Here is a 72,089-nt window from a genome sequence, read left to right as displayed (position 1 = left end):
GCCTGACAACTCAGAACAACAGGACCTGTTCTGGACATATCTGATTATCTAAAATATCATCTATCTATCGTGCAATTGTCTAATTGTGATTTCTTATCAGATTATCTCAAATTGTCAAAAGAAAAACATATTATGGCAAGAAGCTGATATTGAAAAGCAATGAGCTTCATATGGTACAGTCTATACTACAGTTTTGTACCTTGATTATAGGGCAGTGTTTACAAGAATCACTTTCAGAACGATCAGCAATGAAAGCTTTGATCAGGAAATATTTCGGCAAAATTAGAGCTCCTATCTACCATCCATTCCTCAAAAAGCAGCAACAACAAAAAAAAACAAGGTAAGCAATTACACAAAAAGGGAAATGATCTGCCACTTCATTTAAGAAGAAAATGAATAAATAAACATTATATAGAAATTTTTAAAAAAATATAAAAAGTCTGTGGGTTGGTCAGGCAACTGAATATACAATAGTACAGAGTTGTGCTTGGCTAAAACTACCCAAACAGTATACACTGGTGTACACTGAGTCACAATTTCTGGCTGATAAACTTCTGGCCTGGACAGAAATTTGATAAGCCCGAATTCATGACTCATCATTGGTATTTTTCTGTTCTAATCAGAGCTTACTGCAGTGTCTGTACTACAGTTAAAGATATTGTTTACCATTGGGAGCAGTGATTTAAAGAATGTTGTAGTTATCATGATACAAATGTTTAGGTCAGTTGTATCACAAAATATCCTACCGTATATAAACATTTTGCAATTAAGCCTTAAATATAACCTTGGAGATGTCACTATTTTTCTCCATAAACCATAACTTTAGACAGTTTATTCTGGAAACAATTTTATTTGAACTACTGTTCACATTTCTTTTGTACAATACTTTTACTGATACATTTTTACATTGGTTGTTTCTATCCCAACTTACATTTTAGAATTATTTTGAAGATGGGTTTTTGTTTCATGATCTGCAAATGGTAAATAATGTCTTCTAGAACCTTGTGATTGTGTTTTCATTGCTCAATACTGGCACATAAAGCTGACTTATCAGTCAAAGCACACGCAGATTAGATACTTACGTGAACAGTGTATTTGTAACTGACTTTTCATTGATTTTGATACCCGGCGGTGGATCTTTCTGTATTTGTAGCAGCTCTTTGTGTAAACGTTTCTGAAAAATAAACACAGATTGTGAAGGAAAACAAAATTATGAATGAATGAAAACCAAAACAAGGTTGATTTACAAATAAACACACATACAATGTAGCAATGCTGCCCCCTCCCCCCCCCCCCCCCCAAAAAAAAAATACAACTGTTTAGAGGTAGGGAATCCCATTTGCATGCCTTAAATGAAGAGTTGTATAAATACAGTGGTATGTTGACGAGAGTATCATTTTAGAAACTCCCATAAAGTATTGAAAGTGGAAGGTAACATTTAGTACATTTTTATTGACCGTTAGATTTTGAATTGAATTTTTTTCGGGGCTCACCTTAAATTCCAGTACATTACTAGGCTACCTTTGCAGACCCATGCACTGCATGTGTGTCCATCATGTATATTTTGTGAAGAAAGTTCATCAAAACTTACAAACATTTCTATATACATTCTTGTCACACATTCTCAGCTTTTATACTTTTAGATTTGTGTTTATAGATAAAAATATACAGAAGACTGCAACAAAAAGGCTTAAGTGTGGCTGACACACAGAACTACTGAGTAGTTGAGTTTTGTGCATTATTCAAATTGTAGATAACTGTTGACTTCCAAATTTCTCAGCAGTGGCCTAAACAAGTCCCCTGAGGTTCATATTTAATGTTTTGCTGCATTTTGGGAGGTCTGTAAAAGGTATCCCCTACCTTTAAGCTACTGTCCCAATTTCAATCGGTACCTTAGTTCTGAAGCCAACACCTAAATGTTGATACTTTGTCAAACTGATCTGTACCATAGCTCTGAAGCAAACACTTTGATACTTTGTAAAACTTCTCTCTGGAAATTGCTATCAAATCATTTACCTCCATTTGTAGACCCTGTGTTCAACACTTAACACACAGTCAATTCTGTAGAACCATAAAAATATTGATTGCTTCAAGGGACATTTTCAAAAAGTTTGCCCAAATATGGTTAAAACTACATGCTCCTTGACTTCATCTCAGGGAAAGCTGCACTGCTGAGAAATCAACAAGGGCAAATAGTTCTAACTGTGACAAAAAAAAAAAAAAAAAAAAAGAGAAGCAGTTAGCATTTCGTTTTATATGTACTGCATCCCATATCAGATATTCATGCTAAATTAAGGTACTCAAAATAAAGCCGTTGTCCTACTGGTCAGAGAAATTATCTTAAAAGTATCATTTAATAATGTGCAAATATAGATAGGCCTACATGTTGTACATAGTGTACATGTACATGCAAGCAAGATACTTCCACAGTGAGCAACAATGTGCAAAAAGATATGCACACAAGATAGACTTGTAAACAATGCACATCTTGAAAAAACCCCTAGATGACTGCCGGGCAGCATAGCGAAAAGTACTCACTGCACCTCTGACCAAGCAGAATTGAGGTTTCATCAAATGAGTTGCATTTCGGGCTACAAAATTTGAAGGTTGTATGCATGCTTTCTGGTGATTCGACTGCATGGCAGCATGCTCTCTTGACCAAAAGATCGGTCTTATCTTGTCAGGGGTACATTCTGCGGAGACTGCGTTTGGCTTCACAGAATCCCCTTATACGGAGGAGAGTCGTACATGTAAATGTCAAAAAATGATTAAAAAACTCCTCCGCACAGACAAATTTTTATGTCTACGTACACTCGTGCTGATCCAACTCGGCTAGCATGTGTCTGTACTGTAGGCGATTGATGTGTACGTGTGTGTTAGCGAGTCTAATTTGCAAACACATGGTACAGGTGTATATGTTTTACATGTAATCAGTGGTCGAATTTTGGACAGGATTATGGTTGACTTGAATTATGGGTGGATTGCTTGAAAGTCAATGTTCAGCTCACCGATTGTCAGAGAGATGTTTGCCCACATCATATGTTGGATATCCATTGCAATCCTACATTGTATGTGATCAGCCATCAGGTTTATTACATGGACATGGTATGAACATGCCATGAATTTAACTGATGAATTAGTAGTGGTAGATATTGTGCCAGTATGTTCTGCAGTTAAATTCTGCAGTTAAATTCATGGCATGTTCATACCATGTCCATATAATAAACCTGATCTGATGGCACTGCAGAACAAATATTTCCATTCGCTAATAGATCTAACTTACATTGAAACATGGGAGTGAATATGTTCAGATGCATTCTCAACTGCATAGATGGTGATGGCTACAATTAATTTTACGAGTAACAAAAACACGGAGCTCCTGATTTTATAGTCCAGCCCTATCCCATCCCATGATGATCCTACCACCCGGCCTGCGCCTACCCGGCCACGGCCCAGCCGAGAAAACGAACAGCTGTCTGCCCGGGCGCTGGCCGATCATTTTCACTGCACTGTCTGTAAAGTCATGCTAAACACTGTCAGGCGAGCGAAGGTCATCTGGCATATCAAACACACAAGAAAGTAATAGTCATAGGCAATACGGATCAGCCAAAATGAACATATTTTTGCACTTCTATCAGAGGCCCAGCCTTGTAGCTTCAGTAAAACCGGGAAGAAAGAAGAAACAAGAACAGACGACAGAGGAATTACAAAGCAGCAGAGTACTCACCTGTGACGCCATATTTACATCAGAACGTCCGCAATTATTATTGAAAGAGCACCCTCTATCGTCTCGTGAAGAATTAATCGACGGATTCGGGGCTGTCGAACAGGTGGACTGGTACGAGTATTAGTATACCGGCACATTAATGCTTCGTCTATCAATTCATTAATATTGATGATACAGTTTGGGTTGAGATAAGGGTTCAGGTTTTGAACTTTTTGTATTTCTTTCTCTTATTTCTTTTAGATAATGAGAAACCTCATAATGCAATGAACATATATTTTACAAAGAAATTCAAGTTTATTTGATGAAAGTAGGTTTTGAAATGACTGAGATATGAGTCTTTATTAGGATCACTTTGTTTTACCTTGTGTTTAGATACTTCAGCCCTATCAAAACTGATTTTCATCATAAACTTTGAATTCGTCTTATAATTGTATACTCTCTAACATGTTATTATGTGGTTTCTAAGTATCTCACAAGAAGTTAAAAGCTGAATCCTCACCTCAACATAGGTTCTGCATTCGACCTCTAATCTGACCCGTTACATGTACAGCGTAAACTGAATTTATTATTGCCATGATTGCGTGTTGAAACGAAAAATTATAGTTTTACCCTCGTCAGTAATAACAACAAATTACGATATTCACGCATAAACCATCCAATCAATGTGGAACTGTATTCGAAAATGATTCGAGTTTAATTGATTTCCTCCCTTTGGAACCCTATAAAGCCCATGGGTGGGGGGGGGGGGCACATTGTGCCCCCTATCATATTTTCGTTTGCCACTCCCACACCCTTTACCCGATTTCGACCAAATTTGGTGACTTTTCCTAAAATCTTATTGTGAACATTTGAATATATAATTTAGCTATGTACGATATTGTTGGTTGCCATGGGAACCGTAAACTGACAACCATGTTCGTCCCATTTTGCATGATTATCTGTTCCAATTTCAGTTAACAATAAAATTATGGATGAAATGGGTGGTTTTCTTGGCTGTAATTTGCTGAAGGACCAAAAGGTGAAGTAATTATGGTTGTGAATTACCCTGAAATGGTCTTCTTATATGACATAGGCATCAAACAATAGATATAATAGAAATACAGTATTTTCCAAAGACAACCCTTTTATTTTGTATCATCTTCACACAAGCTTTGCCTGTAATATCATTTGTTTATCATATTATCAATCTGCAAATTCAAAATATCAATATTTGGAAATATGAAATATGACACCAATGTATCCATATTCAAGCAATACATCATAGGTTTCATATATTTCTTTATATTGTATTGAATAAGCGCCCCCATAATAGACGTTGACCTTGAGAAATTTCAACCATAACAAACTAAGTGAAGGTTGACTTGCTTTTCCTTTGTGGTAAATATGAATATGATTGATATAAAACAAAAACATAATACTGGGGATAAAGAAATAAAAAGAAAAAAAATGATTTTAGCGCATATCCTATGTATTTCTTTATATTTTGGTAAATAGTGCCCTCAGTGGATGACCTTGAGAAATGTTGGGTCATGTAGAGTATGAGTTGCTCTACCCATGTGCCAAATATAACGGTCATACATCATGGTATGATAAAGAAGTCATATAGGGGGAGGGGGCACAATGTGCACCCCCCCCCCCCCCTTGGGCCTGGAAGGGGTCAGAATAGCTAGGGCTTTATAGGGTTAATTGAAGAGGCTAGAATTGACAGATATTAAAAGCACCTACGTTTTGACAAGGAAAAATGAAGAACATCATAATAATTTTGAAATATTTAACAATAGAGCCCAGATCCTATACTGGATACTAAACGAATCACTCCTTTGATATCGAAAGTTTTGCGATTGATTCAAAACCTTTTAGGAAATTTTCTAGAACATCTTCTTTCTTAAATATGCCTTTCTTTGAATCGTTGGAGAAGAGAATCATTTTAGGCCCATTTCAATTGCCCTTGTCTTTCAAAACATCATGAGTGCAGATACTTGTGTATAGAGTACCTTTGGGGAAAGTATGACCAATTCCAGCGGGGCAGTATTTTACCTTTAAAAGGGAATACTGAGTACTACCTCGTACATTTTTTTTTTCTTTTTCTGTCAATGTATCTTTTAGCTCTTGTAGGATTTTGGTAGGTTCATTTTTCCTTTAAAGATATTCATTTTTGGACTGAACAGCATTGTTTTGCACACAGTTTCATGAGGTTAGCTAATAGATATTGTATTTCATGTCATAATTTGGTACTCAATGATACGTACTCATCGTTCTTCACGTTGATTGAAATGTGTTGGAAAATGACATGAATAATCAATGATTGTTCGGTGGATGAAAATAATGCCCCCTGCATCAGAGATATCTATTCGATCAAAAACCTAACCTTAATGTAACAATACAAACATCTAGAGAAGGTTTTATACTCCAACTATAACGTTTCCAAGTTGAATACTGCGGCCAGTTTTGTTCATTCTCTTCTTCTTCTTCTTTTATCTCTCTCATCGTCCACCCTTTCTCCCTCCCTCCCTCTCTCTCTCTGTATCACTCTCTCTACCCTCCCCCATCTTTTACTCTTCTTTTTATTTTTTTAGGAGGAGTGGCTTATCAGCAGGGGCGATCCAGGAATTCTGTAAAGGGGGGGGGGCCGTGACTAATATTTCTGGTGCCACTTCCGGGTTTCATTGCAGTATTTTCTTTTTATTTTCTTTGTTTTTAACGAAAATTAAAGGGGGGGGGGGGCGTGCGCCGGTTGCGCCCCCCTCTGGATCCGCCACTGTATCAGGGGTGCAGGTCACGAGACCGACGAGTCAGACAGCCCATGAATAAGGCCCACGAGATCCCTCGACACATTAAGCCACGTGTTGTATCGGTCGAACTCGTATAGGCTGTTTTTACTTGCGGTGTCGAACCCATGGGCTTGATTTGCCTAGTGTCGAACACATGGGCTGTCGTGGGTGTCGGTCTCGTGTGATGACCCCGTTTTTCAGGAGAATGTTTTATGCTGGATTAAATTCCAGCAAGTTTGGTAATAAATGCACCATCTAGCCCCTTTTCGAGCTCAGCTGCCACTGCCTTTCCTGGTTCATCTGATTTAAGTGTGTGCACATACATCATAGCCACCCACACAGTCATACCTATACACATCACACGGGGGGGGGGGGGGGAGGGCTCGCCCTCCCCTCACTTTTTTTTTTATTATTAGTAAATTTCGTTGTCTTCATGTTTGTTTGTTTGTTTTTTTGCTGGTTATTTTTGTTGTTATTATTGATCCTCACTACAATTTCCTCAATTAAAGTCTCTTTTAACACATCCAATTTCAGCAGTGAATGTGTGTCAAACGTGTCTTGAGGCCTATGGGTCTGTCTATCTGTGTTCCATAATAATCCATATTATGCAGACCTCTTTATGAACGTGAGTGTATATGTGACCGGCAACAACGGTTTCAGGCAAAAGTCGGGAATTTTTTGAAAAATTCAATTTTTCACTGACTCACATTGCCCATTTTCTAAGCTTTGCATTGATATAAAACACTTGTATGCACCGTAAGTGGTCATATAAAAGCGAAATAAAATGCAATTTTTAAATTTGTTAGCCTGACAAAATTGGACAAATCAGGCTTTGAGATTAACCTCTTGCTCGAAGAAAAAGTTGCACATGTACTTCCATGTTTTAGTCTCTCTCTCTCTCTCTCTCTTCCATTTTTACTCCTTTTTTTTTGAGAGGATTGGTTTATCAGGAATGCACGTCAAGAGTTCGAACCCACGAGTAATACAGCCCATTAGTATACAGCCCACGAGTAATAGCCTACGAGCCATCTATAATATAGCCAATGAGATTGACACTATAGGCAAAGGCCCAAATATGACATATAGACCTTTTTTTTTAATGTCGAGCTCGTGGGCCGTATGACTCGTGGGTGTCGGTCTCGTGACCTGCACCTCTGATAAACCGCCCCTTCCTACCTCTATTTTCTCTCTCTCCCGAGGAACCTATCTTATACACAATTTTCAGTGGCGGATCCGGAGGAGGGCGCGCACCGGCCACGTGCCCCCTCTTTATTGTTGTTTAAAACAAAATGATTGAAAAGAATACTTGCAAAGGCGCCTCCCCTTTATGGAATTCCTGGATCCTCCCCTGATTTTATTCTTTTTAGCTTGCCAATAAAGTATAAAAAATGTGGAAATAAAGTGTATTACAACTGAATTGTAACTTTCCAGAAGTGTTCTCCCACTAAAGTGAGTCAGATTTAGTTGATATTATTATTATAGCATATAGAGACACGTTAATCTCTGTTTTGTTTCCTGGGATTATCATGTCATATTATATAATCACCATTTGTAACCTATAGTTGCATAAATCTATACTTAAAAACTATTCTTCTTGAAGAATTCTTGTTTAAAACTGTATTCTAATGTAAATCATTTCCAGTTGTATGATTGACACCTGACACCATTCTTATCACCAGTGGCGGATCCAGAGGGGGCGCAGCCGGTGCACGCCCCCTTTATTTTTCGTTAAAAACAAAAAGAAAAAGAGAAACAATGAAATGAAACCCAAAAGTGGCACTAGAAATATTAGTTACGCCCCCTCCCCCTTTACAGAATTCCTGGATCCGCCCCTGTATCACGGTCAAGATCGCAGACAAGACAAGGAAATGTAGGACATACATTTTTATTTGATGGTGTTTCAAGATCATTTAATATTACTCTCAGTCTCTAAACCACACAAATGCGTGTCTTTGCTTGACATGAATATCATACAAACTTAACGCAAACGGTGCTGGCTGACATAGAGTAGCGAAATTCCCAAACAAAATACTTCTGAGGCAATGCGATATGAAAGTATTTCTTTCAACGAAACATTGTCTTTTTCTAATGCAAATCATTAAGATTTGCCTGAAATTACGACATCACACGGTACAGAGCTTTACCTCTGCAATAAATGAATTTTTCCTCACTTAATAACGTTATCATAGGGATCGTAACAATTCTTAATCAAAATAGTATGTCAGTTTGAAAGCAAACTATGGACCGATCAATAATTGTCCGTAAATCAAGCTATAAAACCTTTTACAATAACATTGAGATTGTCATGCTTAACGATTATTCTACATCCATACCTGTTTTTTGAAGGAGATGATTCAACTCATTTCAGCAATAACATCAAAAATTGTATGTACTCATGACATATTTAAAGGGAAAAAGGACAAAATATGCATGATTTTCATTGTTTTTTTTTTTTCATAATCAAGGTTAAAATGCTTTCATCAGCCCAAAATATTCAATACTGTGTTGGGCTCTGGTTGTGATACATCCATCACCATTGCTGATCTCCCTGTACGCATGTCCCCAAAAAATTACAAGCGGATTTTTGCATTGATAACTTTCCAAATTATTAAACAATCTGAATGTTATTTCAGGGTATGAAACTATAACTTCTTACCCACATCTTGCAGAAAGCCTCATTCAATTTGGTTAAGAGGTCACAGAGAAATGTGGATCATTGTAAAGCATGCCATGGGTCTGCTTCTTCCAAGTTTAGCAATTGGATGCTCTCGCTCTTGGCATCTATATGAATGAAAATATTTTGCTCACAGCTGACAGGACAACTAACGAATGAATCAAAATTCTGTGCATGATATTATATCGGTATGAAAATATCTGTTAATATCATTATTCATGGATTTCTTGAAAAAAAAACAACCGAACAACACAAAACAGAAATCCAAAAAGGAGGAAAAAGTTCAATCCAATGTTCTATGAGTTAATAAATGAATATCTTTCCTTAATCATTCATTTTCACACCAAAAGTGGTCCTTACCATCCGCCTGCAAACTAGAAAAGAGAAATAAATCTGCATCCTTCCGACGTTCAAGTGCAGATAGCACCTTACTCCATGTACCCAAAACCAACAGTAGAGCGGGGAACAATGTTTTGTGACGGCTGCACCGCAATTGTGAAGTGATCTACCTCGGTTCGTCCGCATTTCCCCATCCCTTGATGTCTTCAAGCAGAATCTTAAGACTTTCCTTTTTGATGCTAATCTGTGACTGAATTTTGTTGTGAAGTGCTGTGAAACCAGTCATTGACTGTGTAAGGGTGCTATATAAATGATCCGATTGTATTGTATTGTATTGTATTGTATTGTATTGTATTGTATTGTATTGTATTTCGATGTAACGAATTATTCATTTCATTAGTGGAAAATGAAAAGAAACAAGTAGTCACTCTTAAAAAAAAATGGTACAGGAACATAATATGGACACCTTCGTATTTTGTAAGGTGTGAACACAATGGACAAAACTTGAACGGAAAAGATTCATGACATACTCTACAAACACCCTCGTTTCTCTGTGACCACAGAAGCAAATCGGATGGAGTGTTCTACTAGGTGTAGGCAATAAGTCATAGTTCCGTATAATTGCCCCCTGATTGATTCACTAACTTTAAAGTTATCGTTGCAGAAAGTCCGACTGCTTTTTTTTGGGGGGGGGGGGAGGGGGTGGGAGACATACGGGTATGTTGTATCCATTGATTAGTTTCAAATCACTCAAGTTTCAAATTTATTAAATGTGGCGTCCCTCAGGGTAGTATATTAGGTCCTTTACTTTTTATTGTTTACATCAATGATTTTTGCAGGTCATCTGATACACTCTCATTTATACTTTTTGCTGATGACTCAAATGTTTTCTTTTCCCATCAAGACCCAGTTACTTTAATTGACACCGTCAACTCTGAATTGAAAAAAGTGACTCAATGGATAAGAGCTAATAAATTATCACTTAATCTCCAGAAAACTAAGTATATGCTTTTTAGTAAATCCATAGAAACATTAAGCACAGATCTTATTTTTGATGGTACTCAATTAGAACGTGTATCCCACATAAAATTCCTTGGTATTACAGTGGATGATAAGCTTTCGTGGAGGCCTCATATTATCAACATAAGTAAAATAATTTCACGAAATATTGGTATTATTAACAGACTTAAGTTTCACATTCCATCGTCGTCTTTGTTAACGTTGTATTTTTCTTTAATATTACCTTATCTTAATTACGGAATTTTAGCATGGGGTAGCGCCCATCAAACTTTATTAGATAAATTATTATTATTACAAAAGAAAGTACTTCGTATTATTTGTGGGGTTTCGCCACGTTCTCATTCAGATTCATTGTTCATTGAATATAAGATTTTAAAAATTAAAGATTTGTTTCTTTTTCAACTGGGCCAGTTCATGTTCAATTATAACACAAATGCTCTTCCCAATATTTTTAATTCAATGTTTCCACGAAATCAATCTTTTCATGATTATCCTACTAGGAGCTTTAATGAGTTTCACTTACCCCTTTTGAGAACCTTATTAGCTCAGAACACATTTATATACATCGGCCCTAAATTTTGGAATTCATTAGGTCCTGAAACAAAAAATTCTTCATCGTTATACATTTTTAAGCGTAATTTGAAATCTTTTTTGTTAAATTCTAGCTAAGATATTTATTTTCATTACCTATACAGGTTACAGCAAACATGAGGGTCATCATCGGTTATTTAATTCATTATTACGCAGTGAAAAACGGCATTACTAGGCAATGAAATACGGCATGTTATTTGCATAATTTCTACACAGCTGCGTGCAGTCACCAGCTGTTCGAAGCACCTCATCAATTCTCTCTTCCGTTTCTCTTGTTCAGCGTGTAGGCATTCTCTATCTTTCCTCTCCCTCCCTCTCTCTCCCCCTTCTCTCTCATTTCTCTCTCTCTCTCTCTCTTTCTTCCTTTCCCTTTCTTCCACTAATTCTGTTTTTGTCCCATTCCGTTCGATTGTATCTCCTTAGTTTAGTTATGCCATGTTGTTGTGCATATGTGTAATGTATTTGTAATTGTATGTGTATTTTTGGAAGAAATTCTTGAGTGGTCCACAATCTACAAGCACTGCTTTTTAGTGGACCTCTCAGTTCTCTTTTTTTTCTCCTCAAAATATAACTTTGTATTTTCCCGTATGTATACATGATTCATCTCTATTAGTTTGTTGGATATCGTTAATCCTTCGCACTTTGTACTGTATACATGCTTATGATGGATTTTCTGATTTACCTCGTGTTATGATTTGTTGGAAAGAAAATGAGAATGAAATAAATGAATTGAATTGAATTGAATTGAATTGAATTAGTACAAATATTATAGAACAAGAGAAAGTATTAAATTTAGATTCTAACCTGCCGAAGCGTTGTGGAATATATTGGTATAAGGAAAATATTCACATCCTGCAACACCATAAATTTCCCTAAACCGAACTGAGGTATACGCAAAATAGGATAGACTTGCTCGGAATGTTCGAAAATGAATGCAAAATAATTTATCAGTACATCAGTTCCATGACGTACTGGAAAGAAATCAATTGGGAAAATATCCTTGGTCCAGATGATGCTAGGCTGTCTCGTCCTGTAATGTTGATTATGCTGATAATAATAGTAATGATGATGATGATGATGATGATGATGATAATAATAATAAACAATAATAATAATGATAACAACAATAATGATGATAATAATAATAGGAAGAAGAAGAAGCATTGCTTTTTAGTTGACCTCTCAATTATCTTTTCACCCTCTAAACATAGCCTTGTATTTCCAGTATGTATGCATATCTTTATTAGTTTGCTGACTATCGTTTATTTTTCGGACTTTGTTAATATACTTATGATAGAATTCTTGATTTCCTTTGTGTTATGTTTTGTTGGAAGAAAAATGAAAATGAAAAATAAATGACTTGAATGGAATGGAAGAAGAAGGAGAAGAAGAAGAAGAAGAAGAAGAAGAAGAAGAAGAAGAAGAAGAAGAAGAAAAAGAAGAAGGATAATAATGATGATAATGGTGTTGATGGTTGTTTTTACCCTGGGGAATGCGTTGAGAGAACTGCTCTTATTTTAGGGGCGCATTAGCGGAGCAGTCCGATCTTACCAAGGAAACAAGCCCTACAGTTAGGGTCAGCTGGCAAATTATCATCATATTAAAAATATTTTCACTTGGCAGCAGCCAGGATTCGAAAAGATGCACTGTATAAGAAGATTCCCTTGAACAGTTAAATTTTCCTTTGCAGTACACTGATTATGTTGTTTGCATGTATCTCAATGAAATATTTTGTAAAAGGATCGGAGATTTGCGTACGGGATGGATACATTCTGAATGATTGCTAGTTGTGGTGGTGATTTACTGATCATAGACTAATTATAGCTCGCATGCTCGTCACTACTACAGGTGCTATTCGTTATTCAGAAGGTTCGTTATTCCGAAGGTTCGTTTTTATGAAGGTTCGTTAATACGAAACACACAAATTCCCTATACCTAGAGGTTCGTTAATCCGAAAATGAAAATGGGTTCGTTAATCCGAATATTTGTGGCGTTATTCCGAAGGTTCGTTATTCCGGAGATACGTTGATCTGAAAATGAAATTCGGAATAACGAACCTTCGGACTATCAAGAGCCTTCGGAATAACGAACCTTCGGAATAACGAGCTGTAACCGTTACTGCACCGGTTAAGAAAGTTTGAACAGACTTGGAAGTTTGAAAAGATTTAAACGTTATGTAAGTCTGCAATAGAGCCTTGAACATTTCTTTGACGACCAATTTTCTCTTTTTGTGTCATTTCTTTATTTGCCTTCCTACAGTTTTGGTTGGTCGCAAATCGTAATACATGTATGGACAGCTTTAAGTTTCTTGTCTCTTACTTGTTTGTATTTTGTAACGTAGTATTCATATATGCATGGACTTTAAAAGAAGTGCGTTCATTTGCAAGATGTCGATTATAAGATATATGGATTGTACCTATTTTTGTTCTTCAAAATGGTAAACAAGAGGGTATTAGGCCACAGAAAATTTTAAGCTCATTTCACTTAACTGTCATCGCGAAAGTGTAATCACGCTGCAATGTGCAATCTGTGAATTTGATTATCACTACAGTAATTACAAAAAAGGAAAAGAAGAACTACCATGATACTTACAGGTAGTTCTATCGAACGTCAATACGGGATCTACTGCTTATACCACCTATAGAGTATGCAATTTTTCCTCAAAATACAAAGATTATCATGAATATTTCTTTTTTCGTTTACACTATGGCGGGTATCAATGACCTACTATACATTTCAAAGCAAAAAGAAAGATAGGAAAAGGGCGGACATAAAAAAGTGCTTGCTACATACATGGTCATTGATCAACTTTTCAATCACTGCATTGACTGTGAATATTTGTAAAATCAAGTATAGCAGGTTTAGGTATTTGCAATTATGTTCATAATGTTACGTTTATCTCGTTGCAAAGGTATAGGCCTATATTTATCACCATAACGTGATGAAATGAATGACTACAAACTATTTGCGCATTTTATTGCGGTATATTCTCTCTTTTTTTTTTCTTTTGCGGAAATAGTGCACGATTATGGCCTATGTGTTCTGCTCCACTGCCATTATCAGTGTGGACTAAACATATCAACTAAACAACACTGAACTCGATCTATTATCATTAAAAACAACAACAACAACAACAAACCACTGGTTTGGTAATGGTCGCGTTATCTATATGTCAAAACCAATCCGTTTGATCTGTATATGACAAGTATGTACAAAGTGAGTAATTCAACAAGCAATATAATATGATGTTTCTGAAATGTAATACCGGCTGATATAAATAGGAATATAAAGACTACCAGTGTCGGGAATACGGGAAGACTAATATGACTAATAATATCAAATATGTTTGCTATATTTCTGTATGTCATATCTCTCTTTTGTACAGTGATATAATAATAGCATATCGTCGTGGCAGAGTGATCATAGGGTCAGAGAAATATCTGCATAATCATAACATACTGAGTACAATTTATTCATGTATAAAATTGAGATGGTTGAAAGCGCTGACGCTTTCTATGTGCATTCTTCCACACATTAACTTCCTCTGTGGGATAAAAAAAAGCTAGATTCATTTGCATATCATCAACACAGCTAGCCACACTTTTCAACAAACCCCAGTGAAATGTTGATTCTATTGATATTAAAGCGCGTGATACCTACTCACCAGGAAGTTTAGTCGTTTTGAAATAAGCTGACGTCACTTTTGTCACGTGATTCACTCCGACATACAAACTCCATCGGCCTGAGTGACAGAGAAAAGCAAGCGGTATACTGCCGTATAAGGTACCGCATGCCCTGTACATTATATACACACCAGACGAGTGCTGAAACAGACATTTTATGGGACTGATGTCAGCTGTAATTTACAGTCCATTTGAGAACATTAAAAAGCCTTTGCTGAAAATAGAACACAAGCCATGAACACAACGTCCACCATTTCTAATCTTTGAGCAAAGATAGGACGACTAACACCAGAGCAGTAATCGCAAATGTTGGAATTAGAGCTCTTATCTTTCCCAAAAGACATACAAATCGATTACTTAAAATTCACATAACTTACGACTGAAAATGTCATTTTCATCCAACGTTTTATAGTCGATGGCAAGACGGTAAAGCGAAATGGTTGCTATCAAAAAAGGCAAAACGTGCTTTGCTTCTCCGCCTTGTGTCAAAATTGATCAGAAATCTACTCTTCATAAATCACTCGAAAGTTTATAATAACGCCATTCGGTAGTTCAGATAAATTCAAAGAAATGTCGGAGCAATACAACTTTTTACAGAGTGGGGTTTCTATCATCAAGATCTGTGCATCATTATGGTACTTAAAACACGATGTAACGCGTTCAATTGGATTTATTTGCATGTGAAGAAAACTTCAGCATTCTTGGTAATCTTAACTTTATGTATTTCATTATATGACCTTTGTAGGACACCGTTTTGACTGACATAGTAATTTAGTACCCATCATTTATACGACTTCGGAATGACACTTATTTGCATGGTTTGAATTATCAGATGTGTGAAGCTTCTCGGAATATGTTGAAAGTGTCGAAAAACAAGGATATACTGAGTAGGTTTTAAATACTCCCACAAGGTTAATTGTCAGCTTCAACCGAATCATAGATTCTACTTTATGACATTTACATCGGAAAATGCCCGAAAATAACCACGGACGGCTTCTTAAAAGTGAATTTATCGAGAACAATGATCCTCAAAGGATCCAACAGGCTTCATACGGCATGTGGGTCATTTGCTTTATTAGTCCTTAACCATATTCTTTCTCTTCCATTTCGTTTTCGTCTTTTCATTTCTTGCAAGTTGAGTTTTGTTATTAATTGCATTATTCTGTAGTGATAAATTTATGACTTTTGATAATGCTTTTAAAATTGTGGAGAAACGAGCTACTATCAATTCACATATGTCACAATAATATATAACATGAAGGTGAAACAAAGCAGTAGGAACAATGTTTGAGGTTTTAAGCCACGTAATGCAACGTATCAAAATAACGAAATGCACGAAGTGAACTACACGCAGAATGGCCCTCTTGTTTCATTATGAAAACCTGGAGAAAATAATTACCTCTGTGTCTGAATCGCAATCATAATGGGTGCAAAGCATTTATCGTCATATTGCACAGATAGCACCAGGTTCTATGACTATCACCAAACAGGTTACTTCAAGGATTCATGTGCCCGTTTGCAGTCACTCAATGTAGTGTACACCGTCACGTGCACCACAATGTACACTTATTTATGAATATTCATGTATCAATCAGATGTATTAATGTGCAAACAGTTTAATTTGCATAGAAAGTTCTCACTCTGGCGATCATTGTGCTTGGGCGTCGCTGGAATCGGGTAGACACGAATGACTATCCTTTGTCGCACTGCTCACTTGGTGACTGACGTCCTGAGGTTCGGCATTTGTCGGAAGCAAACCCGACCCGAAAGGACTCTCCCACGTCCGTTGATCTACCGACGGTAAGGTCGTCGAGTGATCAGGAGAGTTCGGCGTTGATCGGGACATTAGGTCTGGCGCTTTCGGTGATGATCGGGGGAGTCCATCTAGAGACAGCTGTTTGATAGGCATGGACCTATGCAAGCTCTGTGGGATTGTCGACAGTGGTCGCTGCGTATCCCCATTGAGAAGCTCGTCAACCAGTGACGGCACAGACTTTGGAATGCCGTTCGAAGATATAAGCTTTTGACCAGATCCATTCGTGTCGATGCTAATGAGTTCTTGAGAATTTGCCACAGAATGGTGATGACCTGAGGTAGCATCGCCGTTTTTGACAGGAACTTCTGCGTTACTGGACGTTTGCAGCAGGTCGTCGATCTGCTGTTCTGGTTTCTCGTCGTGCGACCCATTGCTACCCGCATCTTCCGCACTTGCGATTGTTTGCATAGGAACTGGACCACTGCTCTCGCGTTGCTTCTTTGAATGAAAGTTCAGCAGCATTGGCTTACCCCGAGATCTCCCCTTCGACTTGCTACCCGAAGCATCAGAAGGGTTTTGTGAGGACTCTGTCGCATCACTAGGGCGTCTCGAGGAATCATCTTTAGAGGAATGTCGTCCGTGACCTAACCGAATCCCAGCTGTGATGCTGCCAATGCCGGCGAGGAATGCCGGCCGGTGTTTCTGCTTTCGGGTTTTCCCTTTGCTGCCTGCTTTCTTGCACAGACGAGGATGAGGTATTGACCCAGAGCTTGATCCTGAATCAGTTGAAGAAACGCTAGCTCTTCTGCTGTCCTCAATGGTCACCTTTTTGGGATGACCGCTCTGCGAATATTGGCTCTCCGAGCTAGACTTCCGCGTTAAGGTCGGTCTTTCCATCGGCTCGTCACCTGAACTCATGGTGTGTTTCAGAGCGGGCTTGACCTGGGAGCCATGTCGTAATGGTTCTACAGCGCCACCCTGTGAGGGCGCCTTTGTCCATGTTGTAGTGAATCCATCATCTAGCTTCTGGACAATTACCCCCATGTCACCTGCAGCGTTGCCGTCTGAGACAGGAGAAGGTGTGTCCTTACCTTGCCCTTGTCTCGACCCAAGCAGTGGTTCTGTTTCGCTGGTGTCCGTATCCCTCGGGGACATCGATTGTCGATAGGTACTCTGAGAATCATCACGATGTGAGGGACCAGCGAATCGATCAGGGAGTTGCATTTCCACCTTGCCCTGCTTACTTGGAGAGCTGATGGTGTGAATACCCCCATCATAACCACAGGCCTGTCCCTTATCATCACCGTGGGTCTTCCCATCCTGTCCTGCCATGCCAGACTGACTGGCCAGGATACCCATATTACCAATTGTCCGCAGTATTCGCGGTAGGTCGTGATGATCATGAGATTCCCCGAATGCGTCCGATGCAAGACTACTCGAACTCTGCCTATTCGCGTGATCGGTGTAGGTTGTAGAGCTGTAGGTTCTATCCCTACTGTGCGGATATACGCCACTATGGGGTCGGTCAGCGCCTCGCCACTGAACAGCAATATTGTCTTTTATACAATCGTCATTTGAATGATACCTGCGGCTGAGCCCAGCCACATCCATATCTGCAGCCGCTGCTCCCTTATTGTTGCGTCGAAGTGGGCTTGAGCTACTCCTTACTCTTGTTTGAACGATGGAATTGAATGGCGTTTTGAAGCCGTAACCCATATCAGCAAGTTCAACGAAGTGCAAATCTCGCATATCAAGGCTGATCAGACTTCCGTCTCGCTTCGCTTGATCCAGGGCTTCGTGTCGTTTCATCGCCTTTTCTTGTCGCTTTTGTTCCCTGTAATATTCCGAGAAATTATTCACTATGATGGGAATGGGCAGAGCGATAAAGAGCACACCGCACACGCAACACACTGCCCCAATAATCTTCCCCAAAACAGTGACTGGGCTGATGTCTCCGTATCCTACAGTTGTCATGGTGATCGCCGCCCACCAGAAAGATGCGGGAATGCTGGTAAAATCTGTGTCGTCGACGTCTTTTTCCGCAAAGTACGCCAGACTGGAGAAAAGCATGATTCCGATGGCCAGGAACAAGATCAGCAGACCGAGTTCTTTGTAGCTCGTGCGGAGCGTGAAGCCGAGAGATTGCAAACCAGTGGAGTGGCGGGCCAGTTTGAGGATGCGCATGATTCGCATCACGCGGAAGATCTGCACCACGCGTCGCATGTTCTGGAACTGCATCACGCTATCTCGCGATTCCGTGAGGAAGAGGGTGACGTAATAGGGCAGGATGGCCAGCAGGTCGATGATATTGAGAACACCCTTAAAGAACTTCCACTTGTTCGGGGCGGAGAGGAGACGAAGCAGGTACTCCAGGGTGAACCAAGCGATGCAGATGCTCTCGATCATGGCAAGATTTTTGTTGTCGATCGGGTTTTGCTGCTTGTCCTTGTGCTGGAGTTTTTCCATGGTGTTGAGGGAGAGAGCAATTGTCGAGAGAATGATGAAGAGGATGGAAATGATGGCGATAACCTGCAGTGAAAACGAAAGAAATTGTGGAGACAAATCTCAGTGACCAATATAGTAACATATGTATTATACTTCGCCTCGAAGAAGGATGACAACTATAATAACGCTATGCTATTACCGTGATATAACGATGCGCAATGCTGTCCTTACTAAAGATCTGTGGAGACCTCTACCAAGCCAGCTTATTTACACAGCAAATGTTGTGCATGAGTCGAAGAAATATTTTTGCATCTCTCTTTCAATAAATAAGTAATGCTGATGTTTTTGGTTCTACCGTCCTAGATTGAAATATCCAGAATATGAACAGATTTTGTCTGTACTTATATGGAACCTTACACTGCAAAAAGTCCGGTGTTAAATATGAAACGCCGAGCTGGTGTTCAATTTTCGGTGCTCATTTGTGGTGTTAGGTCAACACCTCCGGATGTCACTTCAAAATACAAAATTGTTTTTTTTTTATAGTTTCTAAGTTACTGAACACATTTACACCACAGTAACACCAGTTGACGTGGTCTCCTATTGAAGCTGGGCGGGTGTTATACCATTGACGTTAACACCAGCAATATCAAATCAACACCATGCCGTGTCATCGTTGTATTAACACCAGCGCAGTGTCAAAAATATAACCAGCTGCAGTGTCAAATTAACACCATGAAGTGCCAGATGAACACTTTTCAACACCATGACAACATACTTTCCACACTTGTGGGTGTGGTCCTCTATTGACACTTGATCGGTGTTAGATTTAACATCCGTGGTGTTAAATCTAACACCGATGTTTCTGCAGTGTAAATTTGATGACGGTGGATGTACTCCTCTTTTTATGACCAGGCATGGACATTCTTTAATGAGTCAAATGTTGAACTGCCAAAATTTAGCAATGATTAATTTTTTTAAACAGCATGATTCCATCGGTAAAATAGATCATCAACATGAAAAAAGATCAGGGCTCCCTGACCCATTTCTGATCTTTTCGCAGTGTATTTCCCTATCCGTTCGAAAACTTTATCATAAAATAAAGGGTAACAGGCATACAAAATAAGCAAGCAAACCAATGCCCCAGAAAACATGACCCCTTCCATGGAGGTTGAAATACTACAATAATTGTAGATTAGTGACTCACTGTCATTTCCTTTGCAGTGTTCTTGCATTTTGACGGTTGTTTACGTTCAGATTGTAGAGAAATAATCGTTAACCGTCTATATAAAGATATTCAGAATTTTCGGCGCTCTCAATATGGAAACTATTTCATTTCGCGCTCGTCATCATTTGAAGTTTCGTGAAGAAGTCATTTATTTTTCCCCTTCTATTTCAAACCTTTTACCGCAATTCAATATCTAAGCATAAAAAAGCAAATAAATAACTTACAGCCTCAGGGACCAATCAAAGAAGCTTACAAGTAACTTCTTGGCATTGACTTTCTATCCCGAAGTTGGTGCAAATAACAGATGAACAACGCCACGTCATAAAGGTGGCCCTTTTTGTTATTTTGAGTATAGGTTGGCTTTACACTAAGCTACGATGGATTTTTCGCGAAGCAAGAGACCGATTTCAATAGCTTTTGTTGTTTTGTATCTTTGCTTGATGTAATATTGTACACATACGTCGTCAATTTGCAGGTCTGTACCAATACGCAGACAATAATACCTACTTATTACTTTTATTTAGATCCTGACTGCCCCTTTAAGAATGACGATGAAAAAAAGAAAGAAACAATGCTGTATATGAAATAATTATTTTTACCACAACAAAGGAAAAAAGCAGTGTAAAAGTCGGGGAGCAATCTTCACAAAAGCGAATTTGTTAAATGCAAGATGAAGCAGCTTTCATTTTGTCATAACAGTTACTAAATTCATGAAGAACAAACAACAATTTTAGGTCATTAGTATGCCTACGTTATGTAATGATTTTTACAACCCTTTGACTGATTCTTCCATACTTCCTGTCAACAAAATTGAACAATACATTGGAAAGTACATTGACACACTGAAAGAGAATATTAAACTGAGGGATGAAGGTTGATACGTTCACAATCAATGATACAGGTATTGCACATATTGGAAGACCTATCATTTTGTCACCAAATCTGACTTTGTTCGTAATAAAAATCTTGGATGTTTTGGAAGAAATTGAACATCACAGTTGTGTGTGCGTGCGTTTTTTTTTTTTTTTTTGACAATTCAATGTACATTTTACGATCCATTTCCACATACCCATTGAATCGTTCGTAGACTGAAATACTGTGCACAATTTTGCGCATTTTCGGAAAAAAAAACCAACCTTTACAACAACAAGTACTTTGTTGTCGGAAATCGACAAGATATTTGTATTTGTAAGACAGTAGATCCCAGGAGAAGGTTGGGATGTTACAGGCGGTCTAAGTTTTTTTTTTATTGTTTTTGTTTAATTTTGTGCAAGCATATTCACGCAGTCTGTCGTCAAATGCAAGCCCACACACACAGAGTTTGAGGCGAGCAAATATTTTGAGCCATTCCTGGAAATGTACACTGCAGCCCGGGTTTGAAGAGTGCTCCCCTCGTCCGTTTCAATATTCCTTTTCCCGCCATTTCGCACAGCGGGCCGCCATATCGTCACAATCTACGCCCCCATTATGCAAGCAACGTCGTACCCGATGGCGCTCCTCGGCAAATTGCCTCCGTGTCATGCTTGTTTTTCTCCGCTCCCCGAGAGTAGCTCACCTCAAATATACTCGACTCCAGCTTGCTGCATAATATTACCCATTGTTTAATCCAGTTCTTACCATCAGCACCCTTTGTGTGTATTATGAAGGAGTGCTTTTGAGGATGACGGTCCTGACAGAGTTAAGGAACTGGAAGGCTGAAGGATGGGTTAAGTGGAGACGAAAATGAGACTCGTCGAGGCTGAAGGTGTCTGGGTGGACCCGAAGGACACGGTTGTCTCGGAGAGTAATGGATCTTATTGCCAACAGCATTTTCACCTATCGTATCATATCATATCAAGTGTCTTTGCTTATAACTGAGGCTATTATCATACAGTGTGTTATCGTTAGATAAGCACTCACTTTTATAGCAAACGCAAAGTGAAGTGGATACTAGTCCATGACATTGAAACAAAGGAGAAAAAAGAAAATGTATTCCTTTCTTTTCAACATGAATAATGTATGAATAAAGTCTGCGTGTATCTAATTGAATTTGAAATGAAAATAAAAGTCAAGGAGTGTCACTTATTTGGCTATCGCAAGGTATGAAGAATTTGCTAGACGTTGCAACTGTCTTATGCACTTCATACATTTTTGCCATACTTTTTTTTTTACAATAATCCCTCACTGAACAAATGCATCAATAATACAAAGTCATACAAAAATACAGAATCTTTAAGCTTTTGGATTTATTGCTGCGATGTTGTAACGCATCATAAAAAAATCGGTAATTTTGGTCTCTCCTCTCGAAATATTTGAAATAATATTTTTCATGCCGTATCCCTCTATGAAGTAGGTGAGGTGCTATCAGCAACTCTGTTAACAACTTCTGCTACAATTAGTACTGGATGTGTTATATATTTGCCTTATTTCATGTTTGCATGCTCCAAGCGACAGCAAAATTTGTAACATAAACATTGTACATAGATAATTATGTAATTGCTCAATTCTCATCAAAACCCACGGGAAAGGACTTTAGGGAGTAATAACACATCATAAAAGATAACGTTTCTCTTAAACTACAGTTGTAACTCTTTTTCGATTGACACCGCTAAGATAAAAAAAAAAAAAAAATGGCGAGTCTATCGGAGATAGGCCGGAAGTCTGTCTTGGAATGCCTTGGATATTGCCATGCCCATGATTGGAGAAGGTACAAAATACATTTTTCCGTATAGGGAAACCTACACATGCAAATGTCATTGTACAACCATAGCCCTATAATATCCTAGATATTGCTGCGGGATTATCGTGTAAGAGAAGGCAGTGTATGTTGTATAGGGGAGGAATGGATGTGTGATGTTACGTGTGTGCGTGGGCGTGTCCTTGTGATGGCGTTTGTGACCTGCTGTGTGTGTGTGTGTGTGTGTGTGTGTATGTGTGCGTGTGTGTGTGTGTGCTCTTTGTAAGCTCAAGAAGAGAACATTAACATGGAATGCTCACGCAAATATTCAGTAACCATGACTTTCCTCAAAGTTCTCAATTTATCATAACCCATTCTCTGTGAGCCTCTAGCATGCCAAGTGGCTATTTTGTCATACAACGCGCAGCTGTATTCGACTTTTCCCCATCTTTTTGCTAGCGCCGCGGCGAATTATGAATTCACAGATACTGAGGAAACCGTCACTTGCGGATTCCTGTACGTAATCCACCCACACAGAAAAAAAAAGTGATCATAATAATATAATTTTTCCAGACTTGATGAGGCAGCGAGTAGATGTTGGGTTAATCTCCTGAAAGGATGATACTTTGCTCGCTTTACATCGATGAGGGAGAACATTGCGTCAGGCTTTAGACGTTCACGGATGAAGAAAATCCAGCCACCCACCCATAGCAAATCAGGAAGGAAATTATTTTCTTTTCCCCGACTCTACAATCTAGCTGGAGATCCGCATGTAGCATTCAACACGATGAAGTTTTTTTCTTTCTATCTCTCTTCTTTGTCCTGCTCGTCCTCTTCGTCTTCTCTTAGAGATCTCTGCTTGACTAATTAATGATTTTTGTATCTGCACAGTGTCACTGAAATGACGAGTGAACTGTAAAACCAATGTTGATAAAAGTAATAGTAATACTAATATATATGTCTGTATGATAACATATACATACATACGTTATAAAGTGAAAAGGGATATTCTGGACTCATGATACTGTGTACGCTACCTTAAGATAAGGACGCGAGTATATTACATATACGTCTACTGAAACTTGAAATATTCAGAGCGCTGTATAACATCACCCGCAACTATACGTTCTCGCCGAAAGGAAAATCCCTTATCTCATTTTACTTCCGCTGTACACATGCATGACAACATCGACGGCACGGACGCGGCAAATAAAATGTCGAATTCCATCCCCCTTCTATTGTTTGCACCAGCACGACCAGCATCAGATATGCGGAGAAGATGCGTATCCTATTTGCTGGAGAGTTCGATTTTCTTTGAAGTCTAATGTTCCCCTCTACTGGAAGCTCCGAATAATGTACCCAATTCATCGTTAACTCGACGCGTCACATTTTTCTCATCATTCAAAGACAGTTATGAGATCTGATCTTTGTACTATTATATCATTATATCTGTTCTATATATCCAAACTTTTGATACACGGAGTAATCAATTTCACTTCATATTTGCAAGTGTGTGTGCGTGTGTGAATCACCCTATCATTCCCTATAATACTTATCATAGCAATGATGATGATGCTAATGATGATGAAGATGATGACGATGGCGGTGGTGGTGATGATAACAGTACTAATCAAGATTGTTATAATCACAATATTTAGGAGGAGAAAGTGATAATAACAGTGATTTTTATCTCTCTATATTTATAATTGTATTGCTATTATGATTACTGTTACCATATCGACAGTAATATCACTATTGCAGCAATAATGATGACACAACAATAATGAAAACAAGAAAGGCACATAGCTGCAATCATGTTACCAGTCTTAGATGGCGCCGCCTTTGCCAAGAAGACTTAGAACATTTTATAGTCAAGGCGCTAATTCCTGTAAGAGGCTTAATTAAGGAGTTCGTTCAACCCACCCCGCAGAAAAGGTTTGACCAGACAAGGTGGTAGATGGGACCTCTATGAACATCCCCAGGTAGTATGTGGTTCCAAATTGTGGTGTCAGTAGAATTTTACTGGCCACTTTTCATCATGATTTGTTGGAACAAACGTAAAAGAGTCTGCGCACGCTAAGACTATTACACGCACCACTAGCACTGCTACAGGCGCCAGTGCCAGTGCTGCGTGTAGTAGTCTTAGCGCGCATATACTTTTTCTTCGATGAACAAGGGTTTTGCCTGCAAACTAACTTTTCACGCCAAGCTGGGTTCGGTGTAGTGTAGTTTCTAGCCGTTTTTATTTCGTCTTTATTTCAAGAGTTCAAGCAAGCCGAGTGAGAGCGCATACCCGGTGATTGTGACGACCGAATCGCAATCACTGGGTGTGTGCTCTCACTCCACTTAGCGCAATATATACAGCGGGCTTCTGCATAACACACAAGCTGCAACTCAGAGAAATAAAGACGAAAAAACGACTAGAAATTAAGACTAGGGTCGGTAAACGCTTGTCGCTATTCGGGGCACTGAAAACGACAAACTCACACAGTTTTTGCATTTATTTCATGAAGAATTCATCAAAACTGCATAAAACTATATACGTATATGTTGCTAGAGATGTCATCCATACAGTCGGATTCATTGTAAGTTATAATACTGTGCATGGTTACCATGGTAACCGGATGCCTAAAGGTGACTAGTAACCCCAAAAATGCCTCCTGCTGCTGCAAACATTGGGGGTTTTTTTTTAATCTTATAGATGCAATAAAAAAAAACACACAATTTTTTATTGATTTTCGTTAAAAAAGTTTTCCCTGTTGCCATGGCAACCAGTATTATCCAATCAGAATTTAGTTGTCAATAACTCGAAAACTAAAGCCCATAATTTCAAAAAGCTCAATAAGTATGTCCTTCCTTCTGCATAAAGTGTACGACATCAGGTATATGTGAAGAATATTTTGAAGCATTCTCAAGTTACAGCAAAATTTGTAAGCAAAGGCATAATAAACGGCCATTGAAAGAAAGATATCATTTTCGAATAGTAAAATGCATGAAAAAGTTGCATCCGTCGTACTTCCAACACAAATTTGACTTCAAAGCATAGGCAAATGTATATAGTTTTTGATAGTGTATGGACACGAATTTCCCTTAAAAATAAGATGAATACAGAAAGCAAAGCCAATATTCTATAGTAGCTCTTTCGAGTATTTACAGAGCGATGGTTATTCAAAACAATCCTGGCAAAGAGCAGAGGAAAGCATGTATTATTTATGTTCTTAAAGGAAGTTTATTCAAGAATACCGATAAATTCCTTTCTAAAGAAGGAATATACACTTGCGCTGGATTATCCATCAAAGAATTAAGCGTACTTTTGTGTTGGTTAACTATTGTAAAAAAAAAAAAATAAAATAATATATATATATATATATATATATATATATATATATAGAATAAAATGAAATTTTATTCAAAACGTGCAGTAATGAATTAATGCTGAGGAGAGAATGAGGGAAAAATCTTGGGCGTCTTTTTCCTTTTTATCCAGACTAATTTTACTGTGTAGAGCTCATCTACAATGAGTGATGTGCACGAAAGGCAAAAGAAACAAACCTGTCTAAATTCCAGATATTTTTGGGAGTTACCAATCACCTGTAGGCATCCGGTTACCATGGTAACCATGCACAATATTATACCTTACAATGTATCCCATTGTATTGCTGACATCTCTAGCAACATGCACATATAGTTTTAAGGCGTTTCGATGAATCCTTCGTGAAATAAATGCAAAAACTGTGATAAGTTTGTCATTTTCAGTGCCCCAATAGCGACAAGCGTTACCGACCCTAGTCTTAATTTCTAGCTGTTTTTATTTCGCCTTTATTTCTCTGAGTTACAGCTTGCGTATTGTGCAGAAGCCCGCTGTATTGCGCTAAGCCGAGTGAGGGTGCATGCTCAATGATTGCCACAAAAAACGGTTCGGGCGTCACAATTGCTGGGTATGCACTCTCACTTGGCTTGCTTCAACTCGGAAAAATAAAGACGACATAAAAACGTCTGGAAACTACACTACACCGATCCCAGCTTAGCGTGAAAAGTTAGTTTGCAGGCAAAAACCGATGTTTGTCGCGGAAAAAGTCTTTGTACGCTAAGACTATAACACGCACCACTGGCATTATGGCGCCTTTAGCAGTGCTAGTGGTACGTGTAGTAGTCTTAGTGTGCGCAGACGCTTCCTCGAAGAATATGGTCATGTCGCAACTAAAATGGCCTGTAAAATTTCATTGATACCACAATTTGATATCACATACTACCTAGGGGTGTTCCAGAGGGTCCAACCGACCACCCCATGCAGTCAAACCTTTTCTGCGGGGTGGGTTGAACGAAGTCATTTTTTCTGGGTCGCTGCGCCTGGACTATTAATGTGGCCTGTGCATAAAATACAACGCATAACATGCAGAAAGGTTGCTATTTTTCCAACCCGCGCGGGCTATATGCCGTCGAAGTAGGGGAGAGATTAAATGCGCAGAAAATTACTCTGGTACTTGTAATCTGTGAGTCATTCGAGCATTCGGCTGCAGCTATGTGCTAGCTGTCATTAATCTCACGTATCGCAGACGGGCAGGTCATTTTCTCGTTTGCGTATAAAGGCCCTGTAGACTTAAAAAAGGGTCAGTTTCAATGACACACTATCATCTGTAGAAAATTAATTATTTAATGCTGGAACTCACTGTAAGCAATAATTATTCTATGAAGATCAAGGTTATAAATACCGTTGACATTGATCTGTTACGCAAAAAAAAAAGTCGTCACTTCAAGGCTACTATACCTTTATACAGCAAAATGCCATACAGCAGACTCATCGATATTGAACCGTTCTTGTGTATTCATACGCATGTGTGTGTGCGTGTGTGTGTATGCGTCCTTCTGTGGATGCATTTTAAGGTATGTTTTGTGTGGAGAAATATGTGATGAAGTGTGTAAGAGGAGAAATTGATACACTGTACGTATATGAATAGCATGTTACTGATAGTCGGTGAATTTTGGTGTAAGAAATGTTTGTGCACATGATTCTCCAACTTGGGACAACCATTATACTTATTACATCTTATAACGCCTGCTGCAACAGTTGGCGATGCAAATTTTAGCGAGATAAGTAGTATAAAAGCCCGCAGTTACCAAAAGTAGAAACAATTATAATGTTTGTCTTTCATTATTGTAACTTAAAAGAAAATATATAAATTAGATAAATTTGATATCTGGCGTCAGATTGTAGGAGGGATGGAGATAAAATAGTGTTCTACTTGTATTCTCTACTCACTAACTCCCCTCATCCTCATTGCAAACTATGTGCAAATTGACATCATTGCTGATGCATTTAGCGTTTTTCTTCCCATTCCGGGTGTTATTTTTGCATAACAGGTGAAGAGCAACAGGGAACTGCATCAACTGGTAAAGTGATTTTTTTTTCTCTCCCTTTTTCTCAAAGGTCCTCCTGCTCAGCTCAGAAGCAACGAATGCAAGGTGTTGCCATGACAACAGGCGAGGTGACAGTGATAAGAGAATGTCGCTATCTGCATCCTACGCGGATGACCCCCCCCCCCCCCCCATCACTTCATCACCTGCCACAGTGTGGCGGCCAGGCCGCGAGCAATGAGCTCCTTACGCTATTTTGTTTCAATACAAGCTCAACAATAAGTCTTCTATATACGCTGAGCCGTGTTCGGTGTTCCTGCATCTCCGTCACATGCCAGCAACTCCTCATCATCAGAATCACATGGTCAACGACATCCACTGTGGCATCGCGGATAAGTCTTTGAACTCTGAAACGAGAGATTTGGGTCTCGAATCCCACACTAAAAGCGTACGTTCCTGGATAAAATGCATTACCCAACGGGTCCCTCTTTTCTCCTCGTTATAACGTGTGGGTGTAATTAATCCTCAAGGGCAATGTTTGAATGATCTTGGGTAATAGCAATGATGGCAGAACCTAGTGCTTGCATTGCCCTTGGGGGATAAGACCATAATAATATCATTATATCATAGTATTATTATACTCCATTTTCATTATTCTGATCACTGTGGCAAAATATTCATGAACATAACGACAATGATGCTACTACTATTATCATAGTTATTTATTACTAATCAAGTAATATTCTCACTAACACGACTACTTCCGATGATAATAAAGAGTACTTAGATTAGAATTACAGTTACTTTGGGAAATCAATCTAATAGACAGCAAGGACTTCAAGCCCACCAACATGACGAAGGTTTTGCTATTACCCCCCCCCCCCCCAACGCTTCCTCTTCTCTCGTCTCGTTGCTCGATGAGAAGCTTCAAACCATCACGACCAATCTCCCTCGCTCTCGTCATCGGATATTACGGGCAACCTGTCGCGCCATATTAGATTTTCGATCGGGTTACGAATTTGTCTTTGGACGTTCGTTCGGAGAGTGGACCCTTGTTATTTCCCGCGTTACGTCGGATTCAATTTTATATCTGAGGCAGTTGATTTTTTCCTTCTTCCTGCCATGGCTATATGGAACATAATGGCTTTTGTTATTGAAAATCTTACGGATCAGTAGCTAAACTCGATAGTCACCACAGAAGGCCTTGCATTTCCCAACGTAATGTGAAAAGAGAAATAGATTTAACGAAAAATAACATGAAGAGTTTCATCTCCTCTCTCCCCTGCATTGTGACCAAATTCATATACACTTATATAAAGAAAAAAGGTTTCACGTTAATTTGATGTGCCTTCTTTGGGCAGGGCAAGTTGTGTCCAACTAATATTTTGTTTGTCACAGATGCGATGCACTAGATAATGACGACGACGATAATGATGATGATAATGATAATAATAATAATAATGATAATAATAATAATAATAATAATAATAATGATAATAATAATAATAATATTATTATTATCATTATTATTATTATTATTATTATTATTATTATTATTATTATTATTATTATTATTATTATTATTGTTATAACAAATTTTCAATTCATACAGCACAGAATATAATGTATATCTACTCTTATGCACTGGAAGAGCTCTTGATAGGATTAACAATGAGGCACAGTTAAAGGAATATTTGTGAAGAGTTTTATCCCAAAACCAGCTAAATCAATTCTTCTTAAGTTGAGATATGTGCGTTTAAAGCTGCTAAAAAAAAGAAAATGAAAAGGAAATACATGAGATTTTTAATCATATCTTCCAGAATATTCGTTGTTATGTCACAAGTAAGAGATTACTGGCCAGGTTTGATTTTGCTCTGTCTGATGATAGACCTACTTTGAAGTGTTTGAAAATGGAACTTAGTTCATTTCATAATAAAACTCTTCATATATGAGTCTCAAATACGCCATCTGTAGATCCAACAAGAAGGTTTTTATTCACAAAATTTATACACTACACTGACGAAGTGTACATTACACTGACAAAGGCCCGAGGCAGGCTGAACATTTTGTGAATAAACACCTTCTTGTTGGATCTACAGATAGCGTATTTGAGACTCATTTTTCTTATAATCATAACATTCGAAGTCCAACACGTGGAAAATTCCAAGATATAGATTATATATATATATATATATATATATATATATATATATATATATATATATATATATAATATATATATATGTATATATCATATATATATATATATATATATATATATATATATATATATATATATGAGTCTTGACTTAAAGACTGCTACAGTTGTGGATTTTCTGGTTCCTGGTTACACAGTGTGGGAGTAACACAGGCAAGTGCTTGGTCTCCTTATTTTCTTTTACATGTTGGGCTTTGTAGCAGTAGGTCTTTGGAACTGCGCAGATTATAATTGTGTTTGTGGGATTTCATTATACTAATAGTTCAGTAATGCAGCTCGGGACCTGACCAATTGGTGCCTTGTATGCAATCAGCTTCGCAGAAAATGAGGCAAACTGAAGCTTGCAAATGCTAACATGATAACAAGCTTCAATTTTATAGTAGTACATGTATTTGTACAAGACCTTCTGCTTGACCGTCATGTGATGAACGCTAAAACGACCAATTACTTTGTTTAGAAATTCAAAGGATAGAAAACTGATGTCATTAACACTGACGCTGACTGAAAGGTCGGTGATAATTATCAGGGATGATTACATTTGAAGAGTTTTATCGCAAAACGTTGAGAATGTTGAGTTATTTGTGATTAAAGCTGCTAAAAAAACGAAAATGCAACATATTTTACATAACTTGTAGAATATTCCTTGTTATGTCACAAGAGAGGTATTAATGGAAAGGTTTAATTTTGCTCTATCTGATGATGGACTTACTTTTAAATGTTTGTCATCTTATCATTTCATTCAATTAAATTTCATTAATTCATCTTCATTTTCAGCAAAGCATATACAGTTATATGATAACATGAAATTGAATGCTGAATATGTATTTGCCTTCGACCTGGCCCACAAAATATTAAAGCAATAAAATTCACCGTCTTATCAACATCTAAGATGACTCATATCTGAGAATGTAGCGAGTGAATAAATTGAAATTATGAACGTAACTTGGAGAGCGGCTGGATTTGTTATTGCCTGGGAAATGTCAATGAGGAGTCTAAACCGCGATACATATTTACTGCATTTTTGACACCTGCGCATGAGAAGAATGATGATGGATACGCTGTGTTTTAACGGCAAGATGTTTCGCCGAAGGCACTATATTCTACACATCGTTCTTACATCAATTCTACGAGAGGCTTGAGTATCACAATCAATGAAGACCCGATGACCTTATGTTTGTGTGCTTCATCTTCGCAAATGATGTGGGCGTTCCAGAAAAAAAAAGGGGGCGGGAAAATAAATAGATAGAAGGCAGCGAGTAACCAGAGATATGAACAGATAGCGATGATCTCCCTCGCTTTCATGAAATTAAATAATCTTTCGTGTACATCACTGATAAAAATCGAATGAAGGTATACATGACTTTCCCAGTAAGAAGAAGAGTTAATTTCAGCTGTAGAGGTAAGAAGAAAAGGACAAAACCCCAACAACAATATGTAGAACCCGGGAATCAATGATTGTGCTCATTTTGAGCAGGCAGTCGCTGCCATGTGTTTTCATGTGAGTACCAGTATGACGTCATTCCTCCAAGCGAGATTGCGCGTTTCTTGGAAGCAACCTCCCGCGAGGGAGGCGCGTCGGGCCTGATGTGCGTGATATTGCTTTGATCTTTTTTTCGCTCTCTCTTTTGTATGTTCAACATGTAAGGAAGGTTTCATTATGGTTTTTCGTCTCTTCAGCCTCCTCTGCTTTCTTTCGTCTTCTCTTCGGCATCCTCTTCTTCTTTCTACATCTCCTGTTTCCATTTTCGTCTCTGTGACTCTTCCTTCTTCAGCTGTTCTTCTTCTTCTTCTTCTTCTTCTTCTTCTTCTTCTTCTTCTTTTTCTTCTTCTTCTCTGGTACTGTACCTCCCCCCACTTTCATTTTTTCTCTGATCCAATAATTTTCTGATCAGATAATTTTACACACTGCACTGGTACTGGTAATGCCAGACAACTTCAACGACACAAATTAACCCGCGTGTTATAACTCGTCAAAGTGAAAATTGGCATAGAAATAATCGACTAGGTGGATGATTCAGTGTCGAGAGTCACGGATTCCCTGACCTTTGGAAAAATAAAAATCCCAAAAAGTTTGGTCAAATCACCATGCGTATTCTTGACATGATGAAGTGAGGATGATATTATGTTGACAACATGACATGACACCATTACCTGCACCAGTATTCCTGGTAACCAGAAATGAATAAATCAGTAAAAACCGGAACTGCTTTTAGGAAAAGCACTTGGACTTAAAGAATGGCAAATAGAGCCTCACAGGGCGCAGTAACTCTTATCTGCATACTACATGTATGTGTTAATCTCCCCCAAAATGTCTAAGAAAAGACAAATCATTAATAACCGCTTATGCATCAGACAATAATTACCCATCGCCTCATTGCAGAATGTAGTGTTTTTGCAAAACTTATATGGGACTCTGACATTCTTTGGGCAGGGCTTACGAGAGGCGACGTTACTTTGGCTACTTACTTTAGCGGCTGTGGACGAATTCGGCTTCTCCATCAGATCCCAGACCTGACGGCGCCTCTCGGCCAGGCAGCCCGACCCGAAGTTTTCCTCCTCGCGCGCCCTCAGGCTCTCCGTGATCCGCCGCTGTTCGTCCACCAGCTGTTCCTTCTTCTGGTGGTACTTGTGCTGGCAGCAGGACTCCATATAGAGCTCGTCGATGCCCCAGTACTCGAGGTCGTCGCTGAACGACACCGGGCACACGTCCTCGATCAGGTGCAGCTTGCCCGTGCGGTAGAAGTTGAGGATGGAGCAGAACGAGCCCGGGTGGCGGTCGAAGAAGTACTCGTTGTCGGCGAGGATGTAGTCGTCGCAGATCGCCATGATGGTCTCGTGTGTGGTGCACTCGCGCAGACGACCCAGCCGCGAACGTGGCAGACGACTCAGCGTTCTCCACATGACCTCGTGTCGCACGCCTCCAACGTTTACCTGGCAAGACATAACAGATTAAAGGTTTGATATATACACGTCATTGGCACGAAGACATATTTTTTTTTTTTTTTTTTACCACGGCAGAAGACATGGTAACATGAACGATGAATATTACAACGATAGATTCTTTGTTCATGAATTTTCAACAAGTATATTGCACTTTTTAGATGTTTCTCAATAGAATATCAGTACATGGAGCTTACCAGATCAATTGGTCAGTACATTACTTGTCCATACGGCATTTTGGATTTAATTTTCATCTAAAGTTATGTTATCTTTGAAAAAAAAAAGTTATCTATCTTCTTACCTTAAACATGTATTGACGTAATTATAACACACGTGAGTTTCTCTGGAGTCTCAACATTGACTAAAGGTCATTATAACAAACAAATGATGACAATACAAAGTCCTTCCAAACACAGGAGAAAGCTGGACGCCGAACACTGGTAAGAAATACAAACATGACAAATGATATCACGAACTATCGCTCACAATCGACCAATCCTCTCAATTCCTGAAATTCCCAAATATTTTCAGCGAGGAAGAGCAGCCGACTCAGTCACTGACTCAGAAAAGAAGGAGGAAATAATAGTGGGCTACCCCCTGTATCCAAAGAAGAATGCTGTGAGCAGTTAGCATTGTTTAGGGAAATTCGAAAAATCTGTTTATAAGACTGGAAAGGGAAGTAAGAAAAACTCTGTTGCTTACCTCAAAGCGGGACCAGGTATGCATGTTTCGTGAGCTGTTGCAGATTTGTTCACATGCGACATTATATACTTGATATGTTTATACATTGAGTACAAGAGTGTCTTAGGTGCCTTTACGTGATATGAACCAAAACAGATCAAGTAATGCCATTCAGTCATCAGTGACTAGAAGAGAGTGTAACGTCATCATCGGGTGCACATCATGAGTTCGCCATCCACGAATCATACAGCCCACGAACCATACAGCCTATGAGTTCGACACTAAGAAAACAAGGTCCACGAGACAGACACATTTAGACCCGTGTTGTAATGTCGAACTCTTGGGCTGTTTTTATCTATAGTGTCGAACTCATGGGCTGTATAAGTCATGGACCTTTTATCGATTTCGAACTCGTGGGCTGTATGACTCGTGGGTGTTGGTCTTGTGGGATGACCCTATCATATCTACGAAACATATACTTCCGGTCTCAGTCTGCACTCGGCATTGAGTTCACGGGTAAAACACGAAACGCATATCGTCAGGACCAATTTGCTTGGTCGTGGAGGGAGGGGAACGGTGAAGAAGAAATGGTAATGGAGTGCCATAAGGATCTTTCAGAAGTGTTTTGGTACATGGGAGTTAAAACCATGTCCAAGAATGACTGTAATGTTTGTTTGAAAATCGATTCAGCTACTAGTGGCTACTGGTTGGTAAATGATTTGCGATCAATATCTAATTGGTAACCAATCGATAAAGCTGTTCATGTCAACAGGTCAAAGGACAGCGATCCCTGAAGACCACTTTTAAAGCTGCAATGAACCAATGGGAAAATAGTTGCCCACTTTTTGACGACCAGCAAGGAACCAAACACAAACAAACAAACAAACAAACAAAAATTTAGTGATCAGTCTGGCAGCCAAAAGAATCTATGCAGTATCAACAAAGTCTGATCAAACAAAACTTGTCGTCGATTGGTTGCCAAATGCTGACAACCATTCTAGTACTGACTTTGAAAAAAAAAAAAAAACCGTTTTGTAATCGCTCACAACCATATTGCAGGAAATCGAATCTTAGGGGTTACAAAATGGTCTGCTATATGTCTTCCCTTATGTGTGACCGGAGCGTCAAATTGTTTTCTTCAGGTCAAAACTTACTATTAGTAATTACAGCTGCTCCTTTCCAGAGGTGTGCTGTATCCAGTCTGCGCCATAGCTCTGAGTTCTCTTTCTTCACGTGATGCCAAACTCACGAAAAAGACCTCATACGCTTTAAACTTTCAAATATGTCCTGACTAGGCTCATGCAGACGAAATTCACATTGAAAGCCCATGGGTTCAGGGAGAGCACTAGTCATTCTCACCTTGACTCGCTTGCTCTGTGACCGTAACTTCAAGATGTCCTCGGGCCCGGGGAAGCCTGGCGGTGGAGACGACGCGGTTCGGTGAGCGAGCAGTGGCTTCATCGGAATGGCGCACAACCTGTCGTACTCCTCCGCTCCGTTCGGCGTCGATGTCGACGGCCCGTGTGATGACGTCGCAGCCCCGGCCGGGGGCACGGCCCCAGCCGACGAGGACGTCGTTGAAGACTTCATCCCCACCTGTGGTTGTGAGGAAAGTTAAAAGGTATTAAGATCAGTGTCGTGACAGAAACATTGAAAAGCAAGAAAGCCGTAAAAAGCAAGTAATCTCTCATGCGAAGACATCATCAGTTTTATGTGTTAAATCGCTTTCTGTGTTACTGGGAACAAGCCATACACTGTTATACGATAATCTGAGGGGTATAAAGAACTTTGCTGTTAAGAGTAATATGACTATCATTTTTAAGAGAAAAGAAAAAAAAAACTTCAAGATGGCGTCTGCACACAATGAAAATATAATTGTGGCTTTGAAAGCAAATAAAATAGTATGTAAAGTAAACATTCAAGTACAATCATATCAAATAGAATTTGAATTACATAATGCTGACATTCGATTGCATAATACAATGTGAAGTGAATCAAATGTAAGTTCCTGTTTTGAATTCGCGTGTCACTCGACACAAACTAAACCAAACTGAACAAAACGGGCACAACAATAAAGAAGCCAAAAGAAAAACAAAAGGAAAGCAAAACAAAACAAAACAAATATTCCCCCTTATAAAGACATGAGCAGGGAGAGTGATTAAATACTCAAGGCTACAACGAAGGGGGTTAAAACTCCTTGCTACGATAAAGAAAGGGCATTTACCTCGGCGTCGACCTCAACGGTTGACATCCTGGTGGAGTGCTGCTGGTGTGTGGACCACACTGTGACCGCGGGGAGGGCTTGGACGGTTCAAATCAGGTGGGTGTGTCACAGAGGGGGTGCATTAAGTGGGCGGGGCAGATTGGGTCCCGTCCACTCGCCGCGAGTTGCCGTCAGTATTATAGTGCGCGACTGGAATAAAAGGGGTTGGGGCACTACATCACAGCCGGCCTGCAAAGAAGAGCAAGGAAAGTGTCAGTAATCGACAGATATAACGGTGCTGGCATGACTCACTGTGTATGTTTAACGATACTGACACTATGCGTCATCATGAATTGCTTTTTGTGTTTTTTCTTCTTTTATTTATTTATTTTCCATCCTAGTGAAAGAGACGCGGGGATGGGAGGAAAGGATGAGAAAAGAGAAAAAAAGCGAAAAGACATTAATACTCTCAAAGAAAATAAAAACAGGAAATCCACACAAATATGCGCTCCCACACACACAATCAAGAAAATAACCATTAGAGACCGACGCAGTGTGATTCACGCAAACCTACATTGGAAATGCTTATACCTATTTGTACCTAAATGCTTTTAAACACTCTCGGTTGAAGGGAGAGCGATATTATCTTACATTGTGGAGTCAGAGCAAAAGAATGGAAAATGTTGGCTAAAGTGTGCGTACAAAATAAAAATCAGCTGATGACTTTGCTTTTAATGTTTCGATGGGTGGTCACGTAAAAATACACTAGTGAAAAATAAGAGTAACAGCACACATCTCGATCGCGATGTCGAGCATCGTCATTTGATCGAAGCAATATGTGATCGCGAATGAAAATACTCATGATGATGGTATAGTTCAACTGAAATAAACCTTTATAATGATGATGATGGCGATGATGGTATGATGGTCATCATCGTCATCGTCATCGTCCTTATCATCATCATAGTCATCATCATCATCATCATCATCAGCAGCAGCAGCAGCAGCAGCATTATTATAATATTATTATTGTAACATTTGGTCCTATGCAGAGCCTTTTAATCTCATTGTTGTGATGAAAGCATTTTACCTCTCATACCTTGAAGTGTCAAAAGGGATCCCAAGGTGAACCAAAATCATCGGTTTGATGTGTCATCAGTAGTATACTTATACATCTTTGTTTATTTTATCTACTTTTTTTGCAAATGTCAGAGGAAAGAGTCTTTTGTCGTGTATCATATTGGGACGGTCGTCATGGTCGTCCCTTTCAAGCGCTGCATGTTGGCAGCCTCCTGTTTGCTTTTCTGCCTGTCTTTTCGTTCTCCTACTCACATATTAGCAGTATGCATCTTGATGATAGGATTATAATCAAATCCCTTCATGCAAAAATTGCTTACGATCATGCCATGCCACAGTGGGGGCAGTGCAATGTTGCATAATGGATAAGACTCCCGACTCCCAGTCGGAGGAACCGGAGTTCGAATCCAGCCCAGTGCTTACATTCATCTGACAAGATGTATTAAATTACCCACCATGTCCTTCTCGACCCAGGTGTATAAATTGGTACCTTTTACGCAAGGGTAAAAATAATGGCAGGGCCCTCTGATAAAGCAGTGGCAACACAGAGGAGGCTACCTTGGGTAAAGAAGACTATATCATTATCACTTTCATTATTATAGTTTTTCTTGTCAACTCTCTTTCCTATAATACGTGTGACAAACATTTATCAAACCCATTTTCTACCGAGGAAACAAAGGGCGAGCGGGGAACATGCCATTTTCCAAAAGGACATACATATCTAATTCACCATGTTGAGGAGGGGAAAGTGCCGCCATGCGTCGAGATCCCACGTGAAGTATTTTATCCAATATCGATGGCCCCCTAATGCAGTCACGTACACCGTTATGCCGTATGGTCACTTGTACTGTGGGCCGCCAGCATACAGTAAAGGTCATGAGTCCGTTTCGCAAGAGAGAGTTGCAGAGCTCCTTTCTGTTCTTTTCTTTTGTTTTTTAACTATTTGTTTGTAAATGAGTGCATGTTATCTTCTTCCGAGAAGGGGGAGGGTTATAAAACAGTTCGTAGTTCCATGAGCAGAATGTGGTTAGTTGTGCACCCGAACAGGGCATGTGGGCTTTTATTAAGTTAACTGAGATAAGCATCTGTGATGTAATGATTGTAAATTGTGCTTGTCAGCATATCCACCTTACAGAAAAATGGTATTCGGCAATATATATATATATATATATATATATATATATATATATATATATATATATAAAACATTGTTAACACTTTATAATGTAAAGTAATGAAATGGATGCTTTCCAAAGTGTTTATCGGTTGTTTATAATGACGGACCATTCCGACCACCTGCTCTACACCAGTTCATCCTTTTTCTGTGAACATGACTAATGAATTCCGAAAATTGCTACGACGGGCAAGCTTATGCCGCTTTGAAAACAAATATCAGCTACCCATGTGCACATCAACTAAGCTTACTCCGAACTGGTTTATGGTGCTTGTCTGTCATTGGTTCCGGCATTCCTTGTAGAATACCAAGTTATATAATTAGTAATTGTATCAGTTGTAGCCGTTGTCAGAGATTCCATTACTATTTGCCATTGTTTTTTGCCCTGGTACATAGAACGGGTCACGTCATGAGTCATACAACCCACGACTTATATAGCCCACGACTCAAACAGCCCATGAGTTCGACACTAAGCAAATAAAGCCCATGAGTCTGACACTAGGCAAACAAGGCCCACGAAATCGACACTAACTTTTGCATAGTGTCGAACTCGTGGGGCTTTTTTGCTTTAATAGTGTCGAACTTGTGGGCCTTGTTTGCCTATAGTGTCAAATTCGTGGGCCTTGTTTTCCTAGTGTCGGACTCATGGACCTTATTTGCCTAGTGCAGAGGCTACAACTGATATAGCTGGGTAAAACGGAATGCCATAGGCCGTGTGACTCGTGGGTGTCGGCCCCGTGGGATGACCCCCTTGGACGGAGTCTTCTCTTGAAATATATGCCTATTCCATGAACAATATTGAAGATGATCACTGAATGATATCAAATTTTTCTCTAATCCCATTAGAGTACCGATTTCCAAGTGGTCTATTCTCTCAAGTAATCCCCTCATCTATTAAAAGGAATGATTAATCGTTCTATTATGGCCGTTTCTTTTTGAGAATAATTCAATATACAGGGATAAATTTAAGACAACGACCTAGTGTGATGAATTGCTATACCAATTCTTCGTCCCTTTGTAGCAATCTATTAGCCTATATTATGACATCCCTTCTATTTTCCCCTTATTTTGACCGTTCTTGTGATGGGGAGCCCCGGAATAAGATGTGACTGACGCAGTGCGTATTTTGCCGAGTACTTTGTGTGCTAGACTTGCTAAACACAAGCACACAAACACCAAAATCATCAAAAACAAACCTCGACTCAACATAAGCCAGGACATAAATTATAGCGCGCAAAGCGCAGAACAATTAAGGCGTTATTCATGACACTGTTTCGAACCTTATAATCTCGTAATAGTCTACGTCTACTTTACACCTGTCATCATCATTTACAAATAAGCATCTTCTACATCGTTTGCTTCCCACTATACTGGAAGAGATAAAGTCAAAAGCTGGAATGCAGACATTTTAAACGGAATACAACAATATTTTCCGTATCAGGCGAAGATAAAAAAAAAAAGGAAGAAAAGGAAAGCTTTCAGAGAAAGGGCAATATCAAGAAAGAACCTTTAGGATAGCTTTAGTGCTACGTATTCCACTGTAGTCTCTTGAAACGATGATATTGCCCTGTTGACATTTGGACAAAGATACTTTTATTTGTGAGTATATGAATAAAAGTAAGATTTCAAGAGGATATGATACTCCAACACCTCGCACAGGCGACATGTCTAATGGATCGATAATACAATTTTTTCTTGCCTGGATGGATTTTTTCGCGATTTAAAAAAAAAAGAAGAATATTGCCAAGGATCGTTGTCAAGACCGTCAAATCCATTTGGCCCCATTAGGGGAACGGAGTAAGAGGGGTGGGAATGGGGGAGGTTGGCGGGTCATAGATCGATGAACATATAGGTGGCTCGTCTTGGGTATTTGGTAGCGCCCCCCCCCCCCCAAAAAAAAAAAAAAAAAAGAAGAAGAAGAAGAAGAAGAAGAAGAAGAAAACACCAGTGATGTGACAAACTGAGCAACAACAAAAGCAACAAAAAAAAAAACACCGATAACAAAAACCAAAAAACAAACAAACAAACAAACAAACATATTTTTTGGCCGGGGTTCGTTTGGTTTGCGTTCGTTGTTAAGTTTTAGTTTATCTCGTTTGGATTTTGTTTCTGATAGATGGACGTGCTTAGATTTGGAAAACAGCGTCAAGGCAGAAAAACCCCCAAGACAAATCAATTGACGGGTCCACTTTGATGTGTTGGTGGGGGGGGGGGGGGTTAGAGGATCACAGAAATAGTCCGTCTACTGTGCATGATAAAAATGCATTCTGAGGTGAACTATGAGGCAGAAACCAGGCTCACTGAACGACAAACTTGTCCTAATGTCGATATTCGTCCCCTTGATCTTTAGATTTATCCCAATTCTTCTGAATTCAAGGTACATAACGTATGACCTCCAACAACAAATAGAACGCGCAACGAAATACGAGGAACATAATAGACAGTATATTGTATGCGCTCGGATTGGGGGGATAAACGAGAAGAACCACTTGCAATTTTTGGTGCAGCCATTTTAATCCTCACATACATCACGTGGACTTTATCTCTCGACCGACAGGATCAAAGTAGTTGGCGTGCAGGAGCCGTGGGCAGACAATTTTGAATGTTGGCCATGGTAGTGGGGCAGTGATATTGACAGAGGAGACTAGTGTAGGCCAGTGCAAAGTTCATAGCTCGTACTCATTTGTCAACTCCATTTCTGACACATTTCCGGTAATATGATTATACAAGATACAACGACATGTCCTGCAAACGATATGGCCCTGAAGTTCAGATGTAGATTTATTCAACTGTATAATCATACCTGAGGTGCTACTTCACTGTTTCACTGTATACGCAGTACATAAAAAATTCATCATTCGACATTTTTAACAACATATCAGCCAGGCACGGTGCAGTCAGGAACATTTTTTTAATTACTATTCTTGTTTTTTACCCTGTTTTTATTTCTATAACTTCCCGCGAAAAATGAGCATTCTGTCATAATACAATGTTGTATGTTGAACATTTACTCATGATACAATGTTGTTTTGAATCCCGTACCAGCAAAGACGTTGTGAACTATACGCTTTGTATTATGGGTAACCTACCTACCCTGTTGTTGGATGGAAATAAACTATAACTGAATTGGTTTAAAAAACAAAAACTAAAACGCCGTATCACTATACATCACTTATAGAATTATTTAATAGTGAATCAAATGTGTCTTGTTTGCGGCCTTGGGGATAATCAAAATCATTAGAATGGAGTGCCACCTTCGTTTGCTCGCGAGTATAACTTATATCCGGAATGGAGTAAAGTCCGTAAACTCGTATCACTTTTATGCCAGTGAGGTAACTGCAAGACTCAATCCGTGTCCAAGACACTGGGGATTTTTTCATGTATCTCTACAGAAAGCTACGCCGTATAGTTGCAAACTATTATAACTGATGTCAAAGGTCAGATAAAACGCACAAGAGTGAGGAGACTTGGCTGAGGAGACACGCCGAGCGTTTCGTATGATCATACGGGAGTTTGTTATGCTCGAATACTGGTAGTCCAACCATATAGTCCACGATGGTTCAACAAAGAACAGAATTCTACATATGGGAATTCCCCGAGTGTTATGTAATAATGATTATACACATATTCGTATGAATGTATTACTAGTATGCAACTGTGTGCATATGTATGTATAGGGATGCGTGCATGTAAGTGCATATTGTGTATCTATATAACTGTATGATCACTTTTATTTTTGTTTGTCTGTATGTACCGTATATAAGTACTTACGGTTTAATGCACAATGCTAGAGTAGGCTTTTTGCCCATTAAGTGTGGAGCTAGCGGGAGAATATGAAAAACTTTTCATATCCCACAAGAAAAACAAATCAAGGTTTACACAATTTTCGTTCAAAACGCAACCCTAACTTCCTTCCAATATCTTTCCATTTACCCTCCCATATCTTCCAGGGAACATTCGCCTTCCTACCAAGATAAGGACGAATATTGAGAAAAAGAAAGCATGACTTCATCGTGTTTTCTCATTTTTTTTTCTTTCTAAATAAACCAGTTCCTTATTGGCAAAACTATCTAGACGTCGACAAAGCATTAGGAAATAATTTTAGCGTTCGTATATGCCGAGGCGGATTCTTTTAGCGCAAATGAAATCGAAAAGCAAGAGATAAGAAAGTCCGGATGCCCTCCCTTATCTCGTTCCATCTAATTCGCTGGGCGTTTCTTAGATAGCGAAAGGGAAAAAATACTGGCTACATTGAAATACAATGGTCTTTGTTCAGCTCAATATTCCCTGGCTTTCGGACTCAATAAATCAACGGCTTGTAGACAATATTTCGTTCCTAAGGCTGTCTAGACGATATCATGTAATGTTCCAGAGATGGTATTGGTCTGCCAAACTCTTCTCATTCGGACGACCATCTATAAAACGCTTACGCATGTGCGTCTGACCTCCCGCGGTATTACAGTTAATGCGGAAATGGATATCGGTTGCCTAGCAACGAGAGCGAGAGGGAAATAAAAGAAGGGGAATAATTGATATACAAACTGAACGGCAGAGTGGCCCGATCGAGCCTCCATATACATCGAGGCTGTTTTCGAACATTGAACCTTACACGATCGGGCAATCAATTCGATTATCATCACAGCGGAATAATGGTAAAAGGACTACAATGAATTATTTAATAATGCAGCGAAGGCAAACATTCCAACATAAGTGTTTGGTTTTTTTTTTCAGGTACAGTAACATCGACTTCAAATCGTCATTTAGCCGATAACAGACCAAAACGCGAGTGCAAATCATGCGGAATGTTTTCTTTGCTTGCCATGTGCTCTATACACACTTCAACAAACTAATGTTTGCTCTCAGCGGATTTCCAGGTTTATTACTGACGGGTAACAAGCTTAAGTATTATACCAGTGCTGGAGTCGTTAAGTTACATTGTTCGATGTACTGATCCGCCCTAGCCCCTAACAAGCCTGATATACCTAAGTTTTGTCAGCATTGATCAAGGCGTGTACATGTTACACTCATTTCTGTGAAACCTGGGACAAAAGTAGCAGTTTTTGTCAATGTCGGAGAGAAATCTATTCCGAAAAATTAAAATATGTGATTTCAAACGCAACCCCCCCCCCCCAAAAAAAAAAAACAAAAACAAAAACAAAAACAAAAACAAAACAAAAACAAAAACAAAAACAAAATTGACTTGGATTTGGAAGGAATGCTTTCGAAATACGGAAGTTATAGATAAAAAATAATGTATGATTACTTCAAATTGAGCTTACGCATTACATCTTTCCTGAAAATCATGTATTTCTTGATCAAAATCATCAAAATAATTAGCTAAGCGAGGTAACCGACCATACGTATTGCTTACGAAAGGCAATTTATTTCCCGTTCTTCCTCGCTTGATGCGCAATACTATTTGTTATTAATCGCACGCAAGTGCCACTGCTATTAATCAGCGGAAGGCGGCGGTGGTTGAATTCTTACTGGCTCGCAGGCAAACGAAAAAAAAAAAAAATGACAGCATGAAATATACCGACAAACCTCTATCATATCTGTGCAGGAATTTGTATTGGGAAGTAATCCCCGAACTTTGATTTGCGACGCGTTGTGATGACCGAGAACGACCAGCAAATTACAGAGAAAAAAAAAATAAGCAGTAGTAGCAGTGTTGCACTGTGTTAGTAATGATCTGCAAGGATTTCCGTAGTAGTGTTAGACGCCATCAACGCCAGTGACTGTACAGCGTGGGTGTGCTGGTACCATGTTAGTCCACATAATTATTTGATAACTTTTTACACAGAGCGAGGAAAATTAATCATCATGTATATGTACAGCACTAACGTTACCCATGCAAAGAGAATAAGAAGAAAAAGAAGGAGAAGAAAAATAAGAAGAAGAAGAAGAAGGAGGAGGAGGAGAAGGAGGAGAAAAAGAAGAAGAAGAAGAAGAAGAAAAAGACAAAGACAAAGAAAGAGAAGAGAAAGAAAAAGAAGAAAAGAAAAATATCTTGTAGACCAAAGTGGTCTTCTGAACTTGTTAAGTCGTTGGCACCAAAATCTTTCATATTGTGCAATATGTTCACATCTTATGAAGATAAATTACTTCTCCACGAATAAGCAAATTAACAACACGCAACGTCTTGGCGCTTTTAGAATAGAGAATAAGTAGCAGGTAAAATTGTTAACAACATAATGGACTCAGAAAGGTCGAGATAATTTAACATATTCGGAAGTGTCTCCCAGACTACACTGATTTCGGAGTCTTGTACGCTTGCAAGGTTACTTCCAGTGTTGTGTCTTTCAGAAATGAATATTTTTAGCATAGACTCGAAACAAATGACAGCAAAACAAGACAAAAGAAAGACAATTAATGCCAGCTTTTCAGGACCATCCGACGAGTGGTCGAACCCAGCTGCCGCAGACTTGTTGATACGAATTACGCTTGGTGCACTAACCTTTCTTGTACGTAATCCGGGCGTTTTGTGGGTTAAACCTTAGGGATGGTAAAAATTAATCATCGTTTTAGAAGGGAACATGCCTTCATTCACAGGGGACGACAGTGAGGAGGCCTTTCACACAAGTATACACACTGGTCATAAAGATGATACTGTATTCTTGACCATCTGGTGGCTTCAGCGAGAAAACGAGAGAGAAGAAACGGACGACCCGATGGCAATAATACACTCCTCCACTCGCCAAATATAGAAAGGGCGGCTCGTGATCGATTCGACCGTCCGGTGCCTATCTTTCCCGGGGCCGGGGGGTTGCTTGGCGGCATCGCTTTCATAAGATATCGAGTTGTTTCTGTCTTAAAGTATACAACATGGGCCACCTTCACAAGATGGGAAGAATGTAAGGCTAAGAATGTAAGGGGATCGATCGAATAGGTTATATAGAGTAATATTTACGCGTTTATTGTTTATTTATTTGAGAAATGCCACACTATGTTCCATGAGTACACTAATCCATTCTTCCATTACACCTACAATTGTCTACAAGTCAATATTGGTTCAAGATGGCGGTCATCTGCGTTTTCGCCTTGTGAAACATGATAAACAAAACAGATTCATGTCGTGCTGTTTTGTTACCATTTGGTATTGGAATCACACGTATCACAATTGTGCTGGCACATCGTCAGTTTGTCACACGTGTACGTGGAAAATGCAAATAACAACTGTGCGATGACATTGAAAACAGTCAAACAAAATAATATGCTTTTATGTATTTTAGATTATACAAAATAAAAAGGTTAGTTTTTCTCGTTTTATAATCTTTTATGCTTTGAGTTCTCGTCAGGAGGCGTTCATCGTGCACCATGTTGAGATCGTTTGCTGTACTTGGGAGCTATTATAGATGGTACAGCTCTGCACAACCATTCAAAATGGGTTGATACAATAAAAGCAACAACAGTTACACGTACGTCCATATCAAATTTGTTGAAACATAAATGCATCAAAAAATAGTATCGTGGATTGAGTATTTCATCTTAAAAGACTAGCTGTAACATAGGTCCAAAATACATTGCAAGAGAAACTTGTTGTAGAAGTATTAATCGTACGTACATCTTTCTAAAATCATGTAGCTTTCTTTCCGCGTGGCACGCAACATAGCCAGTGTAATTACTGTTGAAGACATGGTATGTGAGTACGTGTGTGCGTGTCTGCACGTATGTGTGTCTGTCTGTGTGTGTGAGAGAGAGGAAAGGAGAGAGAGAGACCATAAAAACACCTCTTAGGTCCTACAAGTGCGGAAAATGTTGCACGCTTGTTATTCAACGAATCTAAAGGCACATCATGTACACGCGGATGTAATGGTTCCCGCCTCGCTTTTCTGCGTGGAATTTTGCATTGAAGATCGTAGATAGTCAATAATATGTGGGCTAGTGTTGCCGTGTGCTTGGCGTCAGGAAAGCCGGACTCTATTAAAGCACATGCCTGCATGCAGCAGAAGGGCAGGCAAAGAAGACATCGATGTGGACGAGGGAGGGGAAGGAGGGGGACTGGGGATGAGACAGTTTGATGGGTTAAGACGGTAGGGTGGGGTAAATATGTGAGGTTATCAGGTGGTGTTAGATGGAACCACGAGCGGGTTGGGGTTGAAGAGAGGACGAATGCATGCCTGGGAAAGAATGAGGATAATGGAGATAGGGGAGAGGGGCGAGAAAGAGGTACAAGAAGGAGAGGAAAATTGTGTAAAAATCACTTTTCTAACTTGCCACGTCTTCACGTTGTCTCTTTTCCTATTGACCTCACGGAATATATCTGCTCTGCATTAGCTAGGATATTGCCTTCTCCTCGTGATTTACATTATGACGGCCACTGCATGGTTAAGGTGTCAGTCTAAAGGTAGCGCCAACGTTGCTTAACGCAAACGAGATTATTGATTGAAGTTTGAAACGCATGAAAACGTTGTATCGTGGTCATCAAGTAATGCCCTCACTTAAACATTCTTCATGCCTCATGATTGGATAAGATCATTTTTTTTTCAACTCCCCTTTTGTTCTTTTAGTTTGTTTTATCTCTGTTCCGTGATCTTGCAGCACCATTTTGACGGGACCTGTGGTTTGACCATCTTCCTTTTATGCATTCCTCGAGCTCTATCTTTCATGTTTGTTTTCCCCTTTCGTAATGCCCCCACACTGTTTTATCTTGTCCATTTATCATTCATGTACATTACGTTTATACATTTGTATTGTAAATTCTATGTAATATTGCGCTATTTAAATTTGTAAAAACACTATGGAAAAAGACCGGCAGTCAATGCATTTCACCACTGAGATCTTCGATTTTCAGTTGGATTGCCTAGTGTCTTTCTATCACCAATATTTGGTTTGACTTTACTGTTGAATCTGCATACGTGGAATCTATTCTTCTTTAGTAATGACTAAGCAAAGCTAATGACCTTGCTTTTCCCAATAGATCTTCACAAACATGATACTTATTCTGCCACTACGTTGTTATTTTGAGACAAAAATAGCTTGAAATGATAACCTTCCCGATATAAATATCTCAATTTCTGCCCGATGAGAACAAACAGCCCTCATGGGAAGTAATTAAAAGACCAGGAATATAATTAGGGACCGTTCATTGAACGCAAAAGCAAACAGATCTATTTAAAGGAAAATCTCCTCAAGAAAATCGAGCAAAACATCAAAAAACTACTAGCAAGCTTTGGTAGCGTACAAGAAATGTAACTCTCTTTAGCTCTCCTCATTTCTTCTGTGTATCGGGTGTCACGTGACAAAGATGATTAATTAAAAGGGAAAGTCCACTAGGTTGTCATAGTACTGAGTATTTCTCTGTACAAACTAATTGAAGAGCTTCGGTGTAATGACCTCATTGCCTCATCTGTTCCGAAGATCACGTGATCCCGACCAAGATCCCTACGTCATGAAAACATAGGAAACTGTAAAGTCCTATACGAAATTCTGTATCTTTTTTTTTGTGTAAGCTTTTGCAGAAATTTGTATGATTTTTTATAGTATTCTGATTGCTTCATTTAAATATCTTCATTCCAATATTATGAGGGGATAGCGAGGGGGTCTCCCCTTTGACAGGAAAAGAGTAGGGGCGTGCAAACAACCCCCCCCCCACCCCTTCAGGTTTCGGGCAATATTACAGTAATGATGGGCCTTAAGCACAATAATAAGTGTTTTTGTGGTGAAACGTGTTTTTTCGTTCATCTTATCACGTGCGACATGATTGTTCAGGTTTGCTTTTTTGTTATTGTTTGTTTTTTTGTTTTTTTACTTTACAATAACACAACATCGTAACAATAAATATGGCTGAGAACCAATTTATTTCCCCATCCTCCGCGGCAACGGAGCACGCTTATAACATCAACGCCTCATTCGCCGCGGCAATGCTAAGTGCAAGCATGAATGGTACCGGTTGTACTTCAGAAACGATTTGCGATACTTTCAGCAATATCAGTATTATCATCATTGTTTTCATCAATACAAATTCTGTACGGTTGGTGTTATAGCGGGATGTGTGCTTTATGTTGAGTTGTTCAATGTTTATTGAGGCATCACAAATAGCTTTCTCTTTGTTTGTAACACCGGTCATCATATCGGCACCCCGACAGCCATCCACGAAACCTCGACCTTTCTTTTAGTTTTTTTTTTCTTCACTTTATATTATGTCCCGTTGAGTTTTACTAAAGTTTAACATAAAACAACATCTGTACTGTCCGCAGCCGCCAAAATCACCACCTGAGCTAGCTCACAACCTTCAATCGTCTGGCGCCACTGGCACGCATTACTAAATGAGCAACCATCTATAGTCCGCAAACACGCTCAAAACAAGAGCAATGTTTTTGAAATTGTATCACACTGTTATTTCTGTATTTGGATATGCTATTTTTGAGATATGACTTCTCTCTCTCTCTCTCTCTCTCTCTCTCTCTCTCTGTGTCTATCCGTATATATAAATGATATATATAATCATTATAATATAATGATTATGTATATATATATATATATATATATATATATATATATATAGGATTTCCCATTAATTTTCAAACTTTTTTCATTCAATTTTACAAATTTTTACTTCAATTTCGTCGCGGGATGTCGGGAATAGACCAATCTTACTTTCAAATTCGTCTTTCGTCGTTTATTTTCAAATAAATTCCATTCAATTTAGTCATTTGGCATACATTTTCGTCATTTACATTTCAAATTCGTCAGTCTCACTCGCAGCACTCAAAACAGCAGGATCGATTTTGTCTTGTCAATCATTTTCGTTAAATTTGTATTCATATTCGTCTCATATCTCTATCCGGTGTGATTTCCCAGTCATTCGTGTATTTTTTTTTTTCTGTAACCGTTCACATTTTACATTCAGGAGTTACCATACACACAAGTGCCCCCCCCCCCCCCACACACACACACAGAACCACAGATACAGACACACACACAAGCAATCCGTGTACACACTGATACAAACAGACGTACCGTCTCGCATACGAAAACACTGACAAACAATTTGTAGACAAACATGATTAAAGACAAAATTTTGAGTGCAGAATTGTAGCCTGTTTACTGTCAAAGAATGGATAACATAATTATCTTTGCTGCTTTCCAGGTTAGCGAATAATGTATAACGATACAATTTACGAGAGAAAGTAAAAATATGTAGGCTTAAAGTTGGTTCACCCTCAAAATAAAGAATCGAGAAAATTTAGCTAATTTGAATGAAAAGATCATGAAACTGTGTGAACAAAAAAAGAATTTGATCTTCACATTCTGCGATCCGTCAGTGGGAGGGATGAATTTGAATGATAATTGACGATTTTGAATGCTATGTCTTCGAGAATGTTTGACGAAAAACTAATCACAATGACAATGGACGAAATTGAAGTTAGGATTTGCGTTCCACGTGCTTCTCGGGACGAAATTGAATAATAAATCTTTGAAATTGAATGACAAAAGTGCGAAAATGGATGGGAAAACCTTTATATAATAATCTCTATCTCTCTCTTTCTCTCTCTGTAATATACGTCTATTGTTATACATCGCCAACAACAACAACAACAATTTTCAAAGATTATTTTCCCCAAAGCCTTGAAAGTGTTTGTACAGGGTCGACAATGTCAAGTAAGGAGTTACAAGCTGACGGATGATCCTCTATATGGATTGTACTAGAGCTGTAGTACGAAAGCATGAAAGATTGGATTAACCTGATTTTTATCTTACATCTTTTCTCTTGACCCGTATTGCTTTTTGGTCGGATATACTGTATATATATATTTTTTTTTTTCCAGTGGCTGTTTATTGGCATATATTTTGACGCGTAATCAATGACTAGGATGATAATAACAGTAACTTTCCCAAGTGTACTTTGTCAGTATTACATGACATTAATTTTAAAGGTTATTCAGTATCCAAATAGTCCTCTATTCGTGCGCAGGCGTTAATTTTGGTATGCTGTGACGAGACAGTTAAAGCGCGCAATGAAATCAACCGTGGTCTCAGGAAATGTGTTTGCGGCATCGTAAAATATGGCGTCCCACACATTGCTGGAAGGACAAGTAAATTACGTCTTCATAGCATGGACCTTAATTATCTAGGGAGGTGAAGACGACCATTAATCCATCGCATCACCGCATCATCTTGGCACGGCGTTGTTGGGGAGGTACTCTAGTCTTTCCAAAGGGCGTTTTGCCGCTTCCTTGCTTATGATATCTGAATATTCTGAAGTGTGAAATTCATAATAGTCCTGGATGATCAAGACTATCATCATTGATCACGTTATGTCGTAACGTTGTGTTGATACTAAGGGAGTTTGATATGCCAGAAAAAGACATTACCCTAGACGGATACATCTATTGATTTGGTCGGGGAAGAAAATTAAGAGAGGGATAGAGAGAAATGTTGTAAGCAGCCTTCTGGCAAGACAATATTTAAGATAGAAATCGTTATCCTGGTTTTCGAACGGCGCGTTAGACATAAGCCGTAGGATGGGAAAGGAGGATAATTAAAACCATTGCATCGCTCTGCATGCTTCTCCGGGGCATTGTCAATTTATTACACTATGACTGCGCTTGTTATGTTCTGTGGGGTATTTTTTTCCCCGCGATGACATTACTGAACAGGCATTCCCCTCACCACCCCCCCCCCCCTCCCCCTTGATAATTCACCTGTTTTCCAGCGGAAAGAAATGCCCATTATATGTTTATGGGTGCAACGTTGATGACGCTGTATAACAGGAATGGCACATTCTGTAGTAGATGGACAGTTTTAATAGATTGACTTAACCAGGAAAAACAATCCTTGCTCTATTCAAAGGTATATTCAAAGTCATATATATATATATATATATATACACGACGGATGAAAGCTAGATATATTAGACAGTGTTACCTTGAAATACGCGTTTGTTATATTATATAGGAAAGTTGGGTATTGCTTGCAGCATTCAATGATAATAAGTTTATTTTGACACTATCCGCATCAACAGCGTCTATCAAGTGCGTGTAATGTGGAAGGGAGCTGATAGCAGGACAAACAAGGAGAGGAAATGATAATATCATGGTTATCATGCATGAGCAGGTCAGCTATCCACCCTTTAAAAGCATAAAATTTCAATTTGAGTGTAGTAAGACGAGCGCCATGTCCGCGAGCGTCCATCGATCGAGCGTCGGGTTCGGTGCTCTCTTGACATTTCGGCGCGCACACTTACGTAGCGCCGCGGCGCTCGCTCACCCAGCCTTTTTGAATAATAATATAACACTGAGAAGAGGCAACATTTCCCGCCTTTGTACTAGGTCATCTCTTCTGGTGGCTACTCGAAGGAAAAAATACGCCTTGCTGCAGCTCTTCAGTCCACTTCCACATCAACTGCACTCGTTGGTAATACTTGTTGTAATAACTCCAGACCAAAGGATTCACCGGGGAGAGTTGTTCCTATCATTATCAGCGATAAATTTCTCCAGCTGCCTTTCAGACGAGAAAGCAAAGAAGCTCTATACAAAAAATCACAAGGAAAAAACCAAACCCAAACCAAACCAACACACACACACACACACACACACACACACGCACGCACACATGAACAAACACACAAATCAAAAACACACAAATCAAAAACAAAAAGTAAAGAAAAACTCACAAAAGTACAAAAACAACCACCATATGAACAAACACACAAATCAAAAACAAAACAAAATACAGAAAGTAACGAAAAACCCACAAAAGTACAAAAACAACCACCATCGAAGCGAGAAAGTCGACACTTATGAGTGTATCAACGATTAAAGGTCCAGTTTACCTTTGGGAGCAGTGATTTTAAAGATGTTCAAGATATCACATATGACGCATATGTGTATACTGTTGTATCACAAAACATCCTACCATATAAAATTTTCGCAATAAAGCCTGAAATATAAGGAGATAGTTGTATTTTTCTCAATAAACCATCACTGTAGACAGTTTACTCTAGAAACATTTTTTTTATTATAGCTATTGTTCACATTTTGTGTATTTAAAAATACTTAATATCGATTATACTGATTCAAAATTTACAGTGGTTGTTTCTATTCGTAACTCACATTTTGGAACTATATCAAAGCACTAATGTTGGGTTTTTGTTTCATCTGCAAATGGTAAATTATGTCTTTCAGCACTCCACTCCAGATCGGGATTTTACAATGCTCTCTTTGGCTCAGTAGGTTGGCCTACATCCCCTCCCCCAAGGTGAGGCTGATAACTTTTCAAGAGGGAAAATTTGGTCAAAGTCTCATGCATGTCTCATAGTTGTTTCAACGGAAGTTACAGCGAAGACCTTTCAAGACCTCAGAATTTCAGGTTAAAGGTAAGAGGTGGAATTGACCCTGGGAACTGAAACATCCGTTTGAATTAAGTTCCTTATGAAAGGGGTTACGTCTAATGGACAAGCGTATTGAATTGTCCTTGCCCGTATCGTCGAATAATGACATTAAACCAAGCCTTCTCCCTCTATTTCTTATTGTCTTTTCTCATCGCTTTCTCATATAGCGGAGCTTCAGTTCTAGTTGTTGTTATTGTTGTCGTTGATGCTGTTGTTATTTTTTTCATTGTTGTTTTTTTAAGCTATTTTGGTGTACTGTCTGTTATGTGTTTGACTTGTGTCTACGATGTTATTTAATTTCTATGGGGCCTATCAAAGTAATAAAGGAAATAAAGGATGTGCTTTGAGTTCAGGCTCCCCCACTTTGGTTCTTTTGACTATTATGTATAATGGTACATCACCATTTGTGTAAATATAATTGAAATATACGTTTCGATAATGTTTGTACGTCAAAGCAAAACAAAAAGTACCATGGCTAATGAAAAACATTTCATGCTCAGAGAAAATAAATTGCCGTGCCTGATTAAATAATGTGTTATTTTTGCCAAAGAAATGATCTGCAAAGCACAAAATTGATAAAGGGGTTATACATAAATGAAAAAACAACAACAATCGTTTAAATTCCGTTGGCTCTCCCATATGAAGTAGTTTTCAATGCCTTGGATAAGCGAACGTTATAAGATCATTATACTTCTTAAATTTAAAAATCCTGGTTTTTCTTCTTTCACAGTTCTTCAAAAATAGAATTCGTCTTTCAGTAATTTTGGTCATGGATTATTATGCAACTCATATTATGTTCATCCGTTTGTGGTTCAGATACATCCAATGAATTGATGCAGTATTAAAAAACTTGCAGAAGAGCTGCCTAATCATTGTGATAATATTTCATTTGGTGAATGTTTTACCATACATAAAAGTAGACCAAAAAAAAGCTACATTGTGGGGAAATACGACAATATTGTTCATCTAAAACATGTAAAAAGGCCATGAAATTATTTTCTCTTTCTCCCTTTATAAACATAATATAAGTATATATGAAGAGTTTCCTTCCAAAAAGCGCAAAATCCATCAATTTTTCAATGGATTTAGCGCCTTTTGGAAGCAAGTTCTTCATATATTTATTATGTATATATGTAATACGCACACACACACACACACACACACACACACAAAGATAGATAGATAGGCATTGTGAGAGAAAAAAGGAGGTGTAGGCGTATGTACTCCTCTTACTGTTTGTCTTTCCTCTAAGTCCGATATTACTGTCTATGTCTCTTTTTCTCTCACTGTAGAGTGCCTAGATCAACACGTTTTCTCACACCTCGGCTCATGAAGACGAATGACTGCCACAGATACGTGGATATCGCTCTTCCGCCATCTAAACTGTCTCGCTCTGTTTCTCGTGACCACAATCCATACACTGAGATAATTTATGAATGGAGCACAATGGGGCAATGGGCAGGGTACAACACATATAACACATGCAGCGACAGATTCGCGATGTATCTATTCCCCACCTGAATAAGATTTCATATTTAATGCAAAGCAGGAATATGATACAAAGATATATCATTTTGACATGACATGTTAAAGCATCCGCTTGCAGTGGCACTCTTCCTTCCGCGTAATTTCTCAGGTAATGATTTGCAAATTTGGCAATACAATATGATTCGGTAATGGAATCAATGTACACATTTATCTTTCTCCTTTGGATCATGTACATTGTAATCTATACATTGATGTTTTCGAAGGTATTACTGAAAAGAATTCTGATTCATGTATGAAATCATGTTGAAGAAAATAAATCAATCAAACAAACAAACAAGTTAAGATTTTTTATGTTTGCTTCTGTATGTCCTGTCTGTACTGCAATGCCTGTCATGTCTAGTATGGCTTATAATATGTCCTTTTTTAAATTCATGGATTATATTATGATTAATGAACAGTAGGCCTGAACAATCTTTATCAATGGTTAATAAATGTAATATAATTCTTAACAAAATTGGTTGGAAATTATTTACATATGCTTTTTAATTCGTAAATGCATCTTATTGTCATCGTACCGTCATCTACTGTGTATTCATCAAAGTTTTCGTATATCATTTTATGTTCTCTGAAAAAAAAAAGAGAGAAATGAAATTACGATACGTCAAAATTGAAACGGAACTGACTGCAGCTAGGCGAAGAAGAATGAAGTCTAACCATTAAGATGGGTTTTTACCTTTCCCTCGTTATCAATCTCAATTCGGCTTCACCTTCCGCAGTATTTCTCGTTGTGAGTAGAAGGGCTTTCACTGTACCGGCAGGGAATCAATAAAGGGAACAGGATACGACTTGTACGCCGTATGGCAGGAAGATGAACGCAGGAAAGGGAATAATGAATACATTTGAGAGACACACCTGTATCCTTATTACAACCAGAGAGAGAAAGAGAGAGAGAGAGGGGGGGGGGGGTGTCAAGGTTGGAGGGAGAGAGATAATTATGATAGGTTGCATGGTAATATCTCACTTGCCGACACTTTAGAAATTCTGTACTTGAGACAAGGAACGCTTCACCTACACCATGGGCACGAAATAGGCAAATCGCCCACACGACAATTCGTGCTTGTGGGTGTTCTAAAGTGCATGTGTATTCCATGAAGCATATGTTCTTTACACGTGACTTTGGGCCTCGAGGTCGCAACGTATTCGTGGCGTAAATGCATGTCAAAAGAAACGATAATGTATAATCATTAGGCAAATTGACGCGTGCTGTACACTGCTGTTGCACGCAAGAACATCCATTTTCGGTCCTAATTCACTATACAATAAAGTGCGAAGCACATTGGCTTGGAGACAATAGGTGGCGACCTGGCGGAGACTCGAGTCTCGCTGGTCGCGGAGATGTCTTGGCGACGCGACGTCTCCGCGACGTCTCCTGGAGCCCAACCTAGTCTTCGAGGAGTCGCGAAAAAGTCGAACATCTTCGAGTTTTTCGGAGACTTTATCCAGTAGCCAGCCTGTCTCCGAGGCGTCTCTAAGACGTCTTCAAGACGTGTCTTCAGTTGCATTCAAGTCGAAGATTTTTTTTTTCCCGCGACGTGTCCGAGACTTCTCCGTGACATTGTGAAAACCCATAGCGATCTACCGGCGACAATATGAAGACGTCGCTGCGACTTCCCGGAGACATCGCGGCGACGTCCTTGCAAAAACCTCCGGGCAAATTAGTTGTGAGAGTGCAAGCCATTTTGTAGTCTTTCGACTCCTTTAGCACGATTCGCCTCCTCCCCTCGACTGAAGTAGGTTCTTCGAGTCTTTAAAAGATTATTCCTCACAGGGTACAGTGCTTTAGAATTACAAATGCATGGAGATGTCCTCTCTTCGATATTAATGTACTGTGTATCTTCGGATGGTATTTCCAAGGAGGAGTACCTCCTTGGTATTTCGTGATTGCTGATTATGTATGATACTACGAATAATAATCTGGAGAAGAATTACCTTCAGGGCAATTAAAGTGCAAATATAATACTTTGATATCTTCAGTAGATGCTCATTTTTTGTTACCATCGAGGATATCGACTTATATCAGACTTATTGTGGTGATTTTTCTTTTGCCTTTTCCATTATTGAGAGCTAAACTGTTCTCTCTTCGATTTATTGATTTAGATTAATAAATGAAATCTACGTAGATATCCATTGTCTACACAAATTCCATCCACATATTACATACCATAATACACGTGGAAAAAAAAGTCGTGCTACGTGCACGAGTGCATTCGTAACAATGCGAATGTCTATTGTTTATGAGATGTGGGAAGCTGCAGTATTCGCGCATTCATGTTTCATTTCCATATTATTTTGTTTTCCTGTCAGTCGAATGTATACGTATTTTTGCCCTTATTCCAAGATTCTGGTGCTCATGACTGCTGCAGTAATCTGTATTAAAACATTCGTTTTTTGATAATGCAGGGCATAACGGTTTTATTTTTATTTTTTTCTATTTCTTTACTTTTCTTCGACCACGACGATACGCTTTGAGAATGACGATATTGAAATTTCCAGTTTGGCGCCAAGCAACCTTCCACTATACAAAATTGTTTGTCTGTTTGTTCATATGTCCACCTGTCGTTCCCTCCCAGTTTCAAGGTGACCCAGTTTCCTACTCGTTCTGTCTCAAATCAATGTGAAATCCTGCAGATCAAACGCTTCCTTCCTTTACTAGAGCATGATCTATTTTTCCCCTCGTGTATTCCGGGGACCTCTTTCTAAAGCGAATTGTCCTCAGAATAAGATCACGTGGGACTGTAGCTCTCAACCACCCTCAATATCTGAGGACGCCGCACACGGCATTATGACGTCAAAAAAATCACACTTGTGCATGCAGTACCCATTCCAAGTAGTAGTGTGTACAAAGTCTTCCTTTTTTAGACGTCGCTTCCAGCACTGGGGAGCGATGGTGTCGGTCTAAGCGTGAAAACAGTCGTCGGCATTGCTTAAGTACATTCATGGGAGTTCTCCGAAGGAATGCCCAAACAGCTTGCAAGATCAACGGAAATGATGAATGCGACAGACTTTACTGAGAAATATGAGGAACCTCCATTGGGGGTGGAATAATCACACGCACGAAATACCATGCGGTATGCGTGGTCGAGAGTTCCGATGTGCTGGAACGTCATCAAGGGTATAAGCTTCAGATTGAAATCTATAATCAGCCTATAACGTTATGGTATATATTACATCTGTATGAAAACTATTTATTATAGCTGAGCAATTATAGAGAATATCGCTTTTTGTAAGTGATTGAAAGTTCAGTACAATTTGGTCATTTAAAATGATACTTCTTCCTCTCAAATTTGATCAGTCTATCTTAACTTAAATGATAATTTGAATAAAATCCACTTATGTCCATGTATAACTGACGGAAAGAATGAGTATGATGCATCAATTGGCGGAAAGAGCTGAGTTTGTGTTTGGTGTCCAGAAAATAAATCACAATCCGTGTAGCCGTAAGAGGAAACAAAGTAAAACATTTTTCTTTTCGTCTTTACGTCCATTATTTTGCAGTAAAAATGCAGCAGAGTTGATGGCATAAGCGAAGTCATGATTGAAGACCTTTTAATGTCACGAGGTTTCTTCCACGTTTTATAGAACAAGGTACTGTGCAAGTTTTTTTACCGATGCAGTCTGGAAAAACAAACGTAACAAAATGTGACGGTTCTATGACAATTGGACAATAACCCCAGACCCTTTCCCGGACCCTAAACCTAATCCTAATCCTGAACCTAATCCTAACCCTAACCCAAATTCTAACCCTAACCCTTACTCTATTTTTTTAATAATCTACCTCCATCACTAAAAAGTATTTAGCCGAGTGTAATTGTCCAGAAACAGATGTGACTTTATACTTCCGCACACGAACAAGAACGAATGCTTCTGTTACGGCAAACAGAGACTAACTAGATATTGCTATAGTGTATTACGTAAATTGCTCACTAGCAGACATTTGTCGTTGAGAGAGTAGATTACGGTGTTTAGAGATTTGCTTGGTTGGGCGTGACGTGAAAACGAGAGGAGAATATTGATCACGTGATGCTTTTTTTTTTCTGCATCGCGTCTTCATTTCAGTAACCTCTCCATCTCTCTTCTCTCTCCCTCTTTTTTTACGTCTATATTTCTCAATCCTTCTTTCAATTTCTTTCTCTCTCTCTATCTCTTTCTCTCTCTCATTTGTCCATGTTCTTCTGTTCCGTTTCCTCGTCCTTTCTATATCTCTTCCCGTCTCCCTTCCTTTCTCCTTTTCATCTCTCTAACACAATCTCTCTCTTTCTCTTCTATCTTTCTCTCTTTTGTCTATCCGCCTTCTCTCCTCTTCTGCTTTCTCTCCCTCTCATTCATCTCCTCTCTCTCTCTCTCTCTCTCTCTCTTTATTACTTTCCTTTCTCTCTTCCTTCTCTCTCTTTTTCTTTTTCCCCTTCTCCCCTCTAATTCTGTGTATCCAACTTTGTATACACCCCCATCTCTCTTTAACAATATAGATTGTTCAAGATTCAACAGAGTCCACCGGTTGAAATATGAAACGTAATACCATTTGTTTCCACTGCACGTTATCCTTGATTGACATGAACTTATAAGGTTATTCCTTTTGGAGTATAATTGAATTATTCCAATCCTTTCATCCGCCGAGAGGAAGGCCATTCCATCTTCGAATCGACTCAAATATAAGCTGGAAAGAACAAAGACCAAGGAAATTGCTTCTTTCTCATTTCGACATAAAAAAGCAAAGAAGGCATGGAAATTTTGAGTTCATGTATTCTTTATACACCGTGACGGTCGCTTACATACATGCAAGTCAGTGGAGGCTATCATGCCATAATATATATGTCTATTTATATGTATATATACATATATATATATATATATATATATATTTTTTTTTTGAAACAAGGAAGAAAAAACTGACCAGAAACAAATGTAATAATAAATAGCGAAAACTTTGAACAAAGAAAATGGGTTTATATTTATATATATATATATATATTATAGTTTGGGTAATTTATCCTTTTACTGTTATTTATATTAATTCTGTTTTTGTCTGTCTCGGTATGTCTCTGCCCTTGTATATGTCCCTACCTCGGTTTCGTATTTCTATTTACTGTGATACTGCGTATTATGGAATGTCATAGTCATTCATTCAGAATGCACACTAGTCACATTTGTTTTCTTTTCACTTTTAGAGATGTGCCCCCAGAATTTTCATATTGAATGCACACTACTTGAACTCATATATATCTATATTTGGTGGAAGTGAATATCACTAAACTTCAGCTATTATTGAAATGCTATTAAAACATTAAATCTTATTATGGGGCGATTTTCTATGATGAAATTTGGTTAAGATATGTAGACAATATAGAGATGCTAGGATAACATTATCATATCATTTGATTTAAATACGTGGTTAACCACCATGCCACCCCTTTGTGACAAATCGGAACACATCGGAATACTGTTGGCATATTCACACCTAGCATTGCCTAGATTGAGGCTTTTGTCGCGATACGAAATTTATGGCAACCATCGACTTTTTCAATTTGAAGCAAGAAATATTGGATGCACGTCACGAGACCGACACCCACGAGTCATACAGCCCACGAGTCATACAGCCCATGAGTTGTACAGCCCGCGAGTTATACAGCTCAAGAGTCATACAGCCCATGAGTTCGACACTAAGCAAACAAGGCCCACGAGACCGACACATTAAGCCCCGTGTTGTATCTGTCGAACTCGTGGGCTGTTTTTACCTAGTGTCGAACTCATAGGCTGTATGACTCGTGAGCTGTATGACTCATGGACCTGTTTTCAATGTTGAACTCGTGGGCTGTATGACTCGTGGATGTCGGTCTCGAGGGATGACCCCGAAATATTGGTCACTCTGAAGAGACACGGTTGCTATAAAAGAATTATTGACGTTTTGACAGGAAAAGCCGGTCTTATATTGATATTGATGATGACATCGACGATAGAATAATAATGACATTGATAACCATGAAAACTATACAAATTGGTAGAACCAATGATATTTGTATTGATGATAAAATCAGCAGTACAGTTATCGTTGTTTTTACTAGCAGATAGCACCATTACCATGACTACTGATCTCATCCTTCTGTATTAGACAGCTACTATTTAAGGTGACATCTTTTTCCACTAGGGTTAGTGACCTTGTTAGAACATGAGCAAGCGCTTAAAAGGGGCACGTACTATCAATTCAAGCTTTCTCTAATCTTTTGACCATACAAATTATAATGACTGAAATTGGACGTACATTTGAAACATATACAGGAAGCAAAAATAACAGTACGTTCATGTCTATACGATAGATAAAAAAAGACATACTATCTCCCAGCGTGTAGTAGAGTCCAGTGACAGACTGTTATCAAATAAGATATTATTTTGGAACGGAAAAGCTGCAATGATACAGCGTTAGGTATTAGAATTGCAGGACTCTCTGCACATGCCTTCTGCAAACGTCATTGCACAGGATGAATTCCTCACAACGTGGCCGAAAAAGACAGGTCGTCGAAACCAATCGCGTATAGTCAACAGCCTGCCACGGTATTGCAATAATTAACGTTTTAGCATCACGCAGGGTCTTATACATGAATTGTTGTTAATGAGCATTCCAAAGCTTTGCAATTGATTGACAAATTGCCCTACATCGACGTAAATAAGCATTGAATTGATCAGTGTTTTAGTAGTAGCCATGATAAAAATCATTGGCGTACATACTCGGGCAGGATTCGAACCTACGACCTCCTGATCACCGGACAGACGTCATCTCCACTAGACCACCGAGCTTTCGCCCGACAGCAAGTGTTGGTTCTAATCCTTATAGCATGCAGCGGGTACTGCGAGATGTTTTCATTGCAACTGATTGGCAAATTGCCCTACATCGACGTAAATAAGCATTGAATTGATCAGTGTTAGTAGTAGCCATGATAAAAATCATGGCCGTACATACTCGAGCAGGATTCGAACCTACGACATTATTAAGGGAAGAGGAGACACTCGAACAATGCTAAATTGGATATGCATGCATGTACTAGGATTCCAGATTGATGTCTGTAAATCTCACTATTCTTATTGTCACTTAAGGATTTGTAGACCTTTTATGATTTTTAACTTATATACGCATTATTGTTCCCATCTTCCCATCTGATTATCATATATCTATTCAACCCGGCATAATGACACCCACCTCCATATATATATATATATATATATATATACATATATGCACTGCACTCCTCGCAGTGTGTGAAACATGTGAAGGTATGTATTAACTCTTTCACTCGTACACATGTCCATACACAGTCACATGGATACATCGCCAGACTCATTTCTACACACTGAATTACATGCTGCCCTTTGTAAATGTCAAAATTCATGTTTCAATCTACAATGCCCGTCTCTGTATTTTCACCATCTCCTTTTCATCCCATGTCATTTCGAAATGTTTTCGTTCTAACTAAATCAGATTTGCTGCAACTTATATTGGCATGATTTCTAAGTTTTTTGCTTATTGTTTTGCTTTCTAATGGTAACAACGTCCCTCTCCGATCCCCCTCCCTCTCTCTCTCTCTCTCTCTCTCTCTCATTTACCCTGTTTCCTGTGTTCCCAACAGTCTTTTCGTCACAGTACTCTCTCTCGCAGTAAAACCCCGTGCGGATCCTCATTAAATCATCCCGGCTGTTTGTTTATAAATTCTTCATTTCAGAATACTTAATATCACGTGGCTACGGCCAGCATGCGCCTAATTAAGTTACGCTACCGATTGTCGGATCTCCCGCAGTGTGTGTAGCATCCTAAACAGTATGTTACCAGCTGTATGTCTCTCTGCCCCACCCCCCCCCCCCCACACACACACACGCACATACATACATATATCTAAAAATACGTGTGCATGTTTGGAGATGGTAATTATATGATGCTTCGTTGTCACATTTACAAATAATTTGCTATGATGTCTGGGTGGGTCAGCCCTTTGAGTGCCGATTCGCACAGAAAGCCTCCAAAGCATTGTAGTCACCGTCTGCTCAAAGTTCCCGGTACAGAAAGGGTTAGAGTGCAAAATCCATGAACTTGTGTAAGTCGACTTTAAAAAGAGCGCCAGAATAAAACAAACATAACAGACGTTTCTTTTAAAAGAAAGTAGTCGAAAGAATGCCCAAAATGTTTGGAAACGAATAAGTTTTACAATGATTTCAAAGTTTCACATGTCTTCGTAAAACGGCGACGTCAAACTTTGACATTACAGATATGCAAATTAGATGGTGAGTGCAGTTTCCCTTTAAGTGTCATCGTTTCGTTCTGCATTGCAAAACGCACTGATGTGACGAAAGCGCTGTGCTTAATACATGCACCCCTATGGGATCGACTGTGTGTGTGTGTGTGTGTGTGTGTACGTGTGTGTGAGTGTGTGTGTAAGTGTGTGTGTGTGTGTGTTTGTGTGTGTGTGTATAACACCTAGGGAAAGAAATAGAGAGAGTGAGAGACATTTAGATCTGTCATTCGAGAAAGAGAGAGTCACAGAGATTTAAGAACAAAGAGATTAGAATATTGATACCAGTTAAATTTAGTGTATGGCAAATTTTCGGGGGAAATCTAACAGGGAAAATATGAGATGCCAAAACAGAAGTTATCCTCGTGACCTGCGGAAATGTCTTGCCTTTATTGAATGAATTAAAAAGTGTCATCAATTACAATTTGGGGAATAAACTGTCATCCGTCTTGTTTTAATGCAAATAACTACTCAGCGGTTCACAAAACATTATAGAACGTGTTCTTCCTTGGTCACCCTCACTATTCTATGGACATAAGAAACGTTTGAGGCAGAGAGTTAATCCTTTTGGCGGCAAAGGTCAAATATTGTTATGACAACACGGTGTCAACAAAAAGGTTACCAACTGAAGCGATGAGGTTTGATGTCGGGGTTGATGGACAACGCTAGTCCGGTGTAAATTGGACACATATTCGTCTCTGTAGGGGCACGTATACAGGAGAGCCGCATATAAAAATGCACTCTGTTCGGAATGCAAGTATGGCATGCTGCAAAACGGGGGTATATATCTTCCATATTATTATGATTTATCTTTCTTTACGATCTGGCAGGGTTTACGAGTCAGGACATCTGTGCTTGTTTTTACCATAGGGTGCTAAACTACAGTATATGGTGGCTTATGTCCGGTTACATGTTTGCCATTCTAAAGCAGTCTTTAATTTGTCGGGACCTTATGCTTTCTTTTTTGTTTGAACTTCCCAAACTTTTATAGTGTAACAACAGCGAAAGTGCTGTTGCAGAAAACGCTATATACCGTGAATTTATTTTAGCATTCTATACAAGAAACAGCTTTCTGACCTGTCATTATTATTATTATTATCATTATTATTATTATTATTATTATTATTATTATTATTATTATTATCATTATTATTATTATTATCATTATTATTATTATTATCATCATCATTATCATCATCATCATCATTATTTATCATTATCATCAACATCATTATCATTGTTATCATCTCTTTCTTTCTTTCTTTCTTTCTCATTGTCCTAATCTGTTAGTGTGCTTGCTTTAGAGGAGGTTCATTTTCCACTGTCACGACGGTCATATTTGCAGTTGCCATAATTTCAAAACTCTCTCGTACTGACACTATTCATATCTATTGATATTTCGCAGAAGACAGACAAACTAACAAATGAATACTAGTATAATGTTCTTACATATATCAATGACTATATGACGAAAAAAAAATGCATCAGACAGTCACACGAAAGATGTCTCACTTTGATGTGTGTCATTTGCTATTCATCAACCTAACGCTATGAGACGTCAACCACATGTATATTATTAGCATCATGATCGTGCTTAATGTTCACGTTATCTATATTTATGGGCATCAGCGGAGCTTGTACATCGAGGTTAGACGAATGATTAACGCGATGGTACTGATACTGTTGAGCGTGAGCGAGTATTGGCATAAAGTTTTGATGATCACTGTTCTAAAACCAGTAGAATATATAACACAGTATTAAGTACATAAGTGGTTGTATATGGGAGTTTATCATGTTTATGTAACAACGATGGAAATGTGGATTGTACGGTACGTATCCTGCATGTGCCATATACATGTATAACAAAGTAAAAATACATCCATGAGCCTCTATGACGGATACATCTACAATGTATTGTGCGGTATTGCATATCATGTACAAAAACTATTGTCTCTCGGAACTTCTTGGGCCTTGTAGAGAGTCTACGGGAATGTCATATTCTCGCAGGGAACGGCTTAATCGTTTGTAGTTTACAATTTCCTGCTATGCAGGCAACAGACGATGATAGACGTTCACACAATACTTAGCAGCAATACCTTCTTCCATACTCCCTACAGTAGCATCATTAAACAATCATTAAATGCTAATATAAACATAGGTAACAACAGCATCGGTATGACAGACCCACCACATTACCCAATACAGCCCAAAGCTATATAGCAATATGAGCTGTGCTTTGTGCGTTTGTTAATACAATGATCAATCATACAATGCTCAGAACACACTGTGGAACTTAAACATAATGCATGGGAATGCTCATGGCTTTTTTATTGCTACGCGTCGCCCCCTTGATCGTGGCCGCTGCTGATATCGACAGCTTTTGGCAAATTTTGCAACAAAAGAAAGCAATCGAGTAAGCATGTATCTGATTTTTGTTTTGTTTTGTTTTGTTTTTGTTTTTTTTTACTTTGGAAGTATACATTTTTTTTACTACCCCAAATCAATGCTTTCATTGCCTGCACTTTATATTCTTGTAATTTCACACACACACACACACACACACACACACAAAGAAGAACATGCCTCTAGAAGCAATGAAGGCAGTAGTTTCTTAAAGTTGAAATTGATGAAATATCTCTACGTTTATAATTTCTCTTGACCACTATCATCACTTGTCTTCACTGACTATTTTATTATAGCTATACAAACAAGCAAACTTTACGTCAACGATGTCGACAATATTTCTCCCCCTTTCTCTCTCTAAATAAACATACATATATTGGATATAATCGTGATAATTCCATACTATTCATATAGTGCATACATCGGATAAAACATGTTCTGTCCTCTCTTTTTATTAAGCTTATATTTTAGTCTTGTTCATCTTTTCGACATAACCACGCGTTATCATATGCCCTTAATTGTTATATATATACATATATACATATATATATATATATATATATATATATATATATATATATATACATATGTTATATAATTGCATATATATATATATATATATATATATATATGTGTGTGTGTGTGTGTGTGTGTGTGTGTGTGTGAGAGTGTGTTCACTTTATACGGTTCCACCTATTTTGTTGGTTTATGCATTTCTAATGATTGCAATCATTACCGTTGTTATTGCTTATTTATACTACACTGCTACTACTGTTCCATTATATTCACTTCCAATGTAAGTCATAATATTGCCGCTCCGTTGTTAGTGAATGTCATGTCGCTGTCTGCATTCCCTTTGATTTTCTTTAGGATTTTTTATTTTGCCTTATTATTTTCAAATACATGCAAATTGGTTCCTTTTCTGCTTTTTTGTTTACCTCCCAAGCCCTTGAAAAAGACCGGTAACGATAGGTCGAAAGAATTAAAGGCTATTAGTGAACATACTGCAACGTCTGCGAGCAGTCATTCCTATTATATATATATATATATATATATATATATATATATATATATATATATATATAACACGTTATATAAACATTATAAACGTCTTTCGCTACACATTTTATGGATAGACCTCACAACAAGTATAGCTTAAGTGATTTCATAAGCGGTTTTACAAATTATTTTATAACGATTTTATAAGCTCCACCCACAAGTGATTTCACGATTACAGGTGCCGCTAACAGACGACCTGTAGGACAACATGTGTTTGAGACAATATACCGTATGGGAGAAAGAACGACCATCTGTTGTTACTATTGTTGCGTTGAGTAACGATTCGGGGCTCGAAATGTCACGAACGTGCATCGGTGCATGTACACTTACACTTGGAACGGGCTATTCTTGTTCCAGAGTTAAACCAAAGAGGGAGCTGAAATGCAATGCTGTTGCTCATCTGCACATAGTAGGACTGTGTTCTCCAAGTATCTTTTAAGGGAATACCAACGGTATTAACAACACTATTATGCATGTAGTATTAACTGCATGTTTGTTTCGTATTGCTCCTTTGTCATTTGGTAATGTTTGGTTTAAATTTGTCACATTAATGTCATTCATTTTTTATTTGATTTGATTAAAGAAAAAAACACAAATACGAACGAATGCGAATATTGACGAGAATGGTATGATAATAATCATCCTTTCCAAACTCGTCACTCATTCCATTACCAATACTATCTTGCTGATTTTATTAGATGGACAAATGAATTTAAACCTAACACAGTAATCAGACTGATGGACACAACTGTCATCAATATTGACAACATTTAACAGATTATAAAGTGTAGGTCAGGAGTAAGGGGAATTAGACTTCATTGACATACATCTGACGTTAGATATAAGCCTTTAGTGTGTGTATTTTACTCTATTTGTGGCTATGAAAATGTCATAACATTATAGGCCTTACATTCTTTAGAATGAGTCCCCAAATGATTCTCTTTATTGTGAAAGGACTGGCCTCGACTAGTCTGCTTGCCATTTCTGGTTCTTCGTTTTTTACCAACTGTAGTAAATATTCTTTAACTTTTGATTATTATCTCTGTTTGTTGTTGATGCTATTGTTTCGTAAATAAATGTCATTTCATTTCATTTCAAAACAAGTTATGCATGATGGGCTACTATTTTTGTGAAGTTTGCATGAGTCTCTGATCTGATTCTGCAGCTTGTATGTCTTGGATACTGGGGAATGGAGACCCTTATATAAGGTACACCTAGAGGTCGTGTTCATTTTCAAGTTTACAAAAACATCGCCCTCATATCTAATCGCAATATATGTATCCGAAAGTGTTTGATTACGGACTATAGCTCGAGTCTGCTGGAGCGTAGACTAGCGCATCTCGCGATGGATCGATTTACATGGCATGCTGATTAAAGAGAGTGTTGATTGACTGTGTAATCGAATGAGAACCGACAATCGATATCGGCGATTGTGGATGTTGAGTGAACGATGTCACGTTAAGGATGAAAGGGACTCTTCACTTCCGACGTGGTGTGGAATCATTATATCACACAGTTCATGCCGCAATGATCGCCCGGGGCAAGTAACGGAGAGTTGGAAATTTGAAACCGTATGTTAGCCATAATCATAATCATAATTATAATTCAATGCTTCATTTTTTTTCTGTTCATCTTCTTTTTATTTTTCTTAGATTTGCCGATAATTTTTGCATGTTTAGTTTCGACATTTTACTACTTTACCTTGGTTGACAGAGATTGTCGATTTCCTTTTCCTGATCTTTACACATCTTTAGGTCTACAAATCGATTCTGCTTCTTGTCAAGTTGGATTTCATTCTTAATTTCCCTTTTCAGTAAGGGAGTTGATTGAACATAACGTACATCCCACGCCTGCTACCACACAACACAATTCCTTCTTCAGGATGAATTAAATGGGAAGGCATGATTATCATTCTGTTTGATTTGTACAGCCATTGAACGCTGACAAAGAAGCTACTAGTATACGGGAAGACATTTAATTCTGTTTAATTTGAATAGCCATTTAAAATTGGCAAAGAAGCTCTGATTATGATAGCTTGTTGAGAAAGGAAACAACAACAACAACTCCCAAATAATTTCCAAGGATGGAGAGTGAAACATATTCTACTCGATATCGTGGCTATTCTATCCTGGTTATGTTAAAAGAGTGAAAGAACAGATGATATAGAAGAGAGAATGTTGCGTAGAGGAAGAGAGTGGAAAAAATTCTAAATTCCTCTTTTTTTTTCTCTTTTTTTTTCCGTTGTCGAATCCCCCAGGAAAGATCTTTTAGCAAGCGTGAGTTATCTTGGGAAAAATAAAATATAAAACTGCGTATGAGCTGAACTGAAAAAGCAAGAAGAAGACACAAAGAATAACAACACCAATAATAATGATAATAACAATAATGATAATAATAATAATAATAATAATAATAATAATAATAATAATAATAATAATAATAATAATAATAATAATAATAATAATAATAATAATAATAATGATGATGCTAATACTAATGGCACCCATTGAAACGCCACTATGGGATTTCAACAAACGCTCACATACACACAAACACACACGAACCTACGACTATATGAAATACACACAACTGAAAAAAAAAAATGTGTTTCACGTTGATGCCGGTTCATGAAGATGCTTGCGAATATTGCCGCAAAACTGCAAGAATTGCAGTAAAACTGTTGCTATGGCAACTTGCCAAAAAGGGTGTCAGTGACAGTGTTCTTCATGCATTTTACATAATGTATTATTGTGATGATGATATTCGTATGAAAACCACACATCTCTAACTTGGGGCCTACAATAGTTTGAGTTGGGTGTGCAGCAAGTGAGGTCTCGCACAGTAAAGTGTTAATAACGTAGAGTATTGACAACAAAACAGTGTATATAGAAGAGTGGTATGTGCACTAAAACTATCTTAATGAAATATTCTCAATGAAATATTCTCCATTAATGTTGGCCTTGCGTGTTTCCGCCACTAGCTGGACTTAATTAAAGTGCAATTTCGCATCGAGTTCAAGTTCACGTTAATAAGCAAACAAAAAAGATAACGGAATTTTCATTCTGCAGTCTATACAACTGCAAAGCATTCCCCCCTATGGAAGCATTGTTAACACGTTATTGCAATACTACAATTACTTGATGTGTAGTAGACAACTTTGAATTTTCAAAATGATTTCATGTGATAAAAGAAAAATATGTGGATGTTGGTGGACAGGTTGACGGGAGGCAATGACGTCATCACCTCCAATTTGTATATGCGATTTCTCCGACCCCGACGCTATCGCTTTTTTGGTGAAATATGTGTGGACCACCACAACTTCATGATTTTCTCTTTTAAGCTCTGCTTGTAATGGTTCCTCAACATGTCCAACTATTCGTTGCTTAGGCCTGTATACCATTCCATATCATACCTGTGTAATGAAACATTTAAGACTGTTTGATCTAGTTAAATGTTTGAGTTTAATTGTTTTAATTGCGCTTCTAGGCGTTTAACAAGGCTTTGTGCCTTTTGTTTTATTCCATATTGAATTAATGACCTTTAAGCCTGCATACTTGATCTAACAACGTGTAGAATGGCGCTTTTAGGCGTTTAACAACTTGAAGGCTTCGTGCCTTTTGTTTTATTCCATACTGAATAAGTGAGAGATTAGCTTGGGAAGGTACATGATACGTTTTGGCAAGGGTAACTGAAGCCACCCACTTTGCCAGCTGGACGGTAGTCTCGTTTATAAAGCCGTAGCATAAAGAGTTAGGTAAATAAACTCAGCCCTTAAAGGGCTCGTCATAAGGCAAAAACTATACAGAATGGAATCTTACCTTGTTTTCCCCTTTGCTTGAAATTTCATGCACAATGTCATGTGACGCTCAGTCACAGCACGTCTGTGAACAAGTAAATGTGAAAAGTAGATGACGTCGGCATAATGAATGACGTTAGCACAGCAACAACAACAACAATAATAAGTTATTCATTGATTTGGGAAGACAATGCATGATAAATGCACACTCACACATACAAGATAGCACGATGATAGAATAAAAACGAATCATAAAGCTGGGTGTGGTAGAAGCAGCAGCAGTAGTTTCAATGTTGCACTACTGTTACTGCTGGAGTTGATGATCACAAACATCGATAAAGAATCAGAGAAAGTGTCAAGATGCAAAGGTCTCAAGCGGAAGTTAAAAGGAGAACTTCGATAACCACTTTTACGCTATAAGGTGTTTGCAAATGGACCCGCTGACATTGAAATAATAATATGATAAATCCATGTAGATTTTGTGGGTATCAATAACCAAGCGTGGGCCAAGAAACTGATGTCATACAGTTCATTGATTGATAAATGTCAACAGATAAGATAGGATGTAATAACTTATAATCACTCCACCCATACTTGTCTTCATTTTGAAAGCTTTAACTGCCTCCAGAAAGAATACAGGAACACCCAGCATACACATATTATCATTATTCAGCAGCGTCGTAGAATTTGCGTAAATATGTATGATGCAGTAAACGTATTGCATTTATATACTTCTCGTCTTTCAGAATGCAGTAAAGGGCACGTAAGCCGACGCTTGAATAAAACGGATGTCGTGAATCTTCTTTTTTTCTTAAAAGCTGATCGATGAGTCATGTCAGACATGTCGGAAAGGAATGCCACCACATCTTTAATATGAGGGTAAACGGGGGTGGGGTAGAGAAGGTCCTGGACAGGCTGGGGTTAACATTGCGGGAGGGCATGGGTGGGCAGAAGGAGAGGTTTAAGTACGGGGATCATTTTACATGGCGAAGCTGCCGTGACAACACATATTGGTTTATCGTTCCTTCCGTGTCATCCGTCTGCTCGTCAGGATCGTGCGTATATTGCGTATGTGTGTGTGTATGTTGGTGTATGGTGGTGTCTGTGCATAGAATATTACAGAGAAACATAACACATGATAAATTCAATAGTGATAAGAAAAATCTTAGAGCCTACAGAGAGAAAAAAAACCAAACTATACTTAGGCCTACACAACATGAAGAAAGTACAGACATTGACAAAAGAATAAAAATTAGCCTAAAACAAAACAATAATGGTACTCATCACGTCACATGATATGGAACCTTATAACTGAAAATTATCCTTAGTATGTAATAGATAATTATGAAACTACATGATGTAGCCTACACCTACTGCTGTTTCAGATGAAACTTGAAATTATTAGAACTCATAATCTCGATACCATAATTGCATCCCACTCTTTTCTCCCCCATTAAAGTTTTAACAAATGTATATTAGGATACTTATTACTTCCTTTGATACATTTCCAATATGCTGATTCCAATGTAGATGTTCATCGATGATAACTCCAATATAATATGTGTTACTCTCTTCATTTGACAAGATTCAATAGGTACGATCTAGAGAAGATTAACAATTTTCAAGCGATATAATTATGTCATTGCATGAAAGATAGTTGCGGTGCAGGTATGCCATACATGGAGCGTGAGAAGCACAACTCCAAACATCAGCAGTTTCGTCTTCAGGCGGGTACACACAAGCGAATGCGTCGATTGTGTTACTGGTAGCTCTTTCTTCACAGTGTGGCTGAAAAGAGAGAAAACAATTCATGATTTCAGCTGTGGACAACGATGTGCCTTGGAGGGAGGAGAAACTCGTTAAAATGCCTTTTCCATCATTTCCTCGTTGCCAGGGCAACGAAGCAGATAGCAAGGTAACGAGTACAGAACTGCCCAGTAGGTGGTGCGACATCGCAGCAGTAAGGCGATGGCTTATTAGTCGCCGTGGCTGTGGGTTTCTACGCCTTCAGGGTTAAAGTGTGAGTTGTGCGTTATTTGGCTTTCGTGATGTGGGGCAATGATTAAAAATATACTCAATGGTGTGCAGTTTGGTCATATTCGGGAAAGAAGCCATAATGCACACGCATTCTTATTATCGG

The 72,089-nt window shown here is 38.6% G+C and overlaps 2 protein-coding genes across 2 annotated transcripts in view; both read right to left on the bottom strand.

Moving 5' to 3' along the window:
* LOC140234161 (ubiquitin-conjugating enzyme E2 W-like) overlaps positions 1–3,746 on the bottom strand; it is a 21,317-nt gene extending 17,571 nt beyond the window's left edge. Inside the window, exons 1-2 of the mRNA XM_072314234.1 lie at positions 3,728–3,746; positions 1,083–1,174 (exon numbers count right to left, since the gene is read on the bottom strand). Of these exons, the coding sequence (XP_072170335.1) occupies positions 1,083–1,174; positions 3,728–3,739 (104 nt within the window). The 5' untranslated portion in view covers positions 3,740–3,746. The remainder of the gene's footprint in view (positions 1–1,082; positions 1,175–3,727) is intronic.
* Positions 3,747–16,453: 12,707 nt separating this feature from the next.
* LOC140233805 (uncharacterized) lies at positions 16,454–36,332 on the bottom strand. Its single transcript, XM_072313899.1, has 4 exons — positions 36,306–36,332; positions 35,441–35,677; positions 32,927–33,391; positions 16,454–19,090 (listed from the first exon to the last, which is right to left on the bottom strand). The coding sequence occupies exons 1-4, from the start codon at positions 36,330–36,332 to the stop codon at positions 16,454–16,456; spliced, it is 3,366 nt and encodes a 1,121-aa protein (XP_072170000.1).
* Between the last annotated feature and the right edge of the window lie 35,757 nt (positions 36,333–72,089).

This window comes from Diadema setosum, chromosome 10 (assembly GCF_964275005.1).
Source record: "Diadema setosum chromosome 10, eeDiaSeto1, whole genome shotgun sequence".
NCBI lineage: Eukaryota > Metazoa > Echinodermata > Echinoidea > Diadematoida > Diadematidae > Diadema > Diadema setosum.
The sequence above is the reverse complement of the archived record's forward strand: the minus strand, read 5'-3'. Positions and strand labels throughout refer to the sequence as shown.

Excerpts from the sequence above, each read along its gene's own strand:
- LOC140233805 (XM_072313899.1), bottom strand. The coding sequence starts at position 36,332 with ATGTCAACCGTTGAGGTCGACGCCGAG. Across the intron at positions 33,392-35,440 it reads CACAGAGCAAGCGAGTCAAG|GTAAACGTTGGAGGCGTGCG; the intron begins GTGAGAATGACT and ends ATGTCTTGCCAG. Across the intron at positions 19,091-32,926 it reads ATTCGTCCACAGCCGCTAAA|GTTATCGCCATCATTTCCAT; the intron begins GTAAGTAGCCAA and ends TTTTCACTGCAG.